Below are 72,089 nucleotides of genomic sequence, written 5' to 3'. Positions count from 1 at the left end.
GCCTACACGTGGGAACAAATTTGGTCAATTTCTGATGCTTGTAGGGAAAGCTATATTGGTCGAAGTCCCAAAGCAGGTGAGAGAGTGACTGAAACAGGACAGGCTTAGATACAGGCAGCCGGTGCAGACCATCCAGAGGTGGGGAAGCTGAGGAACCATGGAGCCTTGGAGGAGCAAGCTTCGATGTCACATCTGGGTACCTGCAGCTGAGACCGCCGCCCGCTGCTTGAACCCAAGAGAAGAGAGCTGCAGTGGTCAAAGTGCCCAAGATCAAGGGCTAGTCCTCCAAGGGACAGGTCTGTGCTGCCAGAGCCCTCATCTGGTGCCGGGTCTGGTGGCTCAGTGGACTAATGCGTCCACGGCAGGGACCTGCGTTCGACCTCATGGTCACAGGTTCAAATCCTGCGTGTCCACTCAGCCTTTCATCCATCTGAGGTCGATAAAATGAGTACCATTAAGTTGGGTAACAATGAACATCTGTTATTCAGCGCCAAGAGACCTCTGGGTGAACGTGCGCTTTACAAATACACACGTTATGTTATGTTATGTCATCTGGTGGAAACTCACGGCGGACAGGGGGTTCATTGGCTATTTAGGGAAATATCCTCATCCACATAAAACCCAAATTCTGAAAGTTGAACAGGAGGGAGAAGGGCCAATGTGTGGTGACCAAGAAGGCTGGTAAATAAGGTTCATAAAGGCTGTCGGTCTGGCACACAGCACACCCCAGTCTTGTTCGAGTTAAATTTAAAAAGGTTTAATTCAAGCCAGGTGGTAGCTGCAGTCATATGCTCATGAATTTTTGTTAATGCTGCTGGTACATGATTATAAAATGGTATTAACATTTTACTTTAGCCTGCTTGGCTCCTAAAACTCAACCCAAATGAGCGGATTGGAGGAGCCAGGAGAAGGCTAAAAAGTGTTTGGCTGAAAGATGAACTCTCTGGGACACCCCCATGCAATGGATGAATTCAGGAACTGAACGGGCCAAATATAACGCCCAAGCACCCTACCCCCTCCCCACCACCCATGCAAGGATGAATTAATATAGCGCAGAGCTGGGCCTCCAACACCCACCTCAATCAGCGTGAGGATTATTGAATCATGTGAAACCATATCAAGCATGGCTGACAGGCACAGCAGAACCTGGGGCAATGACAACTCCTGGTCTGTAGACCTCACCGTGGAATACAAATAGAAATCGGCGCTGTTTCTGTTCTAAAATATGGCCTGAAACCAGAAAGACAGTGCTTACTTTGAGCCAGTGGTTTCGGGTGCTCGGCTCTTTTAATTTTCCACACTAGGGCATATGATAGTTTGCCACCTGGTGGCGCTGTTTATTTAATTTAGAGACAAGCACAACAGTTGTTTGTCAATTGAATATACCCTAATAAAAATGACTAAAGCCTTCCCCAAGCACATTCTTAAAACTTTGGGGGGCTGGTATAGTCTGAATTGGCACACTTGTAGAAGTGTGATGGATAGTAGTTGTGTTGGTACTGTCACCGGCAGAGCTGACAGGGTCAGTGGGTGGTGCGAGCTGCAGTGCCATCCTGAAAAGGGCGCCTGCATCATTGTGTGGGTCAATGGTTAGAGCGGCAGACCCTGATGCAAAGGTCTAGCCCGGGACCAGGGTTAAATTCCCCGCCTTGGCGGGTCTTGGGCTCAAAATTCCACGGACCTGATAATTCTCGCCTCGGTGCCTATTCCAATCATGGAACCCCACTCTGCAACTCCGGGCAATAGCTTGCTTAATCTCCACAACGGCCCCCACAACGCTAAGGATGCCTGGCCTCCACCTTGGGGGTGCCCAGGAGTGGGCACTTCACAGGGGAAGGCCAGGATGGGTTCCACAGCGGTATTCGTACAAGCGCCTTGAGACCCTTGCGGGTGAGTAGTGCGCTATACAAGTATCAATTTACAATTTACATTTTTTTACAAATTAAGCCCTGCAGTCTGAGATCTACTCAAGACCTTGAGTCCCTCCAAATAAAGTGATAACTGATTGTTAATAAACTTTCCCACAATGTTCACTAGAGAGGGAAAGAAAGAAAGTCTGCAGTAATTGTTCAGACGGGTGGGGTCGCTGTCGGCTTGTTCATGGGTGGTGTAACCCGCGCTTTTTCCAGACCACAGAAGCCTCTGCAGTCAGTGTGGGTTTATTACGGAAGTGTAATAGACGGGAGGAGGTAGTAGCAGCTGACTTCCAGGTTCTCGAGGGATAAGATCATGTGTTGAACCTAGTTTGACAGATGTTAGCAGCTCACCCAACCCTTCTCAGGCCAAAATATCGAAATAACAAAGCCGAGCAGTCCCAAAGGTTATGCTAGGTCTTAGAAACCCAGCTGGCATTTGTTTCTCCAAAAGATTCACCATTTTTTCCCCAAAGACATCAATACTTAAAAAAATGTTTTACTTTTTTGAATTTTTAAAAAAATACTCAATTTATAACTTTTTTGTTTTGTTTTTAGAAGTACTGGCCTGAGTAATACCGCGGCTGCCTGGGTCTGTGCGACGTGTTCAGCAGGAGGAAAGGTTCGTTGTCTAAAGTCAGGGCTTGTAAGGAGGGACAGCTCTGCTCTCCGAGGCATGGGCCTGTCTGGTCTGTGCTTACCAATGGATACATCTACCCCCGGCCCTAAGCTAAAGCAAAAGACTAAGAGGCAACCAGAATTAGTGTTTGGGGCTCCTGTCACCACTGGGACCCGGTGCCACTGCTCCTGCTGCACTCATAATTAAATATCTTCAATATATTTATAAGCATAGGGGCCCGTGAAACTCGTGTCTCCCGCCTCTCGATCTATCTGACTACATTATAGAAGCGCTATCTGCTGGCTGCTAGCTAGGCGCTACACACGTCACTAGAGTTCACTAGGCACTAGAGTTATGTTCATGGCTACGAAGGGCTTGCTGTCACGTCTGAGTGAGGAGGGGTGCGCTCTTATCGCGGCAGAGCTGACCGGAGCAGAGCCAAGGGCGGAGTCTGGCTGATGAGATACAAGGACCCGCGCCCAGACCCACCTCAGAGACTGAAGGCCCCCCCTGAGGGCTGCCTCCTGCTCGCTGCCGGTGATAAGGCCGGGCTCAGAGGCCCTGCAAGAGCCATCCGGCCTCTCCCTCGTCCTGCGACAAGGCTCAGCTCAGACTACGACCCCAGGACTACGGCCCCTGCTACTCTAGCCTGCCTAGCTCAAAGGCAGAATACCCAGTGGCTAGCTAGCCTCAGAGGCAACCCCAGGTCCCCTCCTCTCCTTGGCCCCTCTGTGGCATCTCCCAGCTGCTCCTGTGCCGTGAGAAGCCCCAGCCCAGGGGCTGAGCACAGGAGGGGTCCCCCGCTGTACACGTCTCTCACTCTCGGGCAGTGCCACCCCCCCCCCCCCCCCTTGTGTACTGTCATTAGGGAAATGCTGAGCAGTTGTGAAACACATTTCTGCTTTTTTTTAGCCCAGCTGACAGTGGAGCAACTCGTGACTCGGATCATGCAGCCCAGACTTTAATCTGGCCGTCGGAAGTGGTCATTACAGTCCTGCAGAGGTAGCATTCTCAACTGGACACAGCTCATCACGTGGGACCTCGAGACAGCGACACAATCCTCTGGATGCGGCCTCCAGAGGCAGACACAGTACATCAGCCGAGGCTTCCAGGACTGAACACAATACATGTAAGTCCTGACCCCAGAACTGGACCGAACACCCAGGGTGGTCTCCAGAACTGGCCTAAGTACTGCCCAGTTTACCTTCAGACCTGGGTGTCATACTGCACACGTGGATTCATTAGAACAGGACACAATACTTCACATGTGACCTCCAGACCTGATCATCATATGACAGATGATGGCTCTAGCACTGGTACAAAATGGGGTGGTGATGGACGGAGCATCTGAATCAATCAAACACTCACACCCAGTCAAAAGATCTGGGTTTAATCCATCACCGTTCTTTAGCCCACTCTGCCACCCCAGTTCAGACATGGCTATATGCAAATCAGTCTGACCCTGTGCCTCATGGGAACAGTCCAGCCCAAACTGCCAAGCCATGCCTTCCCTGGACCGGAAACAAGCTTCCGAGGACAGGTTTCTGGCATTCCAGCCGTCTTCAGCCTGGCTTGCTTGAATCCAGTGGCAAAGTGAGCAAGGGACTCACGTCTGAGCATACCCTGCCACACTAATGGCAGCCAAAAGCAGTACAAAAGGGGGTGGTGATGGACGGAGCATCTGAACCAATCAAACACTCACACCCAGTCAAAAGATCTGGGTTTAATCCATCACCGTTCTTTAGCCCACTCTGCCACCCCAGTTCAGACATGGCTATATGCAAATCAGGCTGACCCTGTGCCTCATGGGAACTGTCCAGCCCGAACTGCCAAGCCTCGCCTTCCCTGGACCGGAAACAAGCTTCCGAGGACCGGTTTCTGGCATTCCAGCCGTCTTCAGTCAGGATAGCTTGAATCCAGTGGCAAAGTGAGCAAGGGACTCATGTCTGAGCATAACCTGTCACACTTATGGCGGCCAAAAGCGGTACAAAAGGGGGTACAAAAGGGGGCTCACCGTTCTTTAGCCCACTCTGCCACCCCAGTGGCCGCCATAAGTGACCAAGCCAGGACATGGACAGGAGTCCAGCATGGGCACAGGAGGTCATGCTTGGTGCGCTCCTCCAAGTCACAGAACACGTTCTGGAGCTCACAACCCCATGAACATTCACAGAAACTGCACTAGATGAAGTGAAATACTGTGTCTTCCAGTAACTTGGAGGACCAAAAGTCTCACTTCTGTGCTGCCTGAAGCAGCTCACCCTCCTGTGTGAGACAGATGTTGTGTGGCACCTAACAAGTTTGAGGATAGACCGCAACATTGCCTTTATGGCCCTGGGCGAGCAGTGTTCTGAAATTCCTCATTACGTGAAGAAATGCTGCCACCTTGAGTCCACAGGGAGAACTGTAACAGAGCAAGAGGGAGACAGGTCCATTCCAGCCAACCCTCCTAGTGCTTCAGCTACCGTTGCAATCAGTCTCCGAGACTCTGGCAAAATTGCTGTTTGTCATTTTGTCGCAGCTCCTCCTCTAACAACAGGACACTTTTGAGGACTTTTGTTGAAATATTTTCACCAGAAAACTGTACAAGTGTGCAGCAACTGCTGTTACCGCACATATCGGAATTATGAGCTGTATTTTATTGCATTGCAGGGTTTTACCAGGAGAAAATCCACATACGGGGAAAAAAGGGCTTGAAAATGAGGCAGGGGCTGAGACACAGGAACTAAGCTAGTGCAAAACAAGCCTTACAACAACAAGCAATAATTAATCACCTTCCAAAGAGGCCCCCTCGTGTTTCTGTTTATTAGTTTTGTATAATGCGTACTGCATAACACATTCTCCCCCCCACCTCAGAGGGTTCCACTGGCTCCCCATTCAAAAACTGTGCAAGCTCAACCTGCTGACCCGCGCCTACAATGCCCCGCAAAACAAAAGACCAGCCTGCCACAACCATAGACTGACCTTCCACTAACCCGGCAGACAACAACTCTCCGCCTCCCTCTCCCACACGCCCCGCTTCCACAAAAGCAGACGCAGAGGGAGCACCTTCTCCTACCTGACCGCCGAGACCTGGAAGGGCCTCTAACTCCGCCTCCGGACTGCATCCACCCTACAGAAGTTCAGAGATGGCCTAAACACCTGGATGTTCGGCTGACAACTCCCAGCAGCAGTTCCCTCCATCCCAGCGCCTGGATACCCTCAGGGTGATAAGCAGCGCTCTACAAATCGTTGATTAATTATGCTAAGGTACACAACTTGGGTTTTGAAGGGAACCAGGTCACTGAAGAATGAAGATCTTGAGAATAACGGCTCATTCTTTTCAGGAAGGCGCAAGGGGTTAGAACCAGGATTTCTGTCTTAAGGCTAATGAGTTTCCTGCTGCTTTGGCCCATGCAGGATGAAGTCTTCTGAAGTGAATGAAAACTGGTATTTCTCCCCTGTAACGCATAAGTAGGTTTGCAGATGAGAAGGTTGTGGGCTCCTAGGAGGTGAGAGCTCTCAGGCTTTCCTTACATGAGTAGATGGTCTTTCCTTTCTTGTACATGTAGCCCTTTAATTCAATGATATATTTAGGGCCACCTTTGCTAGAATTCCAGGAAAACACCTGGACACTGGACTAGATGAGACACTCATTTAACCACTCTGGAAAATTGAGAACTCTGGGAAGTCCATGAGACATGTCATGTATATTATGGAGAGGAATAGGTAGAGGAGGGCCACTGGGTGATCCCACAGGTGACCGGGAAGGGCTTGAGGTCCATTCTTCTAGTCTTATGTTTAGAATACAGTCTTGTAGGAAGCATCTGACCCTCATTCCTATCATGAAGGCACACCCATGAGTGTTTTCATCTCATGGTCTCTGGTCAGCTACTATTTCCTCCATTGGAGACATCTGCCCTGACATCACTGCAATGCCACATATATTCACAACAGTGAACTCTTCCCCATCTTCAAAATTCCATAGCCGGATCTGTTTGGATATTTAATGAGACCCATGTAACTAAAACTCAGATTTGCAGTTTGTAGATGGAGACCTACGCTCCGAAATATCTCCTTCAATACTGTACGTCTGCGAGAGCCCATTCACCTCAGTGGGAAATACAGAGAATCAAACTGGATTGCAAACAGATCCTTGCTGAAGTATTCCTTTGTGAAAGCAACATTAGAACAGCTGCTGAAGCTGCCATACCCTGGCAGCGCCCTGCTCTCTGGCCTTCAAGTCTTCACAGTGGCTCCCTTAAGGGCAATCTACTTGTCGTGTGAAGCCTTGTGAAAGGCCTGAATAAATATGCTGCATCACCCTAATCCTGATGAGATTCCACCAGCTCCACCTGCTGGCCTCACCATCCTCAAAACCAGATGCATCATCTACAAAGCTGTAGTGGACAGGCAGCTGACACCCAATCCAAACAATCAGATATAAGTCAATAAGGACACTCAATGAGGAGAAATACACCAATAGTGCGCATAAAATAGCTTTAATAAGACATTAAAGTAAATAAATGTGTTAGCACAAAAACAAGGTAATTATGCACATCAGGATATAATGAATAAAAGTAACAATCAAAACATACAATTCGCTAAATATACTATGATTGTACATGCAAGTATGAAGTACACCCAAATAGCATTTAAAGAGCTTGGCTGCTTAGGATTTAATATCAAACTTTATAGCAATTGAATTAGCATTCCATTGTTCTTGGTTTGCAAAACAATATTAATTGGCTGGCTGTGAAATGCACAAGAGCTACCACATTCACAGGAGTTGGACTCATTTCTGTTAATTCATGAGGGGGAATATTCAAAACAATCCCGTAAGTATAAGAGTCAGAATAGAGCATAATACATTTGGGGCCCGATGTAGGTAATAGGGAAATACCGAATTCTAAATACCGAATTTTACCGTTTCGGTATTTAGATATCGGTATTTCAGTTGTAGGTAAGAATTCGGTAAAAAATACAGAATTCTTAATATTCGTTATTACCGAATCAGTAATTGAGATTCGGTAATAACGAATACCTACCCATTCATTCCTATGGGCTTGGAGGCCCATAGGAATGAATGAGAAGAAATTCGGTATTACCGATTCTGTAATACCGAATCGGTAATACCGGGAGGTATTTCAAGGGTGCCAGGGTGTCCAAAGGATACCCTGTTGCACCCCTGAAATGTGCATGTGTGCACATCTGGCGCACATACATGCCCTAAGGGCATGGATGTGTGCCACAAGGCGTATTTCAAAAAGCAAAAAAGTGCTTTTTGAAAGGAAATCGCTACTTACCACCAACTTGAAGTTGGTAGTAAATAGAGATTCCTTAAGGCTGAGGTGCACTGTATTACCGATTCCTTAAATGCAAGGCCAATAAGGAATCGGTATTAAGAAATCAGTATTTACCGATTCCTTATTACCGATTCCTTCCCTACATCCTACATGGCTAAATACTGGTCGGTAACAGTGAAATTTACCGAATTTCACCGTTACCAATCGGTATTTGCCCACCTACATCTGGCCCTTGATCACAGACACGACACTGATTCCTTAATCAATAGAATAAAACAGCGAAATAAAGGCCCATCATCCCTAGGTGGAACCTAACTCATCCTCAGTGCTGGGAATCCCTCTCCTGTCTCTCCAGTCCATCTCTCTCTCTCTCTCTCTCGAGCATCACAGACAAGGAACCGGACAGCCAGGGAGGCAGCTACGGGCGATGGCAGTTTGCAGAACCCCATCTGCGAGCTTCAATCTCCCACATGTCCCTCTGTGCTTAAATATCCTGAAGCTTGGCTTGTTTTCGGTTCTGTTCATTTCTTGCAATTTCTAGCTGTGTTATCAGTGTGTGTTCTTTGGCTGCCCTGATGCTCACTAATCATCTCTTTGGACTCTTTTAGCCTTTTCCTGAACTCTCTTTCTCAGGGTTAGAACAACCTTCACCTGCACCCCCCCCCCCCCCCGCCCCCACACACACACACACACACTTCCTGCTTCTCATAGCTTAAAGCAGTGTATTCTAAATAACAGGGGTTAATCAGTCAGTAGGGAGGAGGGAAAAGGGGTAAATTCATATATATTTGTAAATAGCGTGCTGGCCGTAGATAACTTTGTCCATGGAATGCTGAAAACAAGCGACAGCGTGAACCTTATGTGCTGTTCAGGTTTTCTGCATGTATTACCGCTCATCTACACTGTTCAAACGAATTAACCCTTCGCGCCACAATATCTTCTGCAAACTATCCCTGTACTACAGAAAAGCCATCATAATCAGCACCAGCACCTGTCAGGCTGACAAGCTCTCCACCCCCAGTGGCCCTCAGCACACCCACAGTGCCAAAGGCGGACAGATGTGAAACACCATTGTCACCAAAGGACAGAAGCAACTCCTGAAATAAACAGGAAGTGAATCAAAACCCTGCATGAGCGATGACCAAACCAGAGCTTGATGATTAGGGATCTTGATTGAGATTGCAAGGTGAAATTCTTGAAGATCCAAATACTCTTGGGAACATGGAAAGGGCAAGGCTGCCAGAGCGTGGGAAAGTGACGAGGATATCTGAGAGTTGACTGTAGCGAAGATGGAGAAATGAAGACTGACACAGAGGTGACAGGCCTGGCCAAGAATAAAATGAGGAAGACTCAAGACGAAGAAATTAAGGTGAAAATACAAGAACCACTGGAGGGAAACAAGCCACAAGACATAGGAAGGGGGTGTGAGGGTACCCGTACCAGCTGGGAATGGAGATCACAGGACAGATAAGGAACAAAACAGCAACACTGCAGAAGAAAAAAGTAGATAAAACAGAGCTAACATGGCAATTAGGAACACAGCTATGTGAGAAGAACACAGTTGTGAAATTAGTTTATCAGAGATTCTCTTTCTTAAATAGGCCCCATCACGATGCTCATGTGTGTATGTGTGCTTCATTAAAGAGACAACACTACTCTTCTGCACCTGTGCAGTGGGAGAAATTGTTACTGCATTAACGTGAGTCGAGCACAATGCTCCTCCGTGCATCCTTCCTGATTCTGAGCAACATCAGCTTACACAAAGATGGTGCCCTGGACCAAAAGACATCATTAACAGGCGAAGTCTTTGCAGGCCTCATGCTTGTTGCACCTCTGCTGAACGGCACGCTTCTCTTGCGATTGACACACAGCCACAACACCCTCCCACTAAAGACAAAGAAGTGCAAAAAAAAAAAAAACAGGCCTTCTCCAATATTGCAGCTAGGATCCGGAAGAGCATCTGCATAGCCATTAGGACAGGCTCAACCATGCTCCAATTTAGGGAAGAGCTGAAGACGCACCTATTTAAACAACACAAAATCATGATGCAGTAACAGCCCACTGTCAGAAACAAGCTATCCTCCAATCACTAGTTGACTGTCTCTTTGCCTCTGACCCTGTACGCTGCTTTTCATCTACACTTAACCCCTTGACCGCGGCCGGAATTCTGCGCCTGTGCGGCAGATTCAGATCGCGGGCGTGGTCATGACGGCTCCCGGCCAACATCAGCACGCACCCACCGTGATGCATGACGGATGGGAGCCGTCATCAGCACGCAAGGGGTTAAGCTATACAAATACCTCACATATTCTCAACATGCACACATACCTGCCTTCAATATGTTTGTTAAGGAGATTATTCAGAGCTCCACCCGTAGACTGGCAACAATACGTAACTATTATAGAAGCCAGCCTCCGCAACATACAAGTTCAAGGAGTTGGCCTAACGGCTAGGGCGCTCAACCTCGGACCTGGGGATCTGGGTTCGAGTCTCAGTAACGACACTGAACATCCTGTGATTCTGGGCAAATCACTTAATCTCCCCGTGCCTAACAAAAATGAATGTGTGTCCTCATGTAACGCAACTGGTGCTATGTAGAGCGCTCTGATACCCAATTCGGGTCAAGTTCGCGTTATATAAAACTCTGCAAAAAAAAATAAAGGGTGACGGCCCAGAAGTACTGTCGCCGCATTTGGTGGGCTACAGTACTCCAAGCATACACACTATGGCGCATCCACAGGCGGAGCAATGGGCTACACACATGCGGGCGGGGCAGACAGTTACGGCTGTGGCACTGTACGACCCTTTTCTCACTTCCCTCTCATAGCACTTACCTCCCACAGCAGGACCCCGATAGATCGGACCCCGCATAAGCGACACATCTAGCGTTAACATTAAACAGGTTATGTCACTCATGAGGCGGACACATTAGTTAGGTGGTATTATGTTAGATTTTCTTTCTTTATTTAACATTATGCTTTGATACAGCTATGAGCAATATCATCAGTACACACATTTTATAGTGAATTATTGTTGTTCTTGATCATCTGTAATGTTGATTATGGGGATTTCCCCCCCCCCCCTACCTAATGGGCACAATAATGCGAATGGTGCTGTACTACAACACATACGTTATTGTATTGTATCCACAGCTCCCTGTTGTGTTCAATATAAAATGAATAAAGGTTATTAAAAAATTAAAATATGGAGATTAGTCATAGAGGCCTTCAAAAACGGCATCATTTGCATACAAAAGGGTGGGAATGAGTTTGGAACCCAACCGGGGTATGCTCTGGCTTATTTCTAATAAGGCGAGTTTCATATCATTAATATATAAAGCAACCAGGATGGGGCCATCACACAACTTGTCGGACACCCCCTATCCTGTCTAAAAAAACTCACTAAAATCAACCTTGATGCAATAACATGGCCTGGCGGACATGCCACAGTGTAGGTGCTGTAAAGACATCACATGCCTCTGTCAACCAATATGTAAAAAAACAATGACCAATGTTTAGGTTTGTTGACTCAATCAGAAACCGATTTTAGGTCCATAAAAGCCTGGTGGATGGAATCCTTGTTATTTCCGTATATTTATCTGTAAGGTGGAGAAGATTCAGGCAATGTTGCACTCTCCCTAAACTGGCCCTAAAACCATATTGCATCTCAAAAAATGCTTTTCTCCTCTGCCTAGGCTAGTAGTCTTTCCAAGATCACACGCCCAGCCACCTTAACCACCAAATCAATTAAAGAGATGGGGCAGTAGCATCGAGGGTCATCTCTTTTTAAATCAGGAAAAATTGATACTATGGATATTGATAAAGGGAACTATCGTCCTTATTAACAGAATCACCTGTTCTGAATGCCACATCTACCTCGACACACAAGTATGTAGTCAGGCAGACCCTGTGACCTAGGCCTGGGATTACTGGTTGATGGGTCACAGGTGGGAGTCTGCGTAGCTGGCAGACAAACACTCAGGCAAGAAACTCTTGATCAATTCCACAGATAGGCGCAGCAACAATACAATGGTCAGGGGACATTGCCCCCAATAAAGCACACATGACCGGTGGGAGTATGCGCTCCCAAAAACACCATAAAGTTAGATGCCACATGAGTTAGGAGCACATAGCTAATCAGGGCCTAGCACAAGTGATTACGCATTCCCCATGCAGGACATCTAGACACATTCACCACTGGCCACACTGTGTCCACGCAGGCCAAGGCCCACCTGTAGAAACCATTGACCGTTAATTATGACACTAAAGGCAGCAACCAAAATTCCTCACCATGTTATGCTATGTGGGAAACATTTACTGCTTGTTATGATATTGTATATAAAGAGACCACAGACCCGATGTAAACTGAGACAGTCCTCAGACCCAGTGCCTGTAACTGTTCTCCCGGCAGAACTGTTTAATTAAACAAACTGCTCCTGTTTTGCCACATCTACCTCGACACGCAAGTATGTAGTTAGTCAGGCAGGCCCTGCCACCTAGGCCCGGATTACTGATTGATGGGTCTCAGGTGGGAGGGTGTATAGCTGGCAGGCAAACTTAACCAGAAAACTCTTGATCAATTCCACAGTGAGGTGCAGCTACATTACAATGGTCAGAGGAGCACATAGGCCCGCTCTTCATTAGGACTAAAATCACCAAACACATTCATCATAGGAACCTCCGCTCTAGAGCGGAACCACCGCCTCAAAATCCAAAGATTCAAGAAAAAAACATGGGTGGCACATCCTTCTCTGTTCAAGCAGCCAAAATATGGAACTCTTTACCCCCAAACATAAGATCCATGGATAGCCACCTTATTTTCAGAAAACTACTCAAGAATTGGCTCTTCCCCACATAAGTACCATACACAAACAGACATATACAGCATATCCCTCTGAATATAAACATTTATTGTACTATAGATATGTACCTAAATATGTGTATTGCTTTGTATAAACATGTCGATTAAATATGTTTTAAAAAAAATAATAAATACATCTTTAAGTACTACACTTGAAAACCAGAGTTTATCGAATGCATCTATAATCTACTTATACTTACTTCCTTTATGCATCTATATACCTTTCATGTACTTGGATCTATGTATTTATTACTTTCCTAATAAAAAAAAGCATACTCAATGCACTACCCTATTTCTCACCATATACCTCTTTCAATATCTTTAATGTACATATACTTACTTTCTTTATGCATCAATAAACTTTCCATTTACTTATGGATCTATATATTTATCACTTTCTTCTAATTCAGCATATCAAATGCACTACCCTATTTCTCATCCTATACCTCTATCAATATATCCTCAACATCCACTCTCTCATTTATCTCAACCCCCATACCACTACTATGACCCCCAAAATAGCCTTTTCTAGACCCCACCCCACTTTACCCCTTCTTTGCACCATCTGACACCTTTTTTTACTATTCTGACCCCCCCAAAACAAGCCTTTCTAAACTCTTCCCTTCCACATCCCTTTTTATTCATCCCAAGCCTCCCACTACTGCTGACGTGCAAAAACATTTTTTTGCATCTAAATCCTTCACTCTTCTATCCCTCCACGAATCGTATAAAAAATAAATTAAATAAATAAATAACAGACTAACACGTCCACTTGTCAAATTTCTTATTTCACTATACTAATTCACCACTAATCCTTTATGAGTTTCGAGTAGTTTTCTACTCGCCGAAAAAAGCGCTTCAACACCTCATTAGGGGTAGCAAGCACTATATAAATGCAACCCTTTTTACCTCTTCTATCACTCAACTATCCTTCTCAATCCAAATAACTGACTAATATCCACCACTCAAGTTACTTTCATATTTCACCATACTAATTCAACACTAATCCTTTATGGTTTCCGGAGTAGTGTGCTACTCACCGAAAAAGCGCCAACACCCCATCAGGGTTAACAAGTGCTAGATATATATGTAAACCTCTGTCCCTCTTCTATCCCTCTGCTACCCTTCTCAATCCAAATAACTGACTAACATATCATCCACCACTCAAATTACTTTCATATTTCACTATACTTATTCAAAACTAATCCTTTAATGGGTTCCCGGAGTAGCGTGCTACTCGCCTTAAAAAAGCGCTTCAACGCCTCAACAGGGGTAAAAAGCGCTATATAAATGCAAACCTTTTTCCCTCCTCTATCCCTCTGCTATCCTTCTCAACCCAAATAACTGATTAATATCCACCACTCAAATTACTTTCATATTTCACTATACTAATTCACCACTAATCCTATGGGTTCCAGAGTAGCGTGCTACTCACCAAAAAAGTGCTTCAACACCTCATTAGTGGTAACAAGCGCCATATAAATGCAAATCTTTTTATCATCTTCTATCCCTCCGCTATCCTTCTCAACCCAAATAACTGACTAATATCCACCACTCAAATTACTTTCATATTTCACTATACTAATTCACCACTAATCCTTTATGGGATCCAGAGTAGCGTGTTACTCTCCAAACAAAAGCGCTTCAACACCCCATCAGGGGTAACAATCGCTATATAAATGCAAACCTTTTTTCCTCATCTATCCCTCCGCTATCCTTCTGAATCCAAATAACTGACTATCCTATCCACCACTCAAATTACTTTCATATTTCACCATACTACTTCAACACTAATCCTTCTTGGGTTCCAGAGTAGCGTGCTACTTGCCGAAAAAAGCCTGTTGACGCCTCGTCTGGGTAGTAAGCGCTATATAAATGCAATTACAATAAAATACAATGTGGCTGGTGGGGGTCTGCACTCCTAAAAACGCCATAAAGTCACATGAGTTAGGAACACATTGCCAATCAGGGCCTACCAAACCTAGTGATCATGTGCTCCCCATGCCGGACATCTGGACACATTCACCACTGGCCACACTGTGTTTATGCAGGTCAAGCCCTCTTGTAGTAACCGATGACATTTAATTTATGACCCTTAAAGCAGCAACCAACATTACTCACCATATATGGTACGCCGGAAACATATATTGCTTGTGGTATTTTTGAATATAAAGAGACCTCCGACCTGATGTAACTTGAGACAGTCCTCAGACCTAGTGGCTGTAACTGTTCTCATGGCCAAACTATTTCATTAAACAAACTATTCCTCTTTTGCCAAATGCTTCTTGTCTTCTGTTTTTTTAAGGAAATTCGAGCAAAATAATGACAAACTGGGACTAAGAGACATGGATGGTTGAAATACTTGCAACATTAAGTATTCTAGTAACTATATCAGTGTTGTTCTTAAAAGGGTCCATGGGTACACCGTCTGGGCCAGTTAGTAAAGCCAGCCTATCCTCAGAATTAGAAAAAAATGTGACCATGAGGAGTAGGCCGACAAGAGGAAACACAACTTTAATACTTTGGATCAATTGTAGAAGTGTCATTGTAGACAACAGAAAAGTAACCAACCCATCTATCAGGGAGAATTGTAGCATCATGGGAGGAACCTGTCTGATTGTTAAAAAAGGAGCCGATATCTTTCTTATGAGCAGACTCAACTAGGACCTCTGAGACTTTGTTCCTGATTCCATGTTTCATTTTAGTTAGCAATTTCTGATAAAGGAACTGACAATGCATAAAGATCTGACTTATGGCTGGGTCATTTTTTAAAGGCCTGCTTCAGCCTACTGTTAGTTTGAGTTTGGTTTGACCATGAGTGGTCAAACCATCTATGTAGAACCAAGACTGACCCTTAATAAATTATCAATAGAAACAGTTAAAAGAGTCCATAGTCAATGGATCAGATAGTGCAACCCATTCAAAGCAGTTTTAAATTTCATATATATTAGCATTCATAAACTGTTTAAAATCATTTGCGAAATAGCATGCTCCCATTTCAATAATTTCAGATATATAAACATTCATACATTTTCTAAACATTTGAGGAATAACATGCTCCTGTTCCAATCTGAGTCGACCAGTGCTTAATTTGTAAAATATTAAGTGCCAGGGTTCTGACTAGGAAGCCACTGCAGCTCGCAATGGCTGGGGAGGTAGGCATGAGCAATTTTAGTGTATATTGTATTCCTAAACAACCCTTGTTCAGCTATTCTCTAAATTAGAAGAGCAGCGCCACCATGTGGTAGACTGTTCTAAGTATGGTGTTGACAATTATGTGCAGAGCACTGGAAACCAATTAAGTGGCGGTGCTGAGCACCGGAAAGTACAGGCTCAAATTAAGCATTGGCAGTTGACCATCCTTTACAGCTAGGTCCTGTTGAATCACATTACATTGAATAAGGAAGATAAAAAGGAACTAAAAGAGGATTATGGTCATTGGGGCCCAATGAATGAACAGACAAATAATTAGGTGCGACTAGCTAGGTAATTAGAGACAAAAATGTGAACAATAATGCTAGAGCAACCTGCCTATAAAGGAGGGGGGCAACAATTATCCATAGCATATGTCATCTGAACATTGATCAAATCTAGTAATAGAGTCCTCAACGATCCTATTTGCCACAAAAAATAGGAAGTTCCATGTCACATGCAGACATTCTGGAATAATCATCATAAAATGATCCTCCCAATTTGGCATCAAAATCACCAGCTATAATTATGGAACAGGGCAAGGAGGAAAATATGATTGGATTTCCATATAGTAGTCCAAGTGTTGGACCAGACCGTTAAAATTATGATACAAATTTATCATTGTAAAAAAAACAATAATCAAAAACATGCCCCTGCCCCATTTCCTTTGGTTAAACTGGACATTTTTAACATTAAAACATAACTTTGATGCCTGAGAAGTAAAAGAAGAAGCCTCCAGATCTGTAGGCCCCTTTTAGGCCTCACACTTGGGGAAAGGAACAGCTGGAACACCAACGAGGCGATCCAGCTAGATGGTCAGCTTCTATAGACTTTGGACCTGATTCACAAATGGCCTCCGTACTCGTGGCAGCGGACCCGTAGTCATGGTGACGCCGCACTCTGGGCGGAATCTCCGCGTTGAGAATTCTTATTTTGGAGATGCCGCCCATACTGCGGCGACTCCCCCACGACTGCTTTATGAATCAGGCCTCAAGTCTGCTGTAGTAAGAGTCTAATAAAGTCCAGCTAGGAGCCATTCTCTCTTTTGGAAGACATGTCAGCAGTTTTCCAGAAAAGAATGTTTAAATCCCCCTTGGAGAAACTTTGTCCAGTTGTACAGAGTGACAAGTGTACGGAGGGGGTTTTCTTGCCCAAAGAGGGTAGATGAATAGGATCATTGACATTCACTTGTTGAGGCAGTCATTCAATGTCATTCAGTCCCAAAGTGGCAAAACAACTGTGAACAGGGATTTGTGGATAGCTATGAGTATTAACTGAAGCTGGTTGTTATAACGAGTCATGGGTATCAATAATGTGAGATTTATAAACATAAGCTAGTGGGATAGCCCTAATAAAGAGGTCACTAACAGCAATGATACAGAGAAAGAATTTGTCAATCAATGATTAAAAAGTAACCAAATTGGACACCCTGTTTATTGAAGAAACAGAGAAAAAGAAGAGAATTCCAAAGATTCACCTAAACGCAGGAGGGTGATGTTTCTGAGTCAGCTGTGCTGGGACCTCTGTTGTTGGTGATCACTGCCTTCACTTCAAAACAAGTTTTATCCACACAAGAATTAAATGGAGACACGGGCTTGGTAACAATTTTGCTATCTGGGGTACCGTCATAGCAGTTTTCTGTGGTGGAAATGATTTGATAACACTGAAAGGGAACTGTAAGGAAATGCCTCTTTTTGTACAGATACCCCCTAGTTTTCGGACTGCTGCTGCTGGTTTTTCGACTCAGAGGGCACTGAGGCCTAGTAACAGGATCTCAGAGTCTTTACACTTACAACAGTATGTCGAATTGGCTCATACCCAATTGGGTAAGCTAATTTGCCTTTAAGTCCCTAGTAAATGGTACCCAGGGTATAAAGGACATGTAAGTGAGAGATTCACCACAGGGTCTGCAGCACTTTTTGTGCCACCCCACTTCCGCCATTGCAGGCTCGAAGAGCAGCTTCGAACTGCTGGCCTGACATTACCATTTAAAGTAATGACAAAGCCAGACTTCCCCCGAGCATATGTGTAAGTAACCCCTAAGGCAGGGAGCAACATATATCGGGGCAACGCAGTTTTACATGTTCTGAAAGTAAAAACGCAAACCTGCTGTTTTACTATGGAAAGGCTTGGTCGCCCAGTTGGCAAGTACAGAGTTGCAAGCTAACCCCTCAGCTGTGTTAACTCTGGAACGATGTGACCAAAGTGGGTCGTTCAAGGTATTAAATAGCTTATTAAATTAAGCCTGACTTGACTAACAGGCAGAAATGAATGGAACAAGCTGCAGCGTGCAACTTTAGCAAAGTTGCCACCTTGCTGCCTTTAGTTCACTGTGCCCATACTGGTTGCACACAGGGTCCTGCTACCCAGACTCTTTCTGCCCTCCTGAGGAGACGTGCTAACAATTCCAGGAAAAGAAACAATAGGCCCAGCTCTGGAAGGAAGGGTTACCTACCTCCTGCAGAAAGCCACCAAGTGTTGGCTCAAAAGGCAAACTTCAAAGGAGAAGCCGCAATTGAAGGGCAAATAGGCACCGATAATTCTCACCCCGGTGCCTACTCTAACCAGGGATCACACTCGGCAACTCTGGGCATTAGCTTGCCTCATCTCCACAACGGCCCCCACATACGCCGGGGATGCCTGGTTTCACCTTGGAGATACCCAGTAGGGACCATCTCACAGGGAAAGCCAGGACGGGTTCCCCAGCGGTCTACTGCGCAGAGATACTCTTTCGGGAGTCGATTCTAGCGCATTACAAACCCACAATCAATCAATCAATCAATGGTTACCACTTGGGAGAGGGGCTGCTCCATTGTCGAGGCAGACAGGCTGGCACCAGGGACAGGAGAGGGAAAACCATAGCCAAACCAGTTTTCCAGGGGCATGAGCCCCCTTGGTAGGCACACCTCTGGGTTTGGCTAGGGAGCTGCGCGAGAAGGTTTCTGCCATATTAGAAGTGGGCAGAATTGTGCTTCCTGGAATGCTCCTATGCCACACATTGCAGGAAATGGTCATCATGTGGGAGAGGACCTGGTAGCCTATTGGCCACCAACCACATCTTGCCCTGAAGCATTTTCTGAGCATACGTAGGGCACCCCTGGAACCCTGAACTCAGACCTTGAATGGACTGGAAGAAGGACGACTGTTCTGCTGCACTGTGGAACCAGCAGAGCGAGGCTGCACCGTTGTGTACTGCACATACCGCAACTAGTGTCTAGCAAAGGAGAGGGACTGGACTTACCATGTCCTGCTCAAGGAGGAGTCATCTCAAGAGCCCAGCCAAAGCCAAGAGACTCCAACGGCCAACTTACTAACCTCCTGTGTGCAGCACAGGAACACAACAGCTGCAGAAGCATGCTGGGACAAGTTGGTAGCCCAAAGTCTTCAACCTGCTGCCGACCGCTGCTGTGCAGTACCAGGAATCAATGCACAAAGTTGCACCCAAATTCGCTGAGCCCGGGAATGTTGTCGGAGTGCAGCTGGTACCTTGAGAGGACCAGTTATTGACCCAGGAAGGACTGGCCAGTAACCGTGATACCGGGTGACCGGTAGTCCAGTGATGACTGGACTTCTCTCACCACCAAGAGGAGTTCGAGGGACATCGACCAAGTGACCAGGATCACCTCACACCATTCGTGGGCCGAGGAGTAGTTGTAGTAAGATCCCCATCGACAGCAACACATCAACAGCTTTGAGCATCTTCAGCATCCTTCATCCCTTGCATCAGGACCACTTCCAAAGGAAAGACCTGCAAAGGATAAAACTGCTGGGAACTGACTGAAGGCTGATTCACTTGCTGAGGTAACTGCTTCTGAGGACCTTGCTGGTACCCATGACTGGATCCCTACTGGAGTTGGCCCCCTAAAGTCGCTCCAAGTGACATCACTACAACTAGCCAAAACGTTTTAGTGAAAATATTTCCAAGTGTCGATTTCTTCTTCAATTGTTTTAGTGCTGTTTAATTACTTTACGCTTGTTCCTTTGTGTAAGCCTGACTGCTCAGAGCCACAGCTTCCCAGGGATGAGCTGTTTCGTTTGACAAATGAAGCCCAAGGGTCCTACAGGGGTTGATGAGTTCGCACAACTACACCTTAAAATACACCCCATTTCCTCACAGGGACAATAAATGTTTTCAGTATTAATAATGCATTCATTGATAGTGCCATGGACTTAATTAGAAAGGAATCTAGGGAGTACAGATATGACATTTCTTACTACTTGAGCTCTCCATAGGAATGGAAGGGGACTTTCTTATACCCGTGATGAAAGGATAAGAAAAAAACTAAAGTCACATACCTGGGAAAAGGTGAAAAGAAGAGGTGTAGCACAGCCCAGCCTCTTCCAGGCCCTGACCGACATAGACGGGCCGTTTTAGGGCTCAAGGTGAGAGGGGTTTGGACCAGGGGCGTTTTTAGGACTTGGGGACAAGTTTTAGGGGTCAAGGCGGGGGTCTGGGGTTGGGGTAGTGTTTTGGGCTGGGGCAGGTTCTAGGGCTCAGGGAGGGGGGTCTCTGTATTTTTTAGAGCAGGGGTTGTTAGATTAGAGGGATGGGGTGGGTTTCAGGGCTCAGTGCGGCGGAGCTGGGGTGTGATCTTTACCACATATATCCCTTTACCAATCATGCCTTTACAACAAAATTGTGTGGCAAAGGCATGCATGGTAAAGGAAGCATTCGTTGTTGGGACCGTGTTGTTGAGGCACGCCTGGTTTAGCCATGCCTGCTTCTGTCATACAACCACATTGTGGTTTCTTCAGCTTCTAGGCCACGCTGATATAATGTGGATGAAAACGACAAAGTCCTTTCTCTTCACACAAACAGGTTTCTGAACAAAGGAACGGGTTCACGCAAACTTTCTTGATCAAAGTTTTGTCCTCTACAAATGATGCAGTGTTGTTTACCTGTGGATCTCTTACCTCAAGTGTGTAAACAAAGGGAGAGACTGCTGAATTGTACTCATTTTATTAGATAGTAAGAGCCTAGTGGAGAAGTGTGGCTCAATGGTTAGAGCGGCAGACCCTGATGCAAAGGTCTAGCCCGGGACCAGGGTTCAATTCCCTGCCTCGGCGGGTCTTGGGCTCAAAATTCCACGGACCTGATAATTCTCGCCTCGGTGCCTATTCCAATCACGGAGTCCCACTCTGCAACTCTGGGCAATAGCTTCCTTAATCTCCACAACGGCCCCCACAACGCTAAGGATGCCTGGCCTCCACCTTGGGGGTGCCCAGGAGTGGACGCCTCACAGGGAAAGCCAGGATGGGTTCCACAGCGGGGATTCGTACAAGCGCCTTGAGACCCTTGCGGGTGAGTAGTGCGCTATACAAGTATCGATTTACATTTACAGATTGTCATTCATATAGGATGCAAACCCCACCTTTAATAAACCAGCAGTCATAGTGGGAATAATATGAGACGTCTTAAACAAATTCTCAAATTTCACCTCATATAAAGATCTGTTTATGAATCTAACCACCGCAATCTTCTTCCAATGTCTACAGCATGTAAGTGATTCACTAATTCAAAAGTAAAATTAGGCCCATGTCTCAGAGAGATTTTAATTCCATACCAGAGGTTTCAGTTCTAAAATGTCATTAACAAAGGCAAACCCTTCTTCCTGAAGTACACAAAAATGACTTACAGATTGTAGAACCCCAGAAACTCTTTTCAGGAATTTATTTTCTGTAATAAAACGCTCCTTGCTTTGAGAAAACCTCTAGGTCTCAGCTCCTAAATAGTCATTTTCTTTTGACTTAGCTGCATAAACTTTCACGGTGACTTCCACAAAGGGGATACGCATTGTATGTCCACAATCTGAAAAGGGCTCCATGGATCTGGTACATAGCATATGACACTTTGGAATGTTGGCCTGCCGACGTCAACTTGGTGAATCATAAATAGTTGATTTTGCAATCGGTGCGGGACTCAAAACTTATTATGTTGCATTAACCGCCCAACTTCTGTAACTTCTATTGTGTTGGTTATAAAAATTCTAAGATTTTTCATCCTGACTTCCTCAACCTGATAAATTTCCTCTGCAGGTCATTTCCTGTTTTGACCAATCGCAGTACAGGAATTCTTTCTTTTACAATCGTTGGCACATCATCCTTGTTTGCACAAAGGAAGGGAGATGTGGCATCAATGTACAAAATAAACAGAAGCAGAGCCAGTACACACCCTTGGCGCGGAGCTCTTTCTACTTTAAAGCCCCTAATATACTTCCCTCTATTTCCTTCTCTATTCAGTATTCTCTTCATATAATACCATTAGACAATTCAACTCATGCGTCTCGATGCTGTCACGTCTCGCGTATACTACCAGTTGTTTCTATTGACAGTAACCAAGGCCATTTTAAGGTCTATAAATGCTAAATATGTTCTTCCATCAATGCGCACGATTTTTGAATGTATCTGTGGTATGTTCTTTGCTTTGGTGTCCATATCCATTCAACAATCCTACAGCACAACACTCTTCCTTAGAGCTTTGGTCATATGCTAAAAAGTGAGGTTGCTAAAAAGCATACCGGTCTCTGTTTCCCTTCTAAAAAAAACTGGGACTACCTCAACCTTTCTCACAGAGAAGGAACAGTTCACTACAACACTTGCTGAGAAACTTTTTGTAGGACAGGAGTACAAATAGTTGGTAAAGTTCTTGATGACTTAGAAGCAGTGGTTGCATGCCCAACTTGCTTACCATTTTTTCCCCAAATCGCTCCCCCCAACCTCATGGATGGAAAATGGCAAAGTAAGGGGGTGGTATCAACTATCACCCCGCTGCTGTACGTCATCGGCGTGCTTTATATAAAGGGTGAAAGTAAGCACACCATTCGTTAGCTGGGATAACAGTATATGGTCATAGTTCGTGTTCAGTCGAGCCTTCAGCTGTACATTTCTACAATCTGCTTGTATCTATAGAAGGTGCTACCTCACGTAATATATCCTGTTATGTTATGTTATGTTATGAAATCATTTATTGAGCGCACTAACACTGATTAGTTTCTTGGCGCTGAGTTGAGACAGTAACACAACAAAGGTAAAAAGAAGGTAGATTAAAAAGCTTGTCTGAAGAGCCAGGTCTTCAGTGCTTTCCGAAAAGATAGAAGATCTTGGCAGAACCGGATTTCCAGAGGAAAAGTGTTCCATAATCCTATGCACGTGGTGAGCTCCAGTGGAGTGTGGTCACCCTACGAGAGGGTGCAGAATGTATAAACTTCTTTAGGACTTTATTTTTGTGACGTTAGAGCAGGCATTGAAGCCACTGGTCACCTCCACAGCCGCTGAACGCGCTTCGAAGGAGGCGGCTTCAATGCTGAGCGGGCTAAGCTCGAAACAAAGACCTAATGGAATCACTTAAACCAGGAAGTGATTGGCGTTTCTATCCGAAGCCCATTAGCAGACCCGGATCCAATTACTCTAATGCTCTTTCCTCGGTCATCCCTTTTTTTCTAGCAGAATAATCTCAGGCTCAGACGGCTGCTTTCAGACACCGGCCCTCCAGCTCAGCAACTCAGGAACTTTGCAAAGCCCTTCCTGCTCCCCCTGAGACAGACGTCCCTCCCTCAGAGGCTGCATCCACCGAGACCCTGTGCAGGTCGTGAACAGAGCTTCATTCCACGCGTGACGGGCTCCGCAGAGCAGTCAATGCTCCTGTGCGGGGCACAAGCCTTCCAGAAATGCATCACCTGGGCAGATTGTCGCTCTGCACACACAAAAGCTACACAGCGACTACTTGAAGTTTTCCAGAGGTGTCAAGTTGTTCTTTAAGTAGTCCCAACATCTGGTGAATCAGTTTCATCACCTCCAAGTCTAATGACCACTGGGGGGGAGCTGAGAATAATCCACAGAGACGGTCTACACCCTGAACCAACCCTCCAACGAGACGAAGCACCAGTCACCAGACTCCTTTCAGAGCAGCACACAGACCTGGAGACACCCGGGAGATCCCTGGAAAGAGGGCCTCTCCATGTGACAGATGCGGGCATGGGGGCCTCTCTGTGAGACAGATGCTGGCAAAAGGGCCTCTCTGTGAGACAGATGTGGAGAAGTGTGGCTCAATGCTTAGAGCGGCAGACCTTGATGCAGAACACTGGCCAGGGACCAGGGTTCGATTCCTGCCTCGGCGGGTTTCGGGCTTAAATTCCTCTGACCGGATATTCTCGCCTCAGTGCCGTTTCTAAGCATGGGTCCCACGCTGCAACTCTGGGCAATAGCTTGCTTAGTCTCCACAAAGGCCCCCGATGCACAAGGGATGCCTGGTTTCACCATGGGATGCCCAGGAGTGGACACCCCACAAGGAAAAGCCAGGAGGGGTTCCCTTGTGGTAGGAGTACAAGCGCCGGGATGCCTCCGGGTCACTGTTCGCGCTATACAAATACGCCACATTTACATTTACATTTATGCTGACAAGAGGGCCTCTCTGTGAGACAGATGCTGACAGGAGGGCCTCTCTGTGAGACAGATGCTGACAGGAGGGCCTCTCTGTGCGACAGATGCTGACAAGAGGGCCACTCATTAGACAGATGCTGACAACAGGGCCTCTCTGTGAGACAGATGCTGACAAGAGAGCCTCTCTTTGAGACAGATGCTGACAAGAGGGCCTCTCTGTGCGACAGATGCTGACAAGAGGGCCTCTCATTAGACAGATGCTGACAACAGGGCCTCTCCGTGAGACAGATGCTGACAAGAGGGCCATGTGAGACAGATGCTGACAAGAGGGCCTCTCTGTGAGACAGATGCTGACAAGAGGGCCATGTGAGACAGATGCTGGCAAGAGGGCCTCTCCGTGAGACAGATGCGGGCATGAGGGCCTCTTTGTGAGACAGATGCTGACAAGAGGGCCTCTCTGTGAGACAGATGCTGACAAGAGGGCCTCTCTGTGAGACAGATGCTGACAAGAGGGCCTCTCTGTGAGACAGATGCTGACAAGAGGGCCTCTCTGTGAGACAGATGCTGGCAAGAGGGCCTCTCTGTGAATCAGATGCAGACATGAGGGCCTTTTTGTGAGACAGATGTGGGCCTCTCTGTGACAAGAGGGCCTCTCTGTGAGACAGATGCTGACAACAGGGCCTCTCTGTGAGACAGATGCTGACAAGAGGGCCTCTCTGTGAGACAGATGCTGACAAGAGGGCCATGTGAGACAGATGCAGGCATGGGGGCCTCTTTGTGAGACAGATGCTGACTAGAGGGCCTCTCTGTGAGACAGATGCTGACAAGAGGGCCATGTGAGACAGATGCAGGCATGAGGGCCTCTTTGTGAGACAGATGCTGACAAACGGGCCTCTCTGTGAGACAGATGCAGGCATGAGGGCCTCTTTGTGAGACAGATGCTGACAAGAGGGCCTCTCTGTGAGACAGATGCTGACAAGAAGGCCTCTCTGTGAGACAGATGCTGACAAGAGGGCCTCTCTGTGAGACAGATGCTGACAAGAGGGCCTCTCTGTGAGACAGATGCTGACAAGAGGGCCTCTCTGTGAGACAGATGCTGACAAGAGGGCCATATGAGACAGATGCAGGCATGAGGGCCTCTTTGTGAGACAGATGCTGACAAGAGGGCCTCTCTGTGAGACAGATGCAGGCATGAGGGCCTCTTTGTGAGACAGATGCTGACAAGAAGGCCTCTCTGTGAGACAGATGCTGACAAGAGGGCCTCTCTGTGAGACAGATGCTGACAAGAGGGCCTCTCTGTGAGACAGATGCTGGCAAGAGGGCCATGTTAGACAGATGCTGGCAAGAGGGCCTCTCTGTGAGACAGATGCTGACAAGAGGGCCTCTCTGTGAGACAGATGCTGACAAGAGGGCCATGTGAGACAGATGCTGACAAGAGGGCCATGTGAGACAGATGCAGGCATGAGGGCCTCTTTGTGAGACAGATGCTGACAAGAGGGCCTCTCTGTGAGACAGATGCAGGCATGAGGGCCTCTTTGTGAGACAGATGCTGACAAGAGGGCCTCTCTGTGAGACAGATGCTGACAAGAAGGCCTCTCTGTGAGACAGATGCTGACAAGAGGGCCTCTCTGTGAGACAGATGCTGACAAGAGGGCCTCTCTGTGAGACAGATGCTGACAAGAGGGCCTCTCTGTGAGACAGGTGCTGGCAAGAGGGCCATGTGAGACAGATGCTGGCAAGAGGGCCTCTCTGTGAGACAGATGCTGACAAGAGGGCCATGTGAGACAGATGCTGGCAAGAGGGCCTCTCTGTGAATCAGATGCAGACATGAGGGCCTTTTTGTGAGACAGATGTGGGCCTCTCTGTGAAACAAATGCTGACAAGAGGGCCTCTCTGTGAGACAGATGCTGACAAGAAGGCCTCTCTGTGAGACAGATGCTGACAAGAAGATCTCTCTGTGAGACAGATGCTACCAAGAGGGCCTATCTTTGAGACAGATGCTGACAAAAGGGCCTTTCTGTGAGACAGATGCTGACAAGAGGGCCCCTCTGGGAGACAGATGCTGGCAAGATCTCTCTGTGAGACAGATGCTGGTAATAGAGTCTCCGTGAGACAGATGCTGACAAGAGGGCCTCTCGGTAAGACATATGTGGGCAAAAGTGCCTCTCCGTGAGACAGATGCTGGCAAGAAGATCTCTCTGTGAGACAGATGCTGGCAAGAAGATCTCTCTGTGAGACAGATGATGACAAGAGGGCCTCTCATTAGACAGATGCTGACAAGAGGACCTCTCTGTGAGACAGATGTGGACAAGAGGGCCTCTCTGTGAGACATATGTGGGCAAGAGGGCCTCTTTGTGAGACAGGTGCTGGGTGTCCTATTACCATTAGGCTTAGGTCCTGCGACTCTGGAGGGTCCTGCTGATGTTTCACTTTAAGTTCCCAGAAGGTGATTGGGTGGCCGCCATCCTGACTGTGAACCAGCAGCAGCTCTTATTTATTAATTCATTCACTCACTCATTAGTCAGGTCTGCACTTTAAAAGGAACTCCCACATGCCTGTAACCCCAGGTCCAGTTCATTTGTGGGTTTTGGCAATAGTGACACATTACCACAACTAAAGGCAAGCGTTTGCATCGGAGGACTCTTCTTTCAGTGCAACACGTGCTGTACCCGTTTGTTATTCACCTTTATTCTCTGCCACCCCTTCTAGGTAGTGTCTCTTCTATCAGACACATCCATTCCTGGACAGTGAATCATGCAAGCATGGGGACCCGTCGCCCCAGCAGAAAAAAATAATATGGTACACTAGAACATATCTGTAAGAAAAACACCTGGTGGACTTCTGAACTAGGACCCTCACACACACACACACACCCACAGACCACGCCCGCAGCCTCCGCATCATCCTGAACAGCAAGCTTGTCATGAAAAGCCAGATCAATGCAGTCTCCTCCGCCTGCTTCCTCACGCTTCGCATGCTCCGGCAAATCTTGAAATGGCTCCAGGCATTACCAGGTGGACCGTCACCCAAGCCCTAGTCACCGGTCGGCTGGACTACGGCAACGCACTCTAAGTAGGAATCACCTCGCTCACCCTAAAGAGACGATGGACCGTACAGAATTCAGCAGCCAGACTCGTCCTCGACCTCCCTAAGAGAACCCAAATCACCCCCACCTCAAGAAGGATCTACTGGCTCCTGAGTCAGGAGATGTCAATTCAAGGTGCTGATCCACACCTACAAAGCCCTACACAACCAAGGACCAGCCTACATCAACCGCCGCCTGAACATCCACCAACGCTCCAGACACCTGAGCTCCGCCTCTCTCTCTCGCACTCCCTGCAGCCGCCAAAGCAACAGTGGAGGATGCTCCTACCTCTCAGCAAAGTCTTAGAACAACCTCCCCCTTCACCTCTGGGCCTTATCCTCCCCGTTGGAATCCAAGAAGAGACTCAAGACCCGGTTGTTCAACTGAACCCTTCTTAAGCAGCAGGTTCGCAGCACATTGATACCCTCACTGTGATAAGCCACGCTTTTTTATGTCCTGCCTGACTGATTGAAAAAGAGAGGGGACAAGGGTGGGTAAAGTGTGCACTGGACCAGTTCTGAACAGGGTTTGTAGATACTTACCGGCACACTATGCATGGGTGTGTGCCCAGCAGAATGATCCCCGACTGCCATTGGTTGGAAGCTGGCAGGATCTACACTGTAGGCAGAGACTTAGGTTAAACAAAGGTCTGGGTTTTGGAATAGTTGAAGCAGTGGCACCGCGGAACACTGGACAAGAAGGTCGAGTCGGGCTAAAAAGGTAAAGTGGGGCACCTGGTGGGGTAGGTGATCCAGGCCGAAGGGGGAGGAGAAAGGAGTTGGGCTGGGTGTGTGGCCGATAAGCAGGTGGAGAGGACGTTCAGGATCACGCTTATGACATGATCACAAGCAGGCCATAAACTGCTCATCCTTCTGCAAACATGGAATTTCAAGTTATGCCAGGTTTACTTCATCCAGTGATAACATCCACACCCTAATTAGCACCAGTTCAAACCTACCACGTTTTACCAGTGAAAACATTTCCATTCATGGAGGCAGGCACTGAATTCTGCATGTTTATGCCCCATTTACAAGTTAGAAGTCTGAACACTGCACTAATTCACTGTCTATTTGGCCTACCAGGAGGAATAGACTATTGACAGCAGGAGGATAGGACGGCCATATGGAGTTTGAATAACGCAGGATGGAGAGAAGCCTATCGGCAGCAGGGGGATTAGACAGACATATGGAGTCCGGACGCAGTCCAGGGTGGAGAGAGTATTGACAGCAGGAGGATGGAACATCTATATGGAGTTTGGAACAGTCGAGGATGGAGAATGTTTTGGCCGCAGGGGGATGGGATGCTCATATGGAGTTCGGAAACAGTCCAGGGTGGAGAGGAGTATCAACAGTAGGAGAGTGAGACAGACATAGGGGGTCCGGACGCAGTCCAGGATGGATGGACTATCGACAGCAGGACAGCCATATGGAGTTGGAACACAATGTAAGAGGGAGGGCAGCATATCGACAGCAGGAAGATGACAGATATATGGAGTCCGGACACAGTCCAGGATGGAGAACGTTTTGGCAGCAGGGAGATGAGACAGACATATGGATGCCGGACGCAGTCCAGGATAGAGTATCAACAGCAAAAGGGTAGAAAAGTCATATGGAGTTGGAAAGCAGTGCAGGAGGTATTGCCAGCAGGAGCATGGAAGATCAATATGGAGTTTGGAACAGTCCATGGTGGACAAAATTTCGGCAGCCGGGGGATGGGATACTCATATGGAGTTTGGAAACAGTCCATGGTGGAGGAGTATCAACAGTAGGGGGATGAGACTGACATAGGGAGTTCGGACGCAGTCCAGGTTGGAGAGAGTATTGACAGCAGGAGGATGGAACATCTATATGGAGTTTGGAACAGTCAAGGATGCAGAATGTTTTGGCCGCAGGGGGATGGGATGCTCATATGGAGTTCGGAAACAGTCCATGGTGGCGGAGTATCAACAGTAGGGGGATGAGACAGACATAGGGAGTTCGGACGCAGGTGAAGATGAGAGATTTTTGACAACAGAGGAGAGACCATATGGATTTCAGACAGAGGGGAATCATCAATAACAGGTGGATGGGATGGATATATGGAGTTCACACGCAAACCACGATGGCCAGAGTATCGATAGGAGGACGGGACGGCCATATGGAGTTTGGATGTAGTCCAAGATGGAGTTTCAACAGGTTGGGGGTGGAATGGTCGCATGGAGTTCGGGCATAGTCCAGGATGGTGAGGATCAACAGCAGGGGAGGTGAGATGGACATATGAAGTTCAGATGTGTTTTACAATGTAGAGGAAAGTATCGCGTAGGATGGTCATATGGAGTTCGGACACACTCCAGGATAGAGAGGAAAGTTTCAACAGCAGATGGGTGGAATGGACATATGGAGTTAGAACGCAGTCCAGGATGGAGGGTGCGAATCAAAAAACAAACTATACCAAAATAGAAAATCAATAAAGAACCCAAAAAATAGCATATACAGACATGGAGCCCATGACTAGTTTGTCTAGATGGAATTACATCTAAGAGGTTGTGTTTATTTTACATTTATTTTACGCTGTTGTTGCGCCCAGTTGTTCTGTCCCGAGTCACACATATCTTGATTACTAAATGTGGAGGAAACGCAGGCATCATAGATTGCATGCAGGGCTCCATGTCTGTTTACTATTCTTGCCCTTTCCTCCTTTTTCATAGAGCATGGCCTCATTTCCTGAGCAAGCGCCAGGTGAGGTTGTTTCCTCGTGAATTACGGGTAAGCGCAATTGAGTATATGTATGTAAGCTGTATACTATTTAGATACTTGAAATACTGGTTATTTCTGTACCACAATCTGGCTTAACATTTGGCATTAGCACTGGACCTTTTTCTGTTTTCTAAACATCACCCTTTTTCCTGCAGGTGCCATCATCATTCTGTACTCCACGGAGGACCTAGAAACTAGATTATAAGGTTGTATTTATTCCAACCTTGAGGTGTTGGCTTTGTCACTGTCACTTTTTCTCTACGCAGTAGCAATATTAGATTGAGGTCCTGAGGAAGGTCTGGATTACACATAATCTATGAAGCTGAAACATGTAGACCCTGTTTTTGGACGCATGCAGTTATGTTAAAACTGTACTTGCCCTGTTTTTAATTTGGATATCAAGAGATAACGAATACAACTTTTTTTCTTTGTTGCAAAGTCATCCTGTGCCCTGGGCACCCCCCAACTTTTTGCTGACCGATGCTGGTTGTAACTGATATTGACTGACCCTGGGCTCTGCCTAACCAGGTGCAGGGCCAGTGCTAAACTGAAAGAAACTCATTAGAATACAGGTAAAGCACCTAACATACACTAGTGTACACAATGGTATGGTGGGGTACCCCTGTAATTGGCATGACCTACTCCATCGGCCCCTAGTATATAATAGGGCAGGGGATTGAAACTACCTAGAAGTCCCCAGTACCCTGGGGCATGGCAGTTCAGAGGCCAGCAGCTTTTTCTGCACTTGCATGTGCGCACTGCTGAAGCCGGAGGTCAGTTTAAAAACAGACCTGGGTGCCAAGACTGCTTTTTAAAAGTAAATTGTGCCCAAACTCAACTGGTAGGGGCACTTCAAAATGGATAACCTACAGTGTTTTGGCATATTAGAGACCCCCAGGGTCTCCCCTATGTATCCCTGGTGTGGTGGGGCGGGGGGGGGGGGGGGGGTCAGTCATCTATAAGGTACACCCTCATAAAATGAGTTTTTATATGCCTGGGTAAAGTGAAATTTCACATTTCACTCCCCACAGTGCTGCTCAAATTCGACTTTGATGCTAGGAGCACTGGGTAAGGAGGATCTGCAATATTTCTGCAGATTCAGAAACCCTAAAGTCTCCCCTAGTTGCACAGGGGGTGGGGGTCCTGCCAAAAATAGGGAAATATTTATAAAATATGTTTTTATAAGACCTGGTGCTAGAAAACTGGCCCAAGTCATTTTCCTATTCCAAATCCCATGGCCCATAGGTTAACATGGTAGGAAATAATTGATTAATAACTGTTGATAGGAGAGGACGAGCCGGACCATTCAAAGACTTCCCAGAATGGTAAAAGTAAATCCAACAATATCTTATTGTTGAATTTCTCCTAAAGTGTACACACAAGAAGTTATAAGACTTTCTTGTTTGAAAGTCCAAATTCAGCCTTCTGGTGGGTCTGCCCCGATTGGTCAGTGTTAAGTGGATTAGCCAGGCTGCTTTGAAGAGGTGATAAAGAGCCCCTGGGGTTACCAACTATGCCTGGAGGGCAGTGTGCTGGTCCATAGGAATCCCAGGCCAGGGGGTGGAGTCGTAAACCATGCTCTTCAAAGGCAGAGGGGAGGCCTGGGTGTCAGTTACACTTTTACACTCTTGACCCAGAGGCAGGGCTAGGCTTAAGGGAGGTATGTGCAGATGGTAGTGGGGGAGTCTAGGGAAATAAGCCATCCCTGGGGGTGTGTTTAGCCAGGTCTTGACTCTGCTGGAAAATCAGCCATTATAGATTTGGAGGATTGGTGCACTCTGGGACAAAATAATGCCACACTCTACAGGATGTGGTCATTAACTATGAGGAGTTACCCTGCTCTCATTGGTCAGAAGTGGCCTGGTGCTTGACCCAGAGAATTTTGAATAGGTATCTGAGAGGGACAGAGCCCTCCAGATCTGCTGCTTGAAACTGAATGAAGCAAGAAGTGCCCTGCTGAGAAATGTTTCTGTGCAAAGATTTCTATGGCCTGACCTCTGAAGATTGCACCAACTGAAACTGCAGCCCTGGGGATTACCTTGCTGCAAAAGGACTAAAGAGTGGACTCCCTACAAGCTACAGGTTAACCAAGCTCACCTGGACATCCCCACAAAGAATTCCCAGCCTGGAGTACCAGTGGGTTTGTAAGGGTTTTGTTCCAAAAATTGCAGAATTGAAGTTTCACACTATCAAGGACCGTCTTGGAGATTCCAGAACCTTGGATTGTGTGTTGGATACTATGGGACCCACAAGTAGAACGTCAGGAAGGAGTTCTAACTGGACTCGCCTGCTGGAGGAGGCGCACAACACATTTGGTGAGATTATCTAGAACAATTTTTAAAGGTGTCCCTGTCAGAGAAAACGGAATGACTAAAAGGGGCACTGTTGGTTTCTAAGCACTACAAAGTGATTTATCTTTAAAAATTCATCTCTCTGGTTCCCTACAGTGTATTTTTTTTGTTTTGGTGTAATTTAAAAGATCAAAATATTACCTATTTTTATAAATTGGCGTTGGATTTTTATTTTGTGGGGTCTTCATTATTTACTGAAATTTTGTTTTTAAATGCTTTGCATACCTGTCTTTGAAGTTAAGCCTGTCTGCTCGCAGCCACGTTACCAAGAGTTGAGCATAGGAATAATTTATTAAGACCTATGCTGGGTCCTACCATGTGTTAGTGGCCTTCTTGCCAGTGGCAGACCTACATTTGCCCCTGACAATAACCCACTTTCCAACAGTATGGTTGACGTGTTTTTCCGCAATCTTTTTCCCAGGGCGATACAGACCCACATCTTTACCCAGCTGGCCCCACAGGTGACACAGCATATCATGAGGTAATACTTTGGGTGGCGTATAACATATCAAAAGGTGGGTATGCACACCCTCCGAGAGGACGACCTCCTTGTGGAGTCGTTGTCTAAGACATGATGCACAGTGCAGGTCCTCCCTATGCTCAGATCCACCATGGAGACCTTTAACCACTTGGCTGCTAAGGCATTATCAGGGTTTTCATTTGATTTCCATTGAAATGAATGGGTGGTGCATGACGAGTTACCCTTGTCATTAGCATCCAAGAGGTTAAGACTGTGAAGGCAAGGGTAATGACAACTTGGATGAACAAAAAAGCAAGCCCTTCCCCATGATTCGCCCTACATTTGTGTCAATGTTTGTCCTGATTACCTTGTGGTTCACACAACATGCAGAAGTTGAGGCCACAAAAGATGCTCCTCCAGACGAGGGGAGCAAGAAAAAGATGAGCTGAAGAATCGCTGTGCTGGCGGACAACCACTGGAGGATTGCTAACTCCGCTGGCCTGCACTCGTAATACACCAGCGCATAAAGACGAGCTGCAGGACCTCAAGCACCACCCCGAAGGGTGGACCCAAAGGGAGTACGGCTTGTGGGGAGAGGAACTGCAATCCAATGCCACTGTTCGCAGCTCCCTGGATGCTGCTGACCATGTGACCTGGGGTGGACACCAGCATCCTAGTAAGACACCACACCTGTCAAGTTTTAAACTGGAGGTGCAACATCTGCTAAACCTGCCCTTCGATGGCAACAACCTCTATGTGCTGCAGCGTGAGCAGGTTCTGGAGTAACGTAAACATTGCTAATGTCATGGATGCCATTCAAAATCCACTCCATCAGAGGTCCTTTTGTAGGTCGCAATACACCACCTCTCCGGACCCTTCTTCCTCCAATCAGAGGCAGCAGAAACCGGCCTACTGCCAGCAGTCACTGCAAGTTTGCTCCTAGGGGGCTACAGTGGCGGTAATAATTGGAGAAGAGACCACCACCTCCAAATAGGGACTCCTTGCTTTCCCTCCTGATCGCACCACACCTGTAGGGGTAACACTTCAAATTTTCCTCCCCAACTTGCAGAAAATCACATCAGACAAGTGGGTATTAGCAATAGATCAGTATGACTATTGCTTTGAACCTCTCACCTAGCAAACATTTGTCCCCAGATTTTTTCCCAGCAAGGCACCTTTCCATCTCAGAGGAAGAGAACCAAGTGTTACTTATAAACTGCACCAGTGCTATGTTTCAACGTAGCAAAAGGGTGTACTCACTCTACTTCCTGAATTTTAAAGACCGCAGACCCCTCATACCCATTCTAGACCTACAACGGATGTTCTCAGAACATTTTCATATGGGCATGCTGCAGGATGATACTTTATTTCTGCAAGGCAGCATTAGACGTCAAGGTCAGCTACTCAACATCCATCCTGTCTTGCTTTTCATGGCCATTGGCCAGCATTATCAGTTCAAAGTACTTCCCTTTTGGTGTCACCACTGCTCAAAGGGGCTTAAGTGCTTGGCATGGGTTCGCGCCAACCTAGGGAAAATCGAAGATCTCTCCTTACTAGAGTGCAAGCAAAGAAGAGTGCCATCAGTACACACAGGCAACAGTCTCACTTCTTCGCAGTCTTGACCATAAATCTGACCATGTCCCATTTGCAGCTCCGGCCCCCCCCATCTTTCTAGGAGTGCTGTTGATCTGTCAGCAGTTACGTCTACTCAAGTCATCTTCCACATCACTTCAGTCAGGACTGTAATGCTCCTGTTGTGTATGATGGCCTTCTGCATTGTGATAGCACCCCAAGCCCAACTTACACATGCGTTTAATTCAAAAGTGCCTGTTGGGACAGTGGTCACAAGTGGAGGATCAGATTCAATCAATTACGTGATGGTCACCATGCTGTTGGCAGCCTGGTCTCCCTTAAAGTGTAAAAGTATCCAGTCTAATCAACTGTGGGATGGTTAGAAATTGAGGCAGGGACTATAAAGTTATTTGGAGCACCCTCCCATGACACTCCCACTGAGGGCACAAGTTATTGCCCCTCACAATGGCAAACTGCCACCGATTTAATTGACTAAACACACAGAACTCTTATCTTGATCTCTATTCCCTGTTGGCATAATATATGGAACACTTGGCTGGAGCATAATAGCTGGCCCTCAAGTTAGCAGACCACCTCTGGGACATCCCTACCCTAATCGGGTTGTCTCAGGACTACAATTAATTCTAAATCATTTATGTTCACCCAGTGACACATGTGAATCCCTCACGTTCACATTGCGTGACTTCTGAATCTCTCACATTGCCTCCACCCAGTGACCTTTAGCTACAATCACTCATACATCTCTTAACACAATCATTACTAATTATTGCACTGTGCAGGACTGTTCATTACTCACCCCATCCTGGACTGCGTCCAAACCCATATGACCATTCCGCCCCCTGCTGTTGATACTCTTCTCCATTGTGGGCTGTCCAAAATCCATATGACCGTCCCATCCCTCTCCATCCTGGACAGTGTCGGAACTCCATTAAGCGGTCCTATCACCCTGCTGTTTATATTCTCCATCTTGGACTGTAATCTAGCTCCATACGACAGCCTGTCATCCCTCCCCGACCGTCAATACGCTCCTCTCCATCCAGAACTGCATCCAATTTTCATGTTACCAGCCCATTCACCTTGATGTCAATAGTCTCTGTCCATCCTGGACTGCATCTGAAAGCCATATAACCATCCCATTCCCCTGCTGCAGATGCTCTCCATTAATGGATATCGGACTGGGCAGCCCTTATGAGACAGTGTGGGACTGCTGCCTCTTTTTGACGCATCTATAAAGGAATCTGTGGCACTCTTGTCCCTCACCAGGTACAATTTCTGCCTGTTGTCATTCACTACTTTTGAGCATAGGAACTAACACAGGAGTCGCTCTGCATCTTGCAGCTGGTTCAGTTTCATCATACATGTCATCTGTGTATTGTTTTTTATTCAATATTTACTTCTGGATTATGTCATGCATTTGTTGAACACTTGGCGGGGGAGGGGAGTATTTCTTTCAGCCTTGTTGTTCAGTATTTGACTACAACAAAATATCCACGGGTCTAGCGAGCCCAAACAGACCCTCAACATAGGCACAGACCGTAAAACTGTAATCAGCAATGATCCTTAACAAGTAACCCCCCCTCCCCGAGATACCTAGGGAAGACCCTGTGGGTCCCTAATATGCCAAAAGATTGTAGGTATCCATTTGTGCCTCTACCTCCAAAGTCGTGCTTGGGCACACTTTACTGTTTAAAAGTAGTCCTGGCACCCAGTGCTGCTTTTAGGCTTCAGCATAAAGCTGCTTGCCTCTAAACTCATGCCACTGGGGACTTTTAGGTAGTTTCAATCCCCTGCCCTATTATATACTAGGGGCCTATGGGGTAGGTCATGTCAATTACAGGAATACCATAGTGTATGTTGGGTGTTTTATTTGTATTCTAATGTGTTCCTTTCAGCTCAGCACTGGCTAGGCAGAGCACAAGGTCAGTCAAAATCAGTTACCATCAGTCAGCGGGGTGCCCAGGGAACAGTATGACTTTGCAACACACACACACACACTGTACCAGTTCCTAGAGGACAAGGAGGCGCTACACCAAACCCAAATGGATTTCAGACCATCACATAGCTCGAAATCTGCCTTACTACTGGTCACAGAGGAACTCAAGGCAATACTAGACCAAAGAGGTACTGCTGCCATCCTGCTGCTTGATCTAAGTGCAGCCTTTGATACAGTGGATCACAACACTTAGTGTTAATCAAGGGAGGAAGTGTAGAGGAAGCGATAGAATCACCCTCCTGGAAGACTTATATAAACAAAGAGATTCTATCAAGAAAAAAGTGCAAGTGTTTATTTTTAAGGGTTTTTTTTGAAAGGGAGATTGGCTCTTCATCTAGGTTGTAAGATGAAGGCACTATGTGCTTTTAAAATACCGCTCACACACTAAGAGTCCCTTAGTGTCATGCTTCATCATGGCGGTCTTCCCGTCCCTCTACAGGGCGGGGCGTGCTACGACCTACGAGCTACGTGGGAGCACTATTGTTTTGTGGTGAAAGACTATGTGTATGTGCAGTGACAGTGAAGGCAGTGAGGTGTAGGGACCTGAGGGAGTGATTAAAAAAGGTTAAAAAATCCCTGGCTAGTGGAAAAAAAAACAATTTTATTCGCTTCCCTAGCTGGGAGTATTAAAAAGGGGTTATGTGGTAGGGCTATTTAGCAACTACCGGGTCGACATGTTTCACAGACAGTCCCCTACTGTCTGATCATCAGGACCAATGGTGGTCCCTACTTGGAGGTACTCAGTTCTAAGTGTTGTTGCCTAGAGTCCTACAAACCGATAGCAAAAATCGGCTAACGGTTTGTGCTTCGGGGCTTGAGTTGGCCCGGGGGTAGGAATAAGGCACTGTCGAGCAGCGGTTACTTGACCGCATTGAAAAACCCTCGTTTCTGCCGGCTCATGGGGCAAGTTTTCTGATCCGGGAAAAGACCACTGTCTTTTTTCTTCCTTTTTTTCGCTTCACACTGGGCCAACTCAAGCCCCGGAGCACAAACCGTTAGCCGATTTTTGCTATCGGTTTGTAGGACTCTAGGCAACAACACTTAGAACTGAGTACCTCCAAGTAGGGACCACCATTGGTCCTGATGATCAGACAGTAGGGGACTGTCTGTGAAACATGTCGACCCGGTAGTTGCTAAATAGCCCTACCACATAACCCCTTTTTAATACTCCCAGCTAGGGAAGCGAATATAATTGTTTTTTTTCCACTAGCCAGGGATTTTTTAACCTTTTTTAATCACTCCCTCAGGTCCCTACACCTCACTGCCTTCACTGTCACTGCACATACACATAGTCTTTCACCACAAAACAATAGTGCTCCCACGTAGCTCGTAGCACGCCCCGCCCCGTAGAGGGACGGGAAGACCGCCATGATGAAGCATGACACTAAGGGACTCTTAGTGTGTGAGCGGTATTTTAAAAGCACAGTGCCTTCATCTTACAACCTAGATGAAGAGCCAATCTCCCTTTCAAAAAAAACCCTTAAAAATAAACACTTGCACTTTTTTTGATCACAACACTTATTCACAGGTTGGAGAAAGCAGGGATACTGGACAGCACTCACGATGGATAGTGTCATTTGACTGGCAGATCCTTTCAGACCACAGAACACAGACACTACTCAGACAACCTACAGATTACATGCGGAGTGCCACATCAGTCCCACTATTCAATCTATACATGCAACCTTTGGCCGAGATTGTCCAGGAATTTGGGTTGTCAATTGTATCCTATGCTGATGACACCCAACTGGTAATCTCAGTGGCAGAGGGCCCCAAATCGAAACACAACCCAGTGGCTCCTTGTATGGAAGAAGGTAGCTAGTTGGATGACAAGCTGTAGACTGAAACTGAATTGTGACAAATCAGAACTTATGTTCCTAGGTAATCTCCCACACAAGTCACCACTGATTGGCCAAAAGGATTGGGCTGTCTGCCGGTCCACAAAAACTCCATTCAGAATTGAGGAATGTGGACAGATCATAACCTCACCATGGAAACACAAGCCAGGAAACTTGCAGTCATCTGTTTTGGAATACAGCAGATGCTTCATAAAGATTCTAGGCCCCATTCCCAAGGCAACCTAGGGAACCAATAGAGTCCCCAGTGGTCTCAAGTCTACTACAGGAACACGTTTAAGGGTCACCCAGAGAGGTTGTGAGCAGGCTGCAGGTGGTACAAAATGCAGTAGCCAGGTTACTTCGAAGAATACCCTGGTATGAATCAGCAAAAGAGGACTTGAAACTACTCCACTAGTTGCCGGTCGAGGTCAGGATAACAGTCAAATCACTATGCATAGCACACAAGGCCTTGAATGGCAAAGGCCAGTCCCCCTCAGGGCACTTATCACACCATATACACCGGAAAAAGCCCCCCCCAGATCCTCCTCCGATTGCCTTGCCAAACCTCTAAGATAAGGCAGTATAGAGGGGAGGAAGATCATTCTCACACTTTGCACCAAAACTCGGGAACTCCATGCCTAAAGGACTATGGCTTCACAGAGGAGTTCAGCTTTAGTATAAAAAAACCTGAAAGATGGTTATTTCTGGGATGAGTTTTTGCTCCACCGTTATCTCCTGCTCCGCAGCACTGGGAAACCTCTGGGCAGCTATGCACTATACAAAACTCAAACATTGACATTGTGGTTGCCCTACAGTCAGTAGGCATCAGATCACAAGGTGGGTCAGAAATGAAGGGGGTCACTTCCCATGGTTTAAGATTTGGATGATCACTCTGTTAAATAAGTACAGGAAGGTATGTCCCTCTGTTAAATAAGTACAGGAAGGTATGTGGAGGTGAAACAGGGAGGGCTGGTGCCCATCCTTGCGTCTCTTGTGCTTGGAAGCGGTGAAGGTAGCTCCCAAGCAATTTACTCAGTGTTAAGCTTCCTCAGCGTGTTGGGTTGGAGGCTGTTGGTGGGGTTCTTGCTTGTATTGATACAGCATTCTACTGTGCAGCTAGACTTCCTTTGGGCAAAACACTAATCAGGAGCAGTGCTCTACCACTGAGGGCTGCTGCGCTGGCTTAACGTAAGGCAGTACCGACCTTACGTATGGCTGCGGTCATCCACTGCTGGGACACCATGGTCCTCCCAGTACAGAGTTGGATATGTTTGCCTCTGGACTGTGACTGAAACTTCTGCCTAGGTATTCTCCGGATGTGCCCAGCTCTGCTAAATTTGATACAGAGGAGTCTCAACCAGAAGGTGAAAGGCCATGCACATGTGGTTGGCAGCGATGCAAATATTTCAGAACTGTTGAGTCCACAGAAACTGAGTGGCACAGTATTGAACATGCATCCTTTCCATTACAGTAAGCATTCTTGATGCAGTCCTTAAGGTAAGGGGTGTGGTGCTTTGTACACAAAAGAGCTACAGGGGAAGAAAACAGGTCCACCCCCACTATTATAGTCAAACACAGGATCTGTTCACACGGTCAATCTAGTGCTCAGATCCCTACCAATCTGTTATAATTTCTCAAAAAATCTGTTGGACCAGCGGTTAATCATTTACCATATGTACTATTAGGATCTGGGTCGACATTTTTTTTTAAGTTTAAAAAGTATCTGTAGCGTTGGTTCTAACTGATGTTGCCCTCAGGCAATGCCCTCCCCTCATGTGATGCAGTCACGCTTCAAAGGAGCGAGAATATAGGAAAAATATATCCACCACACTTTAAAAATGAAGTAAAGCTATCCTCATGGCTAAATACACCTGAACTACTATCTTGATCACTGTTAGTACTCTGCACCGATCTATACTACATGTTTGACCCTTTTGATTATTTGTATTAACTGTCCTATTACTCACATGTTTGGCTTTGTAGCCACCTATTTGTACTCATGTTGGGCTTAGTTGCCACCTACTTGTACTAATTGACCTATTGATTTATCTGTTTAACCATGCCCATGTACTTCTCTTTATAAAGCGCTCCGATATCTGCAAGGATCTTGTCCGCGCTATATAAAACTTTCAAAATAAAAATAAACAGGAGTGGAAAAATGTGAAAGGAGGTTGGTGTCACAGAAGCTACACCATAAGAGTGAGCAGGAAGGTCCTTGCCTGCTTCCACAGGTTCTCATCAGCGACCCATAACAAAACTGTTTAAAGGTGAATGGAAGAAAAGAACCGTGTACAATGGTGCTAGGGTGTGATGGCAAATACTGCCTGTGCGCCAGTCAACCAAAAAATTAGGCTGCAGGGGGTCCAGATCATAGCTCCGCCCGTCCCAGTTAAAACAGAGCTAGATCATACTGGATGTTTTAAATGTATTCAGTGCTGTGCATCTGCTCATTTAAAAGCAGACCTGTTTCATTGCCAGGGGAAATCTCACTGCAATTTCTTCAGGTTGTGGGTCAATCACTCCACCCTGCACCAATATTCGTCTATTGTTAGAGATCTGGGATATTGCCCCACATGGGCATACCTGTACCCTTATGCACATGCGAGAGTGCATGTTCACTGGCTCTCGCAGTCACTGCCACCGTCAATCGTGACAGTCGGTGTATGGCATTGACTCAGCACCACCCTCCCTGGGGCACCACCAAGGGGTGTGGTGCCAGAGGGAGAGCCAGAAGCCTTGGAAGTGAACTGTTGAAACAAGACTTACTGGAGTCAGTGAGCGAATTGGCCTAGAGTAGTACTGCAAACCACTGAACACCAATGATACATGTCCAAAACTGATGGTGGGGAGGGAAATACTGCAGGTAGCCCAGGCACATTGCCAGCTAAATGGACACACTATCCTATGACTCGAAAGAATTCTGTGAAGAAAAAAATTCTAAGTTTCCAAAACCACTAGACAGCAGGCTATGCAGAACAGATATTTGGGGTACTGCATAGTCTGAAAATGTGTGAAAGATGTGTCAAGATATGGCATTTGAGAAGTGCAGCAAACCACACAAGATGGACGGAATGTTGCACATTCAGATTACTTGTAAAGCGCGCTACTTACCCGTGAGGGTTCCAAAGCGCTGCCAGGGAGGGAGGTTGCTACTGCTCGAAGAGCCAGGTCTTGAGGAGCCTTCTGAAGGAGAGTAGGTCTTACCTCTGTCGTATGTGGCTAGGGAGGGTGTTCCAGGTCTTGACAGCAAGGTAGGAGACGGTTCTGCCGCCAGAGGTAGTCCGTTGGATGCGGGGGGACAGCGACGAGGCTGGGAGGTGGACGCCGAGTCTGCTGTTCAAGTAGCCTGGTCCAGTGTTATGGTGCTTTCTGTGGGTGAGGGGCTTGAAGGTGATCCTCTTGTAGACAGGGAGCCAGTGTAGGTCTCAGGTGGGGGTGATGTGGCTGCAGCGGGGGAAGTTGACGATCAGTCGGAACAGTTTTGGATGCGTTGTAGGTGTTTGGCTGGGATTCCCGTGTAGAGTGCGTTGCCGTAGTCTAATCTGCTGACAAGTGCCGGTGTCACTGTTCTTGTTTCGATCGAGATACACTTGTAGATCCTGCGGAGCATGCGGAGGGTAGCATGAGGAGACAGCGTGGACCTGCTTAGACATGGGAGTCGAGGATGAATCCTAGACTGCATGCATGGTCGGCAGGTGTTGGTGCTGTTCCCAGTGTGGTCGCCAGGAGTGTCCCAGGCTGAGGGAGTGGGTCCAAGGAAGAGTACCTCAGTCTTGTCAGTTCAGCTTGACGGGTGCTGCTCATCCAGTCGGCAACAGCCTTAATTCCCTCGTGGAGGATGGTTTTGGCAGTGTGTGGGTCCTTTGTGAGGGAGAGGATGAGCTGGTGTAGTCAGCGTAGATGTTGAGGTTGTGAAGGTGGGCCACTTGTGCGAGGGGGCCATGTAGACCTTGAACAGCGTCAGGCTGAGGGATGAGCCCTGGGGACACCACAGATGTCGGTGGCTTCAAATAAGAAGGGTGGGAGGCAGACTCTGGGTTCTGCTGGATAGAAAGGACGTGGTCCAGTCACGAGCATTTTCTTGGATTCCGGCTTCTAGGGGCATGTCTTTAGAATGCGATGGCAGACTGTCGAAGGCAGCTGACCGGTCCAGGAGGATTAGGGTTGATGTTTCGCCATTGTCTAGCTGGCGCCTGATGTCTGTGGCAGCAAGGAGTGTGGTCTCGGTGCTGTGATTTTATCTGAATCCGGACTGGGATGGGTCAAAGATGGTCTTCCAGGTGGCGAGTCAGTTGCATGTTGAAGATTTTCCTCGATGACTTTTGCCTGGAAGGGGAGCAGGGAGATGGGCCGGAAGTTAGAGGTCCGCTTTGGGCTTCATGAGGAGGGCATTGATTTCAGCATGCTTCCAGCTTACCAGGATTGTCGCTGTTTCGAAGGAGATGTTGATGACCTTTCGTAGTATGGGTGCGATGGCTGCGTCTGCTTTGTTGACTACGTGGTATGGGCACAGGTCAGACTTTAGATCCCGAGTGGATGGAGTGCATGACCTTGCGTTTCTGGTTGACGTTGGACCAGGTGGTCAGCGCTGGTGGTGTTCTTGGGGGTGGAGTCTGGCATAGTCATGGCAGTCATGGTGTAAGCTGTTGTGGATGTCAGCGATCTTGCAGTGGAAGATGGCTAGTGAGTCGCACAGTTCTTGAGGGAGGGATGTCGTTGGCACTGGGGTTGGAGAGTTCCTTTATGATGCTGAAGAGCTCTTTGCTGTCCTGTGCATTGTTATTCAAGCGGTTTTTGAAGGAGGATCTCTTGGCTCATCTGATGTGGTGGTGGTGTCTGCGGGTGGAGTCTGTGGGCTGCGTGGTTGTCCAGTGTGTGGGCTGCGTGGTTGTCTGGTGTGCATTTGTGGAGCCATGTCTTCTAGTTTCTGGCATGTGTGTTTGGAGGTCTGGAGCTAGTCGGTTAACCAGGTGGCCCTCCTGTTGGTGTGGCTGTTGGTTTCTTGAGCAGGCCGAGGGTGTTGGCGCAGTCGTCGATCCACTGTCTGAGGTTGCAGGCTGCGGAGTCTGGGTGGGTGGGTTGTTGGCGAGTGAGGCAAAACATTCAGATCTGGGTGTTTTGCTAATGTACAACATTCTGCCCATCTCGTGTTTGCGTTGCAGCGACCTTCAGCAAGTCTCGGGTTGAAAATGTGAAGATTAAGAATTTGGGATGTCAGTGGGTGACAATGATGAGGGATTAGAAGCAACTGCAAGGTGTAATAGGAGGGAGACCATGTGACTGGGATTTAGGAGGGTATCAAGAGGATCACCTGCGAACATGGAGGTAGACAATGTGGCGGGGCAGCTGCAGAACTCCGTTTGGGGTTAATGTTAGTTAAACTGGAAGAGCTCCTGTTGAGGGTGATCTACTGGACAGATTGTCCACGAACCCTTGATTCAGAACATCTTTTCCTCAAAGCCCATAGGTGGGTTTTTGGCTTCATAAAAAGTTACCAGTGAGACTGGAGTCAGTGTGAAATTAGGAGTATAGAACTACAATGTACCTTATTCTAGCTGTATAGATTTGCAATTTGTTACACCATAAAGAAGAGACCTTGCATACCTTATCGCCACCAAAGCCATAAAAATTGGCAGACCCCTGGCACTTGGTTAACTCTGAACTGCAGCACCATCCCTCTAGCAACAACCTATGAAACAAACGTCTAGCCTAACCCAACCACACTATTCAGTCATACAACTGGCCACCAGTGCTGCTTAACAGGGAGCCCAAGACAGGGAACAGTATATTTCAATTGGGAGCAGAAAACGTCAAAATTCTAAAATGCACGAACCCATACACAGCTCACTTAATGGAAGGGAACAAAGAGAAATGTACCAGAGCCCAAGAACCCAACAATTCACCAAGACGATCCAGTCATTACTCACGATCACATTAAACTAATCACCTCCAGAAGAACACAGGCACCATTCCCAATCCAGAAAACCCACTACATATCACCGATTCAGGTGGGATAGCAAAACGATACACAGAATGCATTAGCCAGCAGATCAACATGTGGACTGGGAATCCGCAATGCCTATTCAGGAGCCCCTAACTTTTTATGTAACTGTATAAACATGAGATATTGAAAGCGTGAACATTCGTAAATAAAGGATTTGAAATTGGAGGGGAAAAATGAAGCTGCCCTCAGACTGAATTGTGGGAGGAGTGTAAACGCATAAGAAAAATATGGTAGCTAGGCAGCCTCCGGTAAAGTTAAAAAGCCCCAATGCCACCAAAAGAAAATATGCTTTTGTGAATTTAAGAGAACATTTGTATTTGATGAATGTCTTCAGTCACATCAAAGTTGCTTAGACTGGGTCTACAACATACAGTAATTAAGATTGGAACAATGAAGTGTGTGGAGGGGTGGGGGGTCAACATAAGTCAAAGGTTAAGAACCACTTCATTAGACTAGCTCTAGAGTCCAGGACTGAAAAGGTCCAATGACTTGGCTGTTGGTGGCCACCCTAACCAACAAGACAACCATGATCAAGGGAATGCAGAAGGGTAAACCGTTTATAAAAGGAAAGCTATACATACTGAAACTATAGCACCATGCTCCTCCAAGCAGCCTCAAGACAAATTTATGCAAACCGTGGCAGCAGGCTGGAGAAGGGCACATGCTGAGACAGCACAAATGTCCAAGCACATTACATAAAGGAAAAGAGAAACACGGTACCAAGAGCCCCAGCACACTTTAGGGGAAGGTGCCTAGACACTCTTCCCTTGCTAAGAGCATGGCTCGCATCCCATGTGGGTAACACCAGATACGTTTGGGACCTCAAACTGGACATGAAGCGTTCGAACGCTTACCTTGGGAAGGGGGTGATTATTCATTTTACAAAATCCTGAAACGAATGTTGCCATCAAGCAGAAGACAGTGTTTGGGTTAACTTCTAACCGTTCACAAAGAACGCAAAGTACAAAAGAGCTGCTGCATTGCCACCCAGCCGAGTTGGCGAAAAACGGCCTTTCAACCAGCAAAGCAACGCGGTCTGTGTCCAGTCACTGCGGCATACAAGACTCACTTTCAAGCTTCCCAAAACCAGTTCCGAATGGCTTTAACCCACTTTTAGTGGGTTAAAGTGGGTGATTAGTTCATGTCATTTATCAATGCCCTCTGAAGCAGAGCTGTAAGCTGGCTGCTGTTCCGCCATATTGCCCAGTACAGTTCACACCGGTCAGCCCTGGGCCAGACTGCTAGCAGGGCATGTTACCCAGCCTGAAGGCAACTAATCATTAGTTCAGGAGTGTGTTAACATGCACCCATCACGTGGCCACACTGAAGACTCGAATAAGCAGGTCATTCAGACTGGACCTGAAGGTAGAGCACCGCTTGAAAGCAAGCATACAGTAAAGATCAGGTCATGTTAACGTGTGGGACCAGTTCAACTCTCAACGCCAAGCCTGATGAGTGCAGAGCACAGATTAAAGACGTCTGGAGAAGCCATGAGGGGTTCGCCAAGCGCAAGCATCGAGGTTCGACTTGTGTTGCTCACTCCCTTCTCCGGCACCAAGCCTGGGAATCCAGGGTACCCACCCCCACAGCACGCACCCAGGTTCGGGACCCCGGAAAAGGGCAATCCGTCAAAGAAACACTTACAAGCGATAATGTCGCAAAAAACTTTATTCATTTTATCTTCAATAAATACTATACAAAAACAAGTAAAAAGTTCATACAGTTGGCCATGTGGGTTCATCTTTTAGCTCTCACTGGAGGTAACAGATGTAATCTGTCGGTTGGAGTGGGGCAATTTAGGGGCAAGAGTTTGGTCCACGTTTGGTGGGACTGGAACAGGGAGGGAGCAACCACTACTGTTGAGGTAGTTGAACTCAAGCAGTAATAAGCACCACTTCTGGAGGTCGGAATATTTGCATCGTGTCCCTGACACTTGTTAGCACGATTAGTGTTCAGTCTCTAATTTAACTAGACGTTAACGAGACGCTCGGACAGAAAATACCAAAGTTCCTGGCGACAGGCTGCCTTCCGAAATATTTATTCAAATCAAAAGAACAAAAATATACTCCAAATAGCCCCAACATGAACAAGCCATGCTAGAAAGACATCCGGGTTCTTTTCCTCCTCTCCTTTGCTCGGTGGTCCACCATGCAAGCTCTCCTCGCGGAGGAGGCTTAGATCAGATCGGCCACGTTCATGGGCATCTCCTCAATGGTGGTGTTGTAGAAAGTCTCAATGTCCTTCAGCGTTCGCTTGTCCTCTTCCGTCACCATGTTGATGGCCACACCTTTCCTACCGAAGCGCCCACCTCGTCCGATTCTGCACAGGTAGAAAAAGCACGTGTGAGGCACGCAGGCACCAGGGAGCCAATAATCACGTGTCGGCTTCTATTCAGTAGTGAGCAGCATGCAGTGCTGTCCACTGTGGAGAGAAGCGCATTCATCTACCAAAGGCCTTCAGTCCACCGTCGGCACAGACAGCCAGGCAGAGAGGGATTCATCTTTGGACACGTGCGAACCCACCCTTCTCCCCTCAGAAGATGGGAGCAGAACTTACCTGTGGATGTAATTCTCCCGGTTCGTTGGCAGGTCGTAGTTGATGACCAAGGAGACCTGCTGCACGTCAATGCCTCTGGCCTGAAGGGGCGAAAAGGTGTGCGTTAGTAAGTGTGAACCCACCCTGCACAAGCATATGACTCTCGACCACAAAATATTTCTTCCAAGACAACAAGGTGCAAGCACCGAAGCCCAACACCAGATGGCAATCTATGCAAAGTGTACTATCTGCAGCTCATATGCCTCGAACACCAATTCAAAGTACACGCTTAAGGCGACCACCATGCTTCTCGAAGAAGCAGGGGCTGCAAGATAAGCACCAGGCAGGAGGGGAGGGGCAGAGTCTTGTGGCATGCAGTATGCATGACTTACCAACAAATCTGTAGTGATGAGCACACGACTGGAGCCGGATCGGAATTCACGCATAATTACATCTCGCTCTTTTTGGTCCATATCTCCATGCTACAGGGATTAAAAACATTTTTTTTTTCAATAAAGTTAGGACGACCCTACTAAGACAGCCAAGCAACAAAACACTGAAGAATGAACCAGTGTTCAAGAGCTAAAAAGTTCAGTATCTACCCAAGAACTTGAACTCAGCATCCACACTGATGCTGGACCTCACACTGATGCTGGACCTCCCAGATAAGCCCACACCTCACCAAAACAAGCATCTGCAATGCAATAATCTCACATTTATACAATTGAGCTGTTGCTAATAGAGTGACAATGCCTTCCGTTTTTAAAACACATGGAATTGTCAAAAAGTCTATAGCTTAAACTGTAGCAAATGCAAGACCTACTGCACTGGCAGTAGGTGTCATTAAAAAAATGACAAGTACCAGTGGAGGATGCTCCTCACCTGGCAGTCAAAGCTTGGAACACCCTTTCCCAGCACCACCCATCGCTCCAGCAATTCAGGGAAGGACTTGGCTGTTTAATGAATGGATAACCACAAAGCTAACAGCAACCCCACCTTGAGGCCGTAAAGAGTGATTTGCTGTGCTTTATAAATCGGTAGAGAAACTGCATAAAGCTCCAACCTCCACCGTATGCACTGCAACATAAATTCTCATCTCACCCACTGTGGTGTGTACCCATAGCATGAACCAGCCAGCAATCACTTAAGGAAGGCACTGGGATGAACATGGATGAGTTTACTCTGCCCCCGCCAGATATAAGAAAGGCGCCACCAATAAGACGCATCCTTGCCCAGTGACGGGGGAGGGGGGCACAGCTGGCCAAGCTATCAGTAGCATAGAGTAAAGTAAGTCTCACCAGAGCAGAGACTGTGAAGTCACGGGCGTGCATCTTCTCCGTCAGCCAGTCCACCTTCCTTCGCGTGTTGATGAAGATGACAGCTTGGGTGATTGTCAATGTTTCGTAAAGATCACACAAGGTGTCCAATTTCCACTCCTGCAGAGTAGATTAACAGTCAAGCAACCGAAATCAACAAGGATTCAAAGAGGAAATTTATACAAGATGGTCATGAATTCAAATGAGGAGAAACTGGTGCAGAAACTCAGTTCAAGTTGCTTTCCAACATCTCCCAGGCCTTGTGTTGTGGGGGCATCCTTCAGTATGAAGCCAGAATGACACTGCCTTTACAGCACCGGTAATAGAACAAATGTGACGTTACCATGCACTTTAAGCAAGCAGCCATTAGAACTTGCTTTAGGGGTCACATTGGCGAAGAGGTGTTCGATTTAATGTCCAACATCTTCCCTACTGTTGCGCACACTGGAGTTCGACTAGTAAAGGATACTAATTTTAAGTCCAGCGTACCCCTAAGGCAAGCCGTAATGATTTGCATGCAAAAGGAACGAGTCTTGATACATTCACGAGTTAATACATTCGTGCCCATACCGGTGTTAAAGCAAGCGAGCAAAATGCTTGCATGATTCAGTCATACAATCGCCGAGACAGATACACCATTTATTAGTGTATGAATTAAAAATCACAACTCCTATTTGGACCTTTCTACTGTAATTGAAGTACACGTCCAACACGAGGCAGATTGGGGTGACTACTGTAGTTTGATCCACATTCATTAACATGATTTCTGTTTGGATGCTGGTGCTGTACATCAGCCTCAATTATCTTAAACAGTAAAACTAAAGCCTTTACACCACTGACAGACGCCACTAGAGCGGAGCAAGCCACCCACTCTTGCATAGCAGACCCAACACTTACACTGTGCCAGGTTCTACAACATAGTACTTTCAAACACGTTCAATGGGGCAAAATAGTGAGGCCCACACTAATGCTGTGTGGGGGGCAGTAAGGGGGGTGTAGGGGAAGAATTACATTTAGTGGCAGAGTTGCACGTGAAATCAGAAATCCTGGATAGATTCCAACTTTTCCACTTGATCAAATTGGATTATCCTATCAATGGTTTGATTCCCCTTCATTATAAATTAAGTACACTTTCAAATACAGGACTTGAGGAAGGGACTATACAAAACCTTTATGTAGGATGTAAGAAACTGTAATAGCAACCCAGGTCACCTAAGTGAGGCAGATGGCTCCAGCAATTCAGAGAAGGACTTGGCTGTTTGAATGAATGGATAACCACTAAGCTAACAGCAACCCCACCTTGAGACCGTAAAGTGTGATTTGCTCTGCTTTATGAATTGGATCGGTAGAGAATCAGCATAAAGCTCCAACCTCCACCTTATGCACTGCAACATACATTCTTCTCACCCACTGTGGTGTGTACCCATAGCATGAACCAGCCAGCAATCACTTAAGGAAGGCACTGGGATGAACATGGATGAGTTTACTCTGCCCCCGCCAGATATAAGAAAGGCGCCACCAATAAGACGCATCCTTGCCCAGTGACGGGGGCACAGCTGGCCAAGCTATCAGCTACATAGAGGAAAGTTGTCCACTATTGCAACAAATCTCTTAATGCACCCAATGTACTAGTGGAGAAACTGCTGAGGGTTAATGACACTTAATACTGAAAATAATGATTACACATTTGCTGTGATCTCTTCAGGAGTAAAGATGATCCTAAAGTTAGGCCGTGCAGGACGCCTAGCCCATCCATTCAACATTAAATGTTAGTGCCTATTCAAGTTAAGCCAGTTCTGCTTTTGTCCCAAATGGCAGGAACTTTCAAGATCCCTGATCTAGAAGGCGCCCAGGTACCTGTAGGCTAGTATCTTGTGCTGCAGCCACATGATCCCTGGTGCAAAGCTCTGGAGAGCCCAGTATAGCTGGGCTCGAAAACTGTATAGACCTGCTGGTCTAGTAACTTTAATTCACTGTTATGTACTTGCCCCGTCCCGTCAACTGGTCCCTTATCACATATGGGACCACCTTCAAATTTGCAAGCTCACTATTTCCGCTTTACAAAAAAAGTTACTAGACTAAAGGTTTGCTCCATGAACAAGAAGCGAGCCCATATATAGGGGGGGGGGGTCCACATGATTCCTGGCTTGCCTTCGTTCACCAATAGCATTGTGGTAGTGCATTGTCATTTCAGGCATTATTTTCTATTGAAACTGACAACATTTACCACCAACATTTAGTTTGATAACTCATAAACTAGTATTGGAAGTGGGTTTCAGCAAATAGATTTGCAGACCATCAAGTAAAGCTTTCCAAATTGTTTTGACGCTATAAAAAAATTCTCACCACAGAATGTTACAAAAACGGGTCTTCATAACTAGTGAAATATTTGAACAGTTCACTTAACTATTTCAATGTTGCGTCAGAAAAAAGCCCATCATACAGCCCCTCATTTAACATGCTTTGCAAAGTTAAATATAAAGTTCAAGTTACAAAATCCTACCAACTCAAGTCACAAAGAATAAATGTAAACAGATAAGCTGATTTTTTAACTTTGGTCTATGAAAGCCTAATGCAACAAAAGAATAATTAAAGGCATTTGTATTGCCATTTCACTTGGTCAGAGGTCAAAAGTCAGGTTGCCTTCCCTGAAGGATTTTTAACTGGACAGAAAGGTCTTGCTCGAAAAAAGCTCACCTCTCGCTCCACATTGACATAGAACTGTCGGATACCCTCCAGGGTCAGCTCCTCCTTTTTCACCAGGATACGGATGGGGTCTCGCATGAACTTTTTGGTCACCTCCAAGACGTCGGCGGGCATGGTGGCAGACAAGAGCACTACCTGGGGCAGAGACAACGGGCAGTTATTGACCAGTGGGTATACAGCTAATCTACCTCAGTGCAACTTCACGCTTTAAAATAAAGACTGCCTCGTTGGTATTTCCTTAAATGTAAAACTCAAGTCTCCAAACCCCAAAGGAGGCAGAACATGCAATCCTGTGCGTTTGGACTCGCTCCGCAAAACAGCAGCCGATATCAAGTACTTATGTGGTAGGTCGGTGGGGATGGAGCTGTAAAGCCACAAGCCGAACGCAAAAAACGACAATAAAATGTCAGCATGCGTTGCTCAAGTACGCACACTCCTAGTCAAGACTAGCCAGGTGTACATTCGTAAATACTGACACCACACCAAGACACCCATTATTGCGCTACTCCCATGAAACCTACCCATGGATGTAAGAGCTCAAACATTTTCTCACCTGCGTGTTGCTGCTCAGCTTCTGAAAGATGTCATAGATCTGGTCTTTAAACCCACGACTCAACATCTCGTCCGCTTCGTCCAGCACAAACATCTTGATGCATTTAGGGGCTGCAAGACAGGACACTTGTTAGAACACTGCACATATACTGCAGAAGAATTCACAAAACACCAGCGCTGTTTTCAGAATCTAAGGCATGATCATGCTCCCACGCAGCTGCCCTCCCGGGTCACCCTGCCAGCAGGACGCCGTCAAGGGCCCAAAGAACGCAGGCTGCGTGAGATCAGATGACACGCATGGATTATCATCACCAGAACAGCAAACTCCCAGCCCTTCTCAAACAGGATCACGCCCTAGGCTTAAGCCACTTACACAGGTATCGTCGGTTAATCATGTCAAACACGCGCCCAGGGGTGCCCACAATAATGTGGGGAGCTTCCGACTGCAGCTTCTGCACTTCAGCCCTCACGTTGGTGCCCCCGATACAGGCGTGGCAGGAAGCCCCCATGTAGTCTCCTAGAGCCATTACCACTTTTTGGATCTGTAAGAAATACATTCGTTAGATAAAGCAACGAAGCCATGATGTGCATAGAACTAAAGCTTAGGAATGTGCCCATAGCATGAACCAGCTAGCACCACTTCAGTTTGTGCTGGGATGAATATGGATCACATTGATCTACCCCCACCAGATATAAGGATCACACCACCGAACAGGCGTTTCTTTGCCCAGTGGTGGGGGTGCAAGTGCAATCTATGTACCATTTAAGATGAGCTTGTTGAGCACACACTGAAGTCACAACCTGCACGCCACCTAACGCAGCAAAGAGCTACACGCATTTTGACAGCCAGCCACAGACAAAACAGCACATGAAAGAACAGAACCACCTCACTCACCTGTTGGGCTAACTCGCGGGTAGGCGCCAGGACCAAAGCTTGGGTAGCCTTCAGGTCCAGCTCAACCTGCTGAAGAATAGAGATGGCAAATGTGGCAGTCTTCCCAGTACCAGACTGGGCCTGTGCAATGACATCATACCCTGTGGGAGAAAGGTAGACCAGTGAGATGGCGCAGCACAGGGCACACGAGTGCAAGAACAGTAACAGAAGAGTGGGCTACCACGGGTTCTACAACTTGCGAGGTCGCGATAGTAACCAAGTATCACCACAAGCCCCCAGGTGAGAGCTTACCCTTGATACAAGGAAGAATGGCCCGCTGCTGGATGGCGGAAGGTTTCTCAAAACCATAGGCATAGATTCCTCGGAGAAGAGACTCCGATAAACTCATGTCATCGAAACTGTCGACAATTTCATTCCAGTTACTCTGTTGGAGAGAAAAAGGGTACAATGAGTTTCGCGGGTCGCACATTCACCCATCAAAACCGATAAGCCGAAGAATCAATGGACTCACCTCGATGATGCCATCCGGCTCCATGCCTTCGGGGCCACTGTCACGGCCATTGTCTCTAGTGCTGAGAAACAGAAATAGGGAGATTAATGCAAGGTAACTGGGAAGCGAAGCTTCATTTCTCTGGCTAGACTTGTGTCCCCTAGAAACCCAAGGGAAAAGTAGCTGCGACAACTCAATGTACACGAAGGAAGGCCATCATAAATGCCGGCAGACAAGTCCATTGACAGTGGTTTGAATGGAAGAGATCTGAGAGACTAATTTGCATGTGAGCAGCTTCATCCCCAGCCGCTTCCTGAAAGGGGAGGAGACCAGATGTCTCCCTATACGTGACTCACAGGGCGGGCCTGGTGCTGACATCGGACATTACACAATCTGCCGAGGCAGCATGAGGTTTCTAGGCCATGGGGCAGGAGAGCCGTCGCCATGGTTGCACAGGACGAGCTTCTCCCGTGATGAAGCAACGGAGTAGAGTCCTTGCAGTTCTTCCGGGGAGGGTCTGTGGCTCTATGGAGGTCAGCATGGGGCGCAAGTGAAGTTCTTAGGATAGTGGTCATCAGGACACGACCCTTGGATGGATGGATGGGAGGACTGTCAGATCTAAGAAAGACTGCAGCATGGTGAAGTTTAGACAGTCAAAAGGCGACCCTTCGTGGTGAGGAAAGAGGGCTCTGGTGTCCCTGGCACAGAGCGGGGCCACGTCAGGGGGTACGCCCGGTGGGCTAGGGGTTGTGTAGAGTCCTGTCACATCACGGGGGGGGGGGGCTCATCAGTCCCCTTGGGAGGTAGATAGCACTAATTTAGTGCTAAAGACTGTTGGTTTAAGCACTTGTAAATCACAGTATTATGAAAGAAGTCTAGAGGGGGACTGACTTGCATATGGGGTGGTGGAGTGAGCAAAAGCACGATGAAGAATTAAACCCATCAGTTGACGGGGGGGCGATTGCTTGCAACCTTTAGTACTCCCGTCCAACATCCTCTTTGATTAGAGTTGTCCCCCCAGGTGGGGCTGTGGGGGCAGTTCGGTACAAAACTGAAATAAACGGGACATTACTTGTTCAGGGCGGAATTTTAATGTACCCGGTGTGCCTGAATGTCACTGTACATGGTGTGCCTATCCGAAATGAATAAAAAATCCTACATCATCCCCATTCACCAACATGGATTTTCTTCTCGTGAAAGGTGCCTCCCCTTCCTGGGGTGGCCCCTTTTTTCTGACAACCCTGCCCCATAGAGATGAGGGCCCCTCCCACACACCGAGCTGGGCCCCGGGGCCCCTCCCGGGAGCGCCCCGCACACAGAAGATGGCCGCGGGGGCTCAGGCGGCGGGAAGATGGCGCCCGCCCGCTCACAGAAAAGAGGGTCGCAGGGCCTGGTCACGCGCAGGAAGTGACGTCGCCGCCCAGCTGAGAAAGACGGGCGGCGGCCGCCATCTTAGCACGCGCGCCGCGGAGGAGCCGGCAGGAGGGAGGGGCGAAGGGGGCCGCGAGGCGCAGGCTGCGGTCCGATGCCACCCCACCCGCGCCGCCGCAGTCACCCCCCCCCCCCCGCAACGCTCCGCTCACAAATGCGGTGGGTTTACTTTAATGCCAAAAAAGGGCAACGCCAAAGCAGCCAGAAGGGGCGCGGAAGGTTACCAAACAGGGGCCAAAGGGAAGCAGGATCGACAGCCCTATCGCCGCGATGACCGGTTCTGTTAAGTGTCACCCGGCTAATGCAGAATCCACTCCCCTTAACCACAGCAGATATCGTCGCGCATAGCACAACACCGACGGTCAGCACAGGTCTTTACGACACTATGGAGCGCTGCTCGTCTAGCACCGCGCCCAGATAGACGTCAGCTATGTTCCTCACTCACCGGTTTTCGTAGCTCGCAGACATTCTTCAGAACGAACGAGCCAAGCCGGCTCCTAATCTCTTATACTCCCTGTACGATCCGCCCACTTATGACTGTCATTGGCCACGCCGAGTGCGCGTCAGCAGGAAAAAGACGTGGATTAGTCGGTCTTTCCCCGCGGACGTCCCCTGTACTCGTTCCATTGGCGGACGTCCCTGTCGTTCATTTCACGCTTTCAGCCTGTCGGAATGTACTGTAACCGGGACTCTGATTGGCTTATGGCGGCTAGCATACGGGTAGCTGCCGCCATTGCTGCCCGACCACCGCCTTTGCAAGAGTGGCGCCAAGCTGCTGTCATTTGATTGGCCTGTTAGGCAGACAATCAACTACCGTAGCCAATGGCATCTCGCGGTATTGTGGGCAGGCGTATGCTGCCGCTTCTGGGAGCAAGTTGGGGTTTTAGGTGCCATGTTGATTCTAGGACGAGCCGCGCGTCACTTCCGATTTTCAATGAGAACATTTTGTCTCGGAGAGAACATCGAGCAATTTTTTTTCTGAGTACGATGTGTGGCCTATAATGGCGACCAAAGCAGTGAGCCCAGTTAATCACTCAAGAGTAATAAAAAGCGTGATCTTTAACACCCAGTTTATTTACATTTGCTTTGTTACCAAATCTTCTTGTTACAATTAAAACAGTCCTGGTTCTCTGAACTCCACCCATTTGGCTAATACAATTGAAAACAGTGATTTGTTAAAAAAATAACATATACTACAGGGATAAGGAGAAGCATCTGGTACCTCTTTCACTCCAATACATCTCTACTGAATGCCTCATGAGCTGTCTTATGTTGAAGAAAACGGAGTTGAATACTTTTGGGGAGCTAGGTATGTCACCTGGCAATTGGGGAAAAAAGAGTAAAAGTCGATATTTACCCACTCGCTTGAAATAATTAAAATGCTCCTCAGAACAATTACGATTAGGGCTCCCGGTTTTATGGTATTTATTTTTTGACCATTTCCGTCTGTATTTATCCATATTTATTTTTTGGGCATTTTTTCTGTATTTATCCACATTTATTTTTGTCACACGCAAAAGACGCCACTACAGCTAGTATTTTTCTGCATTTATTTAAATTGACAACGCACACCAGTGCCGGGTTGTTATTGGTCAACACAATACATTCATCTGAAAACTTTGCCATTGTAGTACAAGCACATGTTTATTTCAAGAGACTTTGCAGACATTTAGGCTCTTTCTGGTTTGTTAATGAAATGAAGACCACTGAAAACCCGTTCAATATTTACTGATGACACTGGAATGGCTCCTCCGAGCCCTGCTAACAACTGATGGCTATGGGAGGAACTGCTTGTCCTTACTTCTACCTAATCAACAATGTGCAGGTGAGTTTAGACAGAAAGTGAAGGTGGGCAAGTATAGCATGCAATGGGTATGACTGTGTGCTACCGAGCAATGTGAGGTGAAAGGGCCACTTTAATTCTGCTATGAGATAGCTCCTTCCATGCAGTGGTAACCCCAGCCAAAAGCTGAAATGTATGTAGGGGCAGATCGACCCTGCACACCTAGCACCATCAACCGTATTGGATGCTGTTTAAATGCAGGTGTAATCTATCTCTCCACACAGAAAGCCAGTAATCTGCAAATGGTAGCGTGCATTAATGTTCTTAGAAACCAACGCTTGCAGCCAGAGTTTTGCTGTTTTGCTAACAGACTGCGAGCCATGAAAGTGAAATGCTTCTGAAAGGAGGCGAGTCCTTCAGGGGCTGTCACCAATCAGGAGGCCCATTAGAGGGCCTTGCAGCTTTCTCCAAAGGACAATAGCCATTGTCAAATGTTCTCATCAGTGCGTGGTTGGCAACAACAAAGAACTTAAAAAGGAGGCCAGAGACAATGCAAAATTATATATATTTTAAAGAGAGATGCATTGAAAGGGAAAGCAGGTAGAAGAAAAGAGTCTTGTGCTGGGTGCACATGAACTGAATCATTTGTGGCCCAGAGGCAAGCATTTCCAAAACCTTGGTGCAAGATTCAAAGTCCTTGATTGTACAAGGTGGCTTGATCACGAAGAGTGCACAGAGGCAGTCTATGCTGAAGCAGTTTGACCAGTGGGTACATCATCCTGCATAGCTCTTCAAGTCTACATTCAACAGTTGAAAAATAGCTCAGTTTGTTAAGCGCCTGCTCCTGAGACTTGTGTGAAATCTGTGGGTTTAATTTTGTTAGAACGCACTGCGATGTATAAAGCTCAACCAACTTTAAACCACCAATGTTACCAATTAACATTGTAAAACCAAGAATAACAGTTTGCATTTTTTCTGTACAATAGACCACGGTGTCCTATGGGTATTAATCTGGCAAAGTAAGACTGCTGTTAAAATGGCGATCAATCCGCAATTAAACTGACCAAGTTCCCTTGCCTCATTGTAAACATTAACACAAAACATTAAGTCTAAAAAAAAAGCTAAGCCATCTTTGAAGTTTTGACAAGTTACTATTATATGACATATTACCCCCATGCCCTCTGACATTTATAAACGGGTCATTTTGAGATCACCGACCACTACCATATCCTGGGATCAACTGGTTTAGAACAATCTGTAGGGGTTTATTAACTTGCATAGCATAGTTTTTGACCAGATCAGAACGGCAAACGGGGCAGGTGTGTACATCCGCCTTTGGGTGCATTTCCTTACATAAAATCACACAGTCACAACCCACATACTTGTGTGATTTTATGTAAGGAAATGTACCCCCCAAATTCTGGGGCTTAATCACTGGCCTCTCTAAGCTGCCTATCTCTGTCCCTCTGCAGCCTTGGGCTCCTGCCCTCCCTCCCCCACCCCACGTACGCAGCACCAGCTGTTTACATCCCCGGTGTTCATTTTGGTTTTTCTTGTGGTTGCATTTTACTCTTAGAAAAGTAACAAAGTCATCTCTTTTAAGATTAAAAATGCAATCAGAAGAAAAACCAAAATGAACACCGGTGATGCAAACAGCTGGTGCTGCGTGGGTGGGGGCGGGAGGGCAGTAGCCCGAGGCTGCAGAGGGACAGAGAGAGGCAGGAGCGGCTTTTAAGGCCATCGATCTGTCCTCATACATAGGGCACATACAGGTACCTTGAAAGTGCAAATGGCGGTGGGCTGGCGCAGGCTAACTCCGGCGGCAGAGTCCTGGATCCCTGAAAGGCTGGAGGTATTAGCACGCCCACACTGACACTTCTAAACACCGGGATTGACTCAGGGTCACTTGAAGACCCTGAGCCAATAGGTCCACAGTGCGTCACTGGAAGGAATTCCCAGAATCTGAGCAGGGCACGGCAACTCTAAACAAAGGCAGCAGCGCCGCAAAATTGACTTGTTTACTCGTATTTTTCCGCTTTTACATATAAATACAGACAAAGGAAAAATACTTTTCCGTCTGTATTTATATGTAAAAATCCGTAAATACGGAAAACCGGGAGCCCTAATTACGATTAGGGTATTTGGGCAAACAGAATTCAAAATGCACTAGTGTGAGTAATCATTCACAATTTTCTACAAATTCGAGCACTATTATTCAATCATCAGCTGCTGACCCTTCTACAATCTGAAAACATTAGTTAATGGCCAGTATTTTCTTCGGAGAAAGGTGGCAACCCTATTTGGGTGATAAAAGAAGGGTTGCCGTGTGAGTGATCACATTGAAGTATATGAGACGCAGCATATTGATGACCTATGCACTAGGATCCTCGTGGTTCTGGTGCAGACTCTCAACAGGAAAGACTTCATATGCAGGGAGGTGTTACGCTGTGGTTAGTGTTGAGTGTGAGATAATTTCAGGTTTTAAACCTGAGGTCCAGCAGTCGATTTTAAATACCCCATTTGACAAGCAACATCTTTTCAGGCCTCAAGTAGAGGAGGCCTCAGAAAAGATGGAGAAAGACACAGACATGGCAAAATCCACAGGGGCACTTCAGTCCCCATCAAACAGAGGCTCCTTTACCCCTCATTTTATAGGGGAGGGTCCAAAAGTACATCCTCAGACCCTAACGCTTCCTCATATAAGTCAAACACACAACCCTCTTCCTCTAGAGGCTTCTATAGAGGAGGGTACAGAGGAAATAACTTCAAAGGTAAGAGGATAAAGCAAGTCTAGCAATCCGGGCCCATGGCTGGATAGTCATCCAAAGCTATACAAGCAGCCTCTGCCAAAGCTATTTAGGAGTCGGGTTCACTAGACGCACACAGGAGAAGTTCCTACGTTTACGGCTGGGCCAACTTCCAGCACAAAACCATCTCCCCCCATGGAACAGGCCCCAAGAAACAATCAATTGCCGAGTATGTGGGAACGCAAAAGAAGACATCCTTCACCTAATATGTACCTGCAAAGGTCTGGACACAGAGCGCAGATCCCATCTAAAAGAGCACTTTAACCGGCTGGGCATAAGAACACGCCGGCAGGCGGTAAAGGCTTGCTTTGATGGAAAGAACATTCAACTAGCTAGATTTGATCTAAGAACCCTGTTTGATGATAGTTTTCGAGTCTCTGTTTCAGGTAGCCCAGGCCCGATCTCTTGCGGCTTTTATAGGCGATGGTGAGTGCCTTATACTCAATCCTCCTTTTGATAGGTAGCTAGTGGAGGCTCCGCAGATGAGGGGAGATGTGGTGGTGAAATGGCACTTTTCTAATGAGTCTAGCCACAGCATTTTGCATTATTTGCAGCTTGCTGATTAGATACGCTGGTAGTCCAACATATAGGCTATTAGGGTAGTCTAGCTGGGACTTGACCAAAGCATGGATCACTGTCTTCCCGAAGTCAATAGGCAGGAGATGAAGGACTCTTCGCAGGGCACTCAGCTTCCAGAAGCAGGACGAGGAGACTTGGCAAATCTGGACCTTGCAGGAGAGGTCTGTATCAAATTTGAACCCCAGATTTCTAGCCGAGTCTACCCGGATCAGCAGGGGGTTTAACTCAGAAGGCCACCAGAGCTCAGGTAGCAGGGGAGAAGATTGGTTCAAGAATAAGACCTCTGTTTTCTTGGTGTTTAATTTCAAGTCGCTTTCCGTCATCCAGGCCGAGATGTTAATCAGGCATTGCTTACAGTTGGCAAAAGAAGCCTTGGAGTGTTCTCTAAAAGAGAACACCAGCTGAGTGTCATCGGCGTATGATACCAATCTCACTCCCCATTGCTCGACTAGGGACGCGAGGGGGGTTAAGTAGGCATTGAATAGTAGTGGGCTCAGAGCCGAGCCCTGGAGAACACCACATACAAGGGGTTTCCGTGAAGACACGTGGGGGTGGAGAAAAACTTGCTGCAAGCGGTCCTCTAAAAATGAGTGGAACCAGGCCAGTGTGGTCCCCCTCACTCCCAAGTGCTTAAGTCTCTCCAAAAGAAACGGGGGTGACACCGTGTCGAATGCTGCAGAGAGATCCAACAGCACAAGCATTGCAGAGCTGCAATGGTCTAATGCTTCACATAGTGTTTCAGCAACTTCCAAAAGAGCAGTCTCCGTGCTGTTGCCACCTCAACTTCGTCTCCCATGCCAACCAAATTGCCTCCTCAGCCTTCTACAAACTACGCTTAATAAAGAAAATCATCCCCTTTCTCCCTGAAACTGCCAGTAAAACCTTGGTGGCCTCTCTAGTGCTGTCCACTTTGGACTACTGTAATGGTCTTTTTGCAAACGCTCAGGTCAGGGTTATCAAAAAAATGCAGACCGTCCAAAACTCAGCAGCAAGACTACTCGCCAGAATCCCTAAATACAAGTCTGCGACTGACACCATCAGAAACTTACATTGGCTTCCCATCAGAAGCAGGATTAAGTTCAAAACTCTCTGCATTGTATACAAGGCACTGCATAAACAAGGACCCTCTTTCTTAAAGAACAACTGATCCCCTATTGTCCATCCAGATCGCTCCGATCTACCACCCTCAAGGATCTAGTGGTCCCCCGCACCAAAACTGTTTCTTGGGGAGACCGAAGGTTCTTGGTCTCGGCACCTAAATGGTGGAATACCTTACCCCAGTCAATCAGGACCAGTCCCACTCTTTGGTCCTTCCGCAAACAGCTAAAGACCTGGCTGTTTAACCAGTAACACCGGGACACACTTTCCGCAGCAGGAGAATTATTGGCAGATGTTGCAGCGCCGAGACGCCCACGGGCATTTGTTCGCGCTTAATCAAATGTCATAAAATAAATAAATAAATAAATAAATAAGATCTAAATCTAGATTGGGAGTCATGGAGACAGTTGTTAGATTCAACAAAGTTGGACAATTGGTTCTGAACTTCCTTCTCAAGAATATTAGCAGGCGCTGGTAGAAAAGAAGTAGGCCTGGAATTCTTGACCTCTGCTGGATCCGCAAAGCTATCTTAAGATTAGGCGGTAGTAGGCTTGTTTCCAGGCTGCAGGATAGATACCCGTTGTCAGAGAGGAGTTAGAAATTGGGTTAAGCAGCGTATTAAGCCATGGGGCAAGTAGTTTTAAGAACTGAGCCGGGCAAGGGTCACCAGGAGAACCTGATTCATACATGCAGTTCTATGAGAGATGCTTCCGGGAGAATTAGGCGAAATTTGGACCAGGAGCCAAGGTGGCCCAAGGTAGGATTTAACAAAGAAGAGGGCTTAGCCGGTGGATAGGAGGAATAAATTAATTGTATTTTCTCTCTCCTGAAAAAAGTCAGATAAGTCCTCGCAGACGGGGAGATGGTGCTGTCAAGAGCCTTTGGCTTGGTAAAACATTGGACAATTTAAAAAACGCCTTTGGATGAATTATCAGACAAATTGATTAGGTTAGCATAGTAGTCCCTAATGATGTTGCGCTTCAGCCCATGGACTTTTTTTTAGAGCCACTCTATAGAGCTGGATTGTACGATTTACGCCAAGCACATTCAAGTTTCTTGCATAAACCTTTTTCTGCTCGCAGTTCCATGGAAAACCAAGGGGAAGAGGGTTTTTTCCTTGCCGATTTAGTAGTTCTAAGAGGGGCCACTCTGTCTAAGACGGAGGTGACTCAGCAGTTGAAAGTGGATACATCACTGCTTGGGTCACCTGTCAGCTGAGGGGGTGCATTTTGTAACACAGGTCCCCGTGTTTCAGGGGAGTCCATCCTCCAGTTTCTGCTTTCTTCGTATATAGGCTTGGCAGTACTACCCGAGGGTTTGCCTACTAAACTGAAAGGAACTAACAGATGGTCTGACCAGGTCAGAGGTAGTGGGGCCTCCACTTTCAGGTTAGAATTATTAGTAAAAATAAGATCGAACATATGGCCCGCTATATGGGTTAGGGGCACACACCTTTTATGTCAGGTTTAGACCCTCCAGCGTGCCTGCCAACTGAGAGGCCATGGAGTAATTGCCATTGTCCATATGGACATTGAAATCGCCATGGACTGAGAAATTGGCGTGCCTCAGAGACAGATCCGCGATGATATTGCAAAGATCTAGCAAATGGCAGGATAGAGTGTCAGGAGGTCTTTAGACCAGAATTCCAGCCATTGATGAGCTGGGGAGGTTTTAATGCAATAGAACAGTGCTTCAATAATCCCTATACGCTCAATTGTCCTGCACAAGATCTCCCAGCCCTCCCTCATAATAATAGCAAGCGCGCCACCTATCCTATGGCCAGCCCAGTTGGCCACTGGGATCCGAAAACCTTCGGGTATTTCTAACAACAGGTCTGGGTTGGAGCTTTCCCGTAACCAGGTTTCGGTTAAAAACATAAGGTCCCAGGAGTTCGACTCCAGAGCAAGCCAGATATTATTGGAGTGTTTCGGGAGAGATCTGCAGTTTATCAAACAGGCCTTTATGTTAGAACTAGTGGCCCTGAGGAGTGTTGTCTGTGACCTCAGAGCAGTCAACAAGAGGTGCAGGCCCTTCTAACTAAAGGAGCTATAGAACCAGTTATGTTACAGTACCAAGGTTCAGGAGTTTACTCTCTGTACTTTCTAGTACCCAAAAAGGACTGCTCCTTAAGACCAATTTTAGAATTAAGGACGATAAATCTGTACATACTGTCAGAACACCTCCACATGGTCATGGTTCAATAACTGCTTCCACTTCTACAGGAAGGCGATTTTATGTCCACACTGGACTTAAAAGACGCATACTTTAACATTCTGGTTCACCTAACACATAGCAAATATCTGAGATTTGTGATAGCAGAAAAACACTATCAGTTCAAAGTACTCCCATTCAGAGTAACTAATGCTCGCAGAGTGTTCACAAAATGTCTAGCAGTAGTAGCAACACATCTCAGAAGACAACAGATTCATGTCTTCCCATACCTAGACGACTGGCTCATCAAAGCCACTACACACCAAAAGTGTTTACAACACACTTAGACTATCGTTCCTAAAATATTCCTAGGTAACTACTCAGTCATGGGCATGGAAGACCATCAACCCGTGATTATAGCAATAAGCTCAATGTACCACTATAAAGTATAAAAAGTCAATTTTATTTAGTAGAAAACTGTGGTTAAAATAGCTACAATAATGCATGAATTCATTGGGTTTGAGTTTAATCAACACTAAACCTATATAAAGAAACAATACAATCATACACAATGACTGACAGGTAAATTGAAAAACTGTGTCACAATGAATATGATAAAACTGTGGACGTCTTAATGGGGAAAAAATGCAACATCACAATATGGAAAAACATATCACAAAAGACATGAAGACAATACAATTGATGGAATACAGAAACATGATGCTTGTCAGCAACACCGTAGAGAGAGTTGCTTTCCATTTACAGAAGCTGTAGAGAGAGAGTTGGTAGCACTTTTAAAATATGACATAATTGAATGTTCCACAGGCCCCACGCCACAGGTTTTGCCCATAGTGGTTGTACCAAAGAAGAAGAGAAGTAGAGCAGTGCACAACTGTGTTGATATGTGCCAGGTAAACAAAGCCATCGAGAGGGAGAGATACACTGGTCCACACATATGATCATGCAGTTGAATGGAGCTAAAGTGTTTTCCCGCTTTGACCTGAATAAAGGATACCATCAAATTGAACTGGAGGAGAACTGCAGGTACATTACTACCTTTTTGACTCATGTTGGTTTGTTCAGATATAACCAACTGAGTTTTGGAGTATTTTCGACTGCTGAGATATTTCAGGATGTTATTTGCCGAACTATTGAACCTGTTACACATGCTTTCAATTACAGTTAATGACTTTCTGTTTTTTGGGAAAACACAAGAAGAATACAATAAAGCTGTTAACCAAGTGTGGCAGTGACTTGTTGATGCTGGTCTCACTCTGATTGCTGCAAAGTGCAAGTTTCAAAAAACCAAACTCAAGTTGTTTGGGTACATATTCTCTAATGGGGGAATGACTCCAGACCCACACAAAGTGCAAGCAATATCACCCACCTGCCCAACCCCCACCCCCAAGATGTTACCATCCTACAATCCTTTCTAGGCATGGCCAGTTTTTGCTCAAGATGCATTCACAACGTTGATACAATGAGTGCCCTATTAAGAGACTTGACAAAGCAAAATGTTCTGTTTCAATGGTCTCCAACATGCGGCCGGAGTTTCCAAGACATTAAGCATGCAATTGAAAATACAACTGAAATGTCCTACTTCAACAAGTTACATTGTGAAAAGTGAAATAACGATTGGTGCAAGCCCGGTAGGACTAGAGGCAATCCTTGCTCAACACCATGGCCACCCTAATCCTCAGAGACAGAACGTGCCTACTCTCATCCAGAGAAGCAGAGTCTGGCTGAGGTACAGGCCTATAAACATTTTCATGTATTCCTCTATGGAAAACAAATCACTGTTATCACAGATCACCAGGCATTACTCACAATTTTTAGGAACCCGAAGGCTAAGATGCCTCTCTGATCGAGAGGTGGGGGTTAAGACTATGGGACTGTGCACAAACCAGGGAACAATCAAAACCCAGCAGATTACTTTTCACGAGTACCACTACATCTTCACAGTTCAATATCTGAAACAGCTGAAGCATATCTCAACTTTATCGCACACCAGCGGCTCTATCAGTGGAACAAATCATTGCTGCCACCAAAGCTGATAAAAACATGATAATCGTTAAAGAATATATTGCTACACAATCATGGAGGAGAAGTACCCACCTTTTGCTAATGATGCTCAATTCCAAAATATCAGAAATGTGTAGGACGAGTTAGTCATGACTCCAGAAGGTATAACTGCTGACAGGCTCAAGAATCGTCATACCCGAAAGCCTAAAGACAGGCCTCGAAAAATCATAAAAATATTACTAGACCTCCAGGTCTAGTGATTTAAATAATGTACTCAACATAATTATAAAGCTCTTGACCCATGTGAGGAAGAACTCACCGCTGTAGCTCCATGGGCAATTACGTCTCCTAATTCGTCCACGGACTTATCGGACACTCCCAAATCTGAAACTCCATGCCGTCTTTCCGTATTCCTACAGAGAGCCAACGATAGTCAGGACCCGGAAGAGGTTGGACCTGACCCCGGAGGTGCACCTAGTGAACCAATGAAAAGGCGAGTTTACAGGGACGAAGGGGCGTTGGGTTGGAAGAGGAAAACCGCGGAGGAGACGCCAGCCGAGGAGACGCCAGTGGAGGAGACGCCAGGAGAGGAGACGCCAGTGGAGAAGACGGACCCTTTGCAACGGAACCGAACCAGCGGATCAAGACTCCGGAACGACGACGTCGCAGAAGAGGAAGCAGACGAACCGTGGTGTGAGGACTGGTGGAGTCCCCCGGAGGATGCTGGAGAGCGGCCGTGACTCTGGAGAGTTACGGCAGGGCCGGTGAGTGGGGTGTGACAAGGGACTGAGGGTAGAGTGTGGAAACAGTGATGTTAAACTGATTCTTTGACTTCGCAAATGCCTACTCAGTTATTCTGACATAACGTGGTAATTTCTTGGTGAAACGTAGAAGTGTCGTGTAATTTTGTTAAACCGGGAGTTGATACTGAGAAAAGTATCAACTCACACTACTCATTTCCATGATTGTTGACGGTTACGCATCCCAATAGGCTGTGGTGACCGAGGGTACATGTTTGTTTCTTGAAGGGACAATAGGAACGCTATGCCTCAGTTCAGTTCAACCGTAGCTTAGTTTAAACCTTGTTTCGTTTTCTTGATACTTGGACCTGTTTGTTTAATTCTACACGGAAAGTACTAGAGACAGAACACGTGGTGTGGTGACAGTATCCTGCTAAACTAACTATTTAGAACAAGTAGTCTGACGGCCCCTTTCTTTCTCCGCTTCTTTTATGAGCCTCCGGGAAAACCCTGAAGACTCCGAAGACGAGGAGCCGGGAAACATCTATAACATCGCCCCTCTACCAGCGGAAGAAACGGACGAGGACATTCACGTTGATTCACGAACCTTTACCCATCCATCTGTTATTAATAAACAACCAATTCGAAACTATCTTTTGCCTCCACGCCTGTTTATCCGACCTGCGCTCCCACAAGTGGTGTCAGAAGTGGGATCGCAAGGCGTGATGGAGGCCGCACTCGCCAAGATGGCCGAAAATCAAGAACACCTGGGAAAGGTGATGGAACGGTTCTTGACTGTAGTGGAAGAAGACCGAGCGAAAATACAACAAGTTATAACCGGTCAAGGGCAAACGCAAGAGACAGCATTGGGCAAACTGACAGAGGCATTGGGACAACAGAGAGGTCCTACAACGTTGCCCTCTGTTGTATTACAGCGATATGTAAGTGGGGAAGACCCCGATTTTTTCTTTACTAACTTTGAAAGAATGGCGACCGCAGCATCATGGCCTGCAGATAAATGGGGACAGTACCTAGGACCACTACTTTCAGGTGATTTACAAGGAGCTTATCAAGCGGCAACGGTACAAGGAGGTGTCGCATACACAGATATAAAAAAATGTATCATGGAACGTTTAGGAATTGACGATGAATCATACAGACAAAAGTTTCGTCAAATGAAAGAGGGTCCCCAGGAGACGCCACGAGCTTTATATTTCCGAGTAAAAGACATGGCCGACAGATGGTTGAAACCTGCAACCACCGACAAAAAAGGCATTATGGCAAAGATTTATTTAGAGCAATATTTGACCTCTCTTCATCCTCCTATACAAAAGTGGGTTCGACAACAAGCCAATCTAACGCTTGAGACAGCAGTAGAGATTGCGAGTGCTTACAGTAGGGCTCAAGAACTCCAAAAAGGTAATGAATTTTCCGGGAAAACGAGTGAACCTGTACCCCACCGACCCTCTCGCCCACTTCCACAGAAAAAACCTGAAGCTATAGCCATTGTACCCGGAACACCCATGATTCGGGCCCCAATGGGACCACAGTGTTACCAATGTGGAGGTATGGGCCACATAGCGCGATTTTGTCCACAAAAAGAGAAGGAAGAACCCATGGAAATAGGGGTGGTGCGTAAATATTATTGTTCGTCCTCAGAAAGAACACAACCCCCATATCATTGCACTGTGTCTGTGAACGGACAGAAAGTAACCGCCTTAGCCGACACGGGTTGTCGACATAGTGTAGTACGGCCTCAGGATTTGGGTGCCCACATAGGTCCCGTGGATGGAGCAGTAGCCATCAGGTGTGTTCACGGGGATACAAAACCCTATCCCACTGCACAAGTAAGAATAAGACACCCGAAGGATGAAGGCACCACTCTGACTGTGGGGTTGATTCCTCAGTTACCCGAACAAGCAATCCTTGGAACGGACTATCCCAAGTTAGATCAATTGTTGCAGGATAAGTCCTCTCAAGAAGAGGAGTGGTTATCAACTGCCCCGTTTTCGCAAGACAAAGAGAAAGAATGGCCGGAAGCGAAAACACGAAAAAGCAAAAGGCAAAGACGGGCTGAGAAAAACAAAAATCCTGTAGCCCTACCTATCACTGTGGACGAAAATCCCTGGGAAACAGATAGGAGTTTCCATGCAGCTCAACAGGAAGATCCGGCATTGCAGGGAGCATGGAATCAAGCACTCAATGATGAGGATCCCCAACATGTATGTCCTTATTTTTTCAAGAAACAGGGTTTGTTATATAGAAAAGGAAATCCAACACAAAAAGCTCAACTACTAGTTCCTGAGCCATTTAGAGAAAAAGTATTATATCTGGCTCATAGCCATCTACTTGGAGGACATTTTGGGGCTGAGAAAACGGAAAAACAGATCCTAGAGTTGTTTTATTGGCCTGGGATATATCAGCAAGTGAAACGGTATTGTAAAGAGTGTCCCATTTGCCAACGTAACAGCAGATACCACCCACCCAGAGTCCCCTTACAGCCTCTTCCCATAATTAGCGAACCTTTCTGTAGAGTTGGTATGGACATCATAGGCCCTTTGTTACCCTCACGTAGTGGGTGTCGTTATGTCCTAGTGATCGTAGATTATGCCACTCGGTTCCCCGAGGCTTTACCCCTGCGGAAGCCCGATACCACGAATGTGGCGAAGGCCATGATCAATGTCTTTTCACGAGTAGGGTTTCCAAAAGAAGTCATAACAGACCAGGGAACCCCGTTTGTATCCCGTCTTATGAAAGAGGTGTGTTTGCAGCTAGGAATCAAGCAGATACGTACATCAGCCTATCATCCTCAAACGGATGGCCTGGTTGAAAGATATAACTCCACTATCAAAACGACTTTGAAAAAACTCTTAGCCTTAGAAACTAGAAGGTGGGAGGATATGCTGCCTTTGGCTTTATTTGCCATTCGTTGCAAAGAGCAGAAGAGTACGGGCTATTCTCCCTTTGAGTTACTGTATGGCCACAAACCCAGAACCCTACTCGAGATGGCACAGGAGAGGTGGGAGACCGAACCACACAATTCGAAACCCATCACTGAATATGTGTCAAATCTCCGAACACATTTGAGTCAGATAAGGTCCATTGTTAGAAACAATTTGGAGGAGGCGCAAACAGCACAAAAACGCCAGTACGATAAAGGTGCTAAAGCAAGATCTCTCCAGGTAGGAGATCCTGTATTATTGATGATGTCGTCCTCTGACCACAAATTATTGGGACAGTGGCAGGGACCCTATATGGTAATAGAGAAAGTAACCCCAGTGACCTATCGCATCGAGCTAGACTCCATTCGACATGTGACCCAAGTGTATCATATCAATTTATTGAAAAAATGGGAAGGGCCCCTACCTGATAAGGTGAACCTAGCAGAAACAGAAACCACTTCCTTTGATCAGTGCATAGATCCAGAGTTGAATGTGATGTTACGAGAGAAGTTGACACAGGTATTACAACCGTTACAGGAGACATTCTCGCCCCCCCCCGGGTAGGACAAGCTTTATAGAACATGCCATCAGAACGCCGCCTGGGAAACGGGTTCGGTTACGACCTTATAGAATTCCTGAAGCCCGTAGACAGACTATAAGGGAGGAAATACAGAAAATGCTCCAAATGGACATTATCGAACCATCCATGAGTGAATGGAATTCACCCATAGTCCTCGTTCCCAAACCTGATGGGTCAGTGCGCTTTTGTATTGACTTTAGAGAGGTGAACAAAATATCCGAGTTCGATACTTATCCCTTACCAAGAGTCGACGAGATGGTGGAAAGAATCGGTCAAGCAAAATATATCAGTACTCTTGACCTTTGTAAGGGATATTGGCAAATTCCACTTCGCAGAGAAGACCGTGAGAAAACGGCTTTTTCTACACCCGATGGGTTGTATCAGTTCAAAGTTTTACCCTTTGGTTTACATGGAGCACCAGCTACTTTCCAGAGGGCCATGAATGTAATACTGCGACCCCATGAACGGTATGCTGGCGCTTATATAGATGATATAATCATCTACAGTGACACATGGGAACAACATTTGAGTCATCTTTGCAATGTAGTTCAGTCTCTGGGAAAATATGGGTTACGGATCAATCCTGCAAAAAGCCATCTTGCATCCCAAACAGTAAGATATTTAGGATACTTGTTAGGTGAGGGAGTAATCAGACCTCAAACTTCCAAACTCACAGCGATTTCTCAAGTACCTTTACCTCAGACAAAGAAAGACTTAAGAGCCTTTCTGGGACTGTTGGGATACTATCGGCGATTCATTCCTCAGTTTTCACAGAGGGCAGCCCCTTTGACCAACTTGTTACAAAAAAATTGTAAGACTGAGGAAATTCTCCGACATCCCTCTCTTGAGATTAGACAAGCGTTTGAGTCTCTGAAAAACACTTTGACCTCAGAATCTGTGTTAATCAGTCCGAACTATTCCCTCCCTTTTATCCTACAGACGGATGCTTCCGACTTAGGTATAGGAGCAGTCTTATCGCAAGATACTCCACAAGGCGAAAAACCCATCTTATACATAAGTCGTAAATTGTTTCCGAGGGAACAGAATTATGCCACCATAGAGAAAGAAGCCTTGGCGATTAAGTGGGCCATAGAGTCGTTGAGATACTATTTAGAAGGTAGGGAGTTCACCCTGTTCACAGACCACGCACCATTGGAATGGTTGGCTAGGAACAAGGGACATAATGAGAGAGTGCTCAGATGGTTTCTGGCTCTTCAACCTTTTCGGTTTTGCACCAAACACAGGAAAGGTCGGGATCAAGGCAATGCAGACTTTTTGTCTCGTTTCCCTCAGGAATTATCCCCAAGTAGTAGGACAGCAAGGGAAAGGGGATGTGAGGAAGAACTCACCGCTGTAGCTCCATGGGCAATTACGTCTCCTAATTCGTCCACGGACTTATCGGACACTCCCAAATCTGAAACTCCATGCCGTCTTTCCGTATTCCTACAGAGAGCCAACGATAGTCAGGACCCGGAAGAGGTTGGACCTGACCCCGGAGGTGCACCTAGTGAACCAATGAAAAGGCGAGTTTACAGGGACGAAGGGGCGTTGGGTTGGAAGAGGAAAACCGCGGAGGAGACGCCAGCCGAGGAGACGCCAGTGGAGGAGACGCCAGGAGAGGAGACGCCAGTGGAGAAGACGGACCCTTTGCAACGGAACCGAACCAGCGGATCAAGACTCCGGAACGACAACGTCGCAGAAGAGGAAGCAGACGAACCGTGGTGTGAGGACTGGTGGAGTCCCCCGGAGGATGCTGGAGAGCGGCCGTGACTCTGGAGAGTTACGGCAGGGCCGGTGAGTGGGGTGTGACAAGGGACTGAGGGTAGAGTGTGGAAACAGTGATGTTAAACTGATTCTTTGACTTCGCAAATGCCTACTCAGTTATTCTGACATAACGTGGTAATTTCTTGGTGAAACGTAGAAGTGTCGTGTAATTTTGTTAAACCGGGAGTTGATACTGAGAAAAGTATCAACTCACACTACTCATTTCCATGATTGTTGACGGTTACGCATCCCAATAGGCTGTGGTGACCGAGGGTACATGTTTGTTTCTTGAAGGGACAATAGGAACGCTATGCCTCAGTTCAGTTCAACCGTAGCTTAGTTTAAACCTTGTTTCGTTTTCTTGATACTTGGACCTGTTTGTTTAATTCTACACGGAAAGTACTAGAGACAGAACACGTGGTGTGGTGACGGTATCCTGCTAAACTAACTATATAGAACAAGTAGTCTGACGGCCCCTTTCTTTCTCCGCTTCTTTTATGAGCCTCCGGGAAAACCCTGAAGACTCCGAAGACGAGGAGCCGGGAAACATCTATAACATCGCCCCTCTACCAGCGGAAGAAACGGACGAGGACATTCACGTTGATTCACGAACCTTTACCCATCCATCTGTTATTAATAAACAACCAATTCGAAACTATCTTTTGCCTCCACGCCTGTTTATCCGACCTGCGCTCCCACAACCCATTAACTGGTTTCAAATGATGTGATCCTGGGGAAATATTTGAATTTACCCACCCACCATTTTCTCCTTTATCACCTATGAGATCACCTTCAAATATGCGAGTTCAGCATTTCTGCTGTACAAAAATCACTCCCAGCAAACTTCCTCACCAAAAAGAATTAGCACAAGTCATTTCAAAAACTGCCAATTTCATTGCCATTCTGTTCATGATATATGGGATTGAACTGACCAATCACAACCCATCGCTAATGCTTTTGAAAGAGGTAGCAAATGTTACTGCCATTACTGTAGTACTTATATCAGATCAGCTAGCAGTCCAGAGGACTCTTATATTGCAGAATGAAATGGCTCTGGATTTTGTCCTTGCTGCAGCGGGTGGGGTGTGCACCATAGTTGGTGCAGAATGTTGCTGCTCCATCCCTAACATCGACCAAACAAAAGGAACAAGCTCACTACTAACCTTACAAATGTTACTGCTCAAAAAGGGGGGAAACCATAGTTTTTTTTAAAGAACCCTCTCTCACCAACCTACTTGGTGACATGTTTCATCATTGGGTTCCCATCCTGGGTGCCGAATGCCTCCAGAGTGTGCTTCAATGGCAGAGTTACAGCGTAATTGTTTTTCGTGTGAAATTGAAAGTGCAAACGATTTTAAAATTGACTCATGGCCACCCATCCGGTAAGGTATTTT

General features: G+C 46.6%; 1 protein-coding gene and 3 non-coding genes across 4 annotated transcripts; all 4 read right to left on the bottom strand.

Annotated features, from left to right (window-relative positions):
- Positions 1-45,954: 45,954 nt before the first annotated feature.
- Positions 45,955-54,708, bottom strand: EIF4A1 (eukaryotic translation initiation factor 4A1). The gene is made up of 11 exons (XM_086946143.1): positions 54,675-54,708; positions 52,820-52,880; positions 52,600-52,732; positions 52,309-52,448; positions 51,787-51,955; positions 51,415-51,524; positions 50,853-50,996; positions 48,138-48,275; positions 47,232-47,321; positions 46,861-46,940; positions 45,955-46,623 (listed from the first exon to the last, which is right to left on the bottom strand). The coding sequence occupies exons 1-11, from the start codon at positions 54,695-54,697 to the stop codon at positions 46,479-46,481; spliced, it is 1,233 nt and encodes a 410-aa protein (XP_086802269.1). The 5' UTR covers positions 54,698-54,708; the 3' UTR covers positions 45,955-46,478.
- On the bottom strand, positions 49,571-49,708 carry LOC147678689 (small nucleolar RNA SNORA48). The gene has a single exon (XR_015303005.1). It is a non-coding gene; the product is annotated as a small nucleolar RNA SNORA48 (small nucleolar RNA).
- Positions 51,592-51,732, bottom strand: LOC147678688 (small nucleolar RNA SNORD10). Its single transcript, XR_015303009.1, has one exon. It is a non-coding gene; the product is annotated as a small nucleolar RNA SNORD10 (small nucleolar RNA).
- Positions 52,020-52,155, bottom strand: LOC147678687 (small nucleolar RNA SNORA48). The gene has a single exon (XR_015303006.1). It is a non-coding gene; the product is annotated as a small nucleolar RNA SNORA48 (small nucleolar RNA).
- Positions 54,709-72,089: the final 17,381 nt, after the last annotated feature.

The sequence above is a fragment of the Lissotriton vulgaris genome, chromosome 12, assembly GCF_964263255.1.
Source record: "Lissotriton vulgaris chromosome 12, aLisVul1.2, whole genome shotgun sequence".
NCBI classification, from domain to species: domain Eukaryota; kingdom Metazoa; phylum Chordata; class Amphibia; order Caudata; family Salamandridae; genus Lissotriton; species Lissotriton vulgaris.
The sequence above is the reverse complement of the archived record's forward strand: the minus strand, read 5'-3'. Positions and strand labels throughout refer to the sequence as shown.

Excerpts from the sequence above, each read along its gene's own strand:
- EIF4A1 (XM_086946143.1), bottom strand. The coding sequence starts at position 54,697 with ATGTCTGCGAGCTACGAAAACCG. Across the intron at positions 52,881-54,674 it reads TCTGCGAGCTACGAAAACCG|CACTAGAGACAATGGCCGTG; the intron begins GTGAGTGAGGAA and ends TCTGTTTCTCAG. Across the intron at positions 46,941-47,231 it reads TCATCACTACAGATTTGTTG|GCCAGAGGCATTGACGTGCA; the intron begins GTAAGTCATGCA and ends TCGCCCCTTCAG.